Source organism: Apium graveolens, chromosome 2, assembly GCF_009905375.1.
Source record: "Apium graveolens cultivar Ventura chromosome 2, ASM990537v1, whole genome shotgun sequence".
NCBI lineage: Eukaryota > Viridiplantae > Streptophyta > Magnoliopsida > Apiales > Apiaceae > Apium > Apium graveolens.
Window position 1 is genome coordinate 115,826,154 of NC_133648.1, and position 72,089 is coordinate 115,898,242.

Sequence of the window (72,089 nt, forward strand, 5' to 3'; positions counted from 1 at the left end):
ATTTGATGGACTCCCACTGAGCCACTTACACTTTCATGGATGCCCACTGAGCCCATGTTGCTTATGCCGACTCAAATAGATGGACTTACTTCCCGAACGTTGGGTATAACACCCTCCAAATCCGGGGTATAGATTTGGGGCATTATTAACAACAATTACCGATTAAACCTGCACAAGCGGAATATAAATATAATAATTACCCCGAACTATCACTACTCAGGATCTTTTAAGGTCTGAGTTTGAAAACAAGAATCACGCACTACACTTTATTACAAACCCAACTAAATAAAACCTGTCTCAAGAGTTATCTTTGATACAAAACTTTATTCTATCTACAGTTTCACTACACAACTTTTATTCAAACTACACAAGACTTTTATTCAACCCAACATTACTACTTATCCTGCTACACCTGATCTGGCAATTCAAAGCTCTCTTCGGAAATAAGAAGGAACACTCTTGGTATAAGAGGGTCCCGCTGCTTGACTCGCTTCTTGACTATGCGGGTCCTGATGGGTTTCATTCTCTACCTTAACTGTAAAATAATAGGAGTAACAATAAAAAGGGATGAGCCAAAATTGCTCAACAAGCCTGCAAAAATATATATATATAGTATAGAAAAAGAGAAATGAGAGAAACAATAAGCTGCTGGTTGTAACAACCATCTGTATCTGTATCGAATAGTAATTTGCCAATGATGGCGAGTGCCAAATGAACAAGACTGGAAACAAGAACCAACATATGCACTATAACCCGCTGATCAGTCAGGATACAGTGCGAATCTATACCCAACTGTATAGATCCAACCAACATAAGGAGTACTCAGGCAACTATGGCCTATTAATTAAAGGTTTGAGTAAAACCCAACCTGTATTGTAACCATCCAGTCCGAAGTTTAGCATCCGGAACAATCGGAATGCTTTTGATGTATCCCAACATCAGGATATATCATAATATATGTAACAAGGGTAAAAATATTGGAATATGAATAGAGGATTCAATAAATTGGGAGAAATCAAGAATCGAAATGAAATAGAAACAAGAATCAATAGATATGTATCAGTGCATATGAACAAGAATTATCAAAGTATAATTGATATGTAAAATGGGGTATAATTCACTATTCTGAATTTAGAATAGGGGAAAAACTTGTCTTGCGCGTACTTAACCTGATTCAACTCACCGCCTTCTGTCCCTAGCTTACTCTGCCTTGCTAGCACTGAACCAATCATGGAAAGATAGTTGTTTACATAACTTACTATATACGTGTATCTTGAATTGATATTACGTAACCTTATCAGTCTACCCATGCGTTTCTATCTGACTCGCATGTATACACATATATTGATATAGCACATAGGTTCACATAATCACATAAAGCACATAGCACATAAAGCACATAATCAATTTTTAGACTTATAATTATTTTTATTGGATTCGTTTCATTTTTCTGAGTCTAGGGGTCTTCGTTTCGCTCAAATCGGATTAACGGTTGAATTATTATGAATTAAACAAGATTTAATTAATTAATAATTAATTATAAATAATTTATTATAATTACATAATCCTTAATTATAGTTTTAAATAATTATTTAATAATTATTGTATGTTAAAATAATTAATCCCTAATTACTAGGATTAATTACAATTTTATTATCACTATTCATAACTTATTATTAATTATTCGATTATATCGATTATTTACAAATAAATAATTGATACAACTAATTGTTACTATCGCTCGAATAATAATTCTAACTTATCAAAATATTACTCGTATAGATACGAGTTACTCGTATTATTCAACTAATTAACGAATTATTAATCATATTATTCAGATATTTTTAATCCTTATTTATTAATTGATTAACTAATTATTAATTAATAAATAAATAAATAAATTGTTAAATAAACAATTAAATAATTAAATAAATAATAATTTTCGAATTTCTAAATTAAGAAAATAATTTTGAAATTATTAACAATATTTTTTTTTCAGAATTTAAATCTAATTTTTATTAGATTTTTAGAATTATTAAAATTGATTTATGATTTATAAATATAAAATAATTAATTAACAATTACAGAAACAACTTTGCACACAGGAAACAGGGACTTTTCGGATCGAACGGCGGGGAAAGGTAGGAACAGATCGTCGGCGACGCGAAGAAGATGACCGGCGCGGAAGAACTCACCGGAGAAGCCCAGAATCCGGCGAACTTCCGACGTCCGGCGTCGGTCGATTCCCGGCCAATCATACACCAATCGACTCCGTTTTTGTTCCTAAATCCATCTAAATGTTACCAGGAACTCACCCGTCACCATAGCAGCTCACCATCACCCCACAATCAGCAAAAACGTCCAAAAATTCCGATGAACTCGAAATTTTCCGGCAAGAAACCCAAACCCCTCAAAACACAACCAAACAACTTGATTTTTATGCCAAATTAAAGTACTGAGTATCTATAATCAATTCCCATCAACAAAAACAATAGATAACATCTCGAAATCTGAAAAAAAACGAAATCAAAAGCACTAAAACCCAAGAACTCAGCCCATCATTCCAGGGGTTATAAAATCAAAATAAAAATACCTGATTACTCCTAGAACTACAACAAAACTAACTACATAATCCAAACAATCAAATGATTCTTCAAAATCAAAAACCGAAATTCATGCCAAGAACATAAAAATCAATTTTGAGATTAAACAAACCTCAGTTATTGATATTAGTATCAATAGATTCGTCTCTTCACAAGGATTGTATTGGTTACTCGAGCGTTTTCAGTGGATTAGTAAATCTCCCAAAATCACAGTTTGATCATCTCCCTTCTTCAAGAACACAAACTTCACCCACATTTTCTAATTTTTATTTTCTGATTTTTAACAATTAATTAATGAATAATTAATAATAAAACAGGTATTTATACTAATGAAAATAATACCCCTAAATAAAATTAAGGGTCTAATTATACATCTAATTAAAATATTTGGCCCTAATTTTTATAATTTTTGGGTATTAATTATGAATTTTTAAATATCCATTAAATATAAAATAAATGCTAAAAATTCCCAAAAATTGTGAATATTACAAAAATGCAAAGAAAAATAATGTATGATAATTTCATGATCATATAAAATAAAAATGTGATTTTTTTGGGGGTTTTGGTACCCGAAGGGATCCGGAAAAGTCGTTTTTCGTGAAAAGGGTAAATTTGTAAAACGTTTAGGGGTTCAGAATAGCGATATGGGATAGGGCATTTTTGGCAAAATAGGACCAATGATTTTGTTTGAAATACGGGCTTTTAAAACATAGTTTTGAGCTGTACAGGTTTTGATATAATATATATATAACTGATGATAAAATGCTCAATAAATATCCAAAACACGTTTGGATCAAAACAGCCAACACATAGCACATAGCAGTTAGGGTTTAACGACTTAACACATTTAACCGCATAATAATACACATAATTTATCATTATTATAATATAATACAAGCGTAATTCCTTGGTCGTTACATTGGGTAAGTAATCAATTCATTTATCAAAACAGCAACCTCGTTGCGGATATAAAATACACCACAGAACCGGATCCTTTAGATTTTTGAACGAGTATTCAAGTCCCCTTCAAAAGGAAGATCTTAAATTTGAAAACGAGTTTTGGGATCCGCTCTAAACTTAAAAGTCAATTTAAAGACTCGAAAACATTTTTAAGAATGTTTGGAGTACTACTGATTTATTAAAATAAATCAGTCCCAATATATTAGAAAATATCTGAATATTATTATTTAAATAATAATATTCCCAAAAAGGATAATCTCTATAAAATAATCGAAGTAGAAGTGTTAAACTCATACTTGAAATGGGTATTAAATAACCAAAGATATACTTATACGAAAGTACTATCTTTATTTGAATAATCAAAAATAAGTTTGATTATCGAAACATTATTCTTTAATAAAATAAAGAATATTACTTAGTAAATAATCGGAGTCATAAGTCCTCGAATGAATATTCAAAATAATATTCATTAATAAAATAAACGGAGTCATAAGCCCTCGAATGAATATTCAAAATAATATTCATTAATAAAATAAACGGAGTCATAAGCCCCCGAATGAATATTCAAAATAATATTCATTAATAAAATAAACGGAGTCATAATCCCCGAATGAATATTCGAAATAATATTCATTAAATAATATAAACTGAGTCATAAGTCCTCAAATGAATATTCAAAATAATATTCATTAATAAAATAAACGGAGTCATAAGCCCCCGAATGAATATTCAAAATAATATTCATTAATAAAATAAACGGAGTCATAATCCTCGAATGAATATTCGAAATAATATTCATTAAATAATATAAACTGAGTCATAAGTCCTCGAATGAATATTCAAGTAATATTCATTAAATAAAATAAAGTTATCGAATAAACCTTATTCGATTAATAGTTTTAAAAACTATATCAATATATATATAACTATATATATCATATACTCGGGAACATCTACTCCCGGTTTTAGAAAAGGGTTCACCTTTGGGTCCCCTATCCTCAGGGTATACGCAACTACTGCTTATCTCTAGCATATGTATTATGCAACTAATAAGCATTTGTACCAACAGATATATAAATCAAGAATACGAAACAGGCATGCATATATACCATATCACATGCTACAATATATCGCAAGAATTTGCTAATAACAAACATGCATTTATCACAAGACCATGCATATACACATATACATCACAACAATAGTTATACGGGTAGAAAACTTGCCTGAGTGACTGGGGGTTACAAATGGCTTGGGACGAGTCTGGTAACCTATAAACAACATATAAGTTGGAATTAAACCAAAGTCGCTTATGAATCTATACTTTAACCGATTAGACCCTAACGTTCGCTTTTGCGCTTAACGATTCACTTAAGTCGCTCGAGTACCCTCGGCTCCACCATTTTTAATAAATTAACCATTAAGGGTTTTAAGGCGATTCTTTCGCGAGTGCCTTACCAACTGCCTAATACACTTTATATAAATGTTTCATACTCCAATTAGTCCTTTAAGGTCTTTAACCTATGTTTCAAAGTAAGGAGAGGGGTAATGGTTCGTTCGCGAAACACCGTTACTTAAAACGGTCGTTTCTCCTAATCCGTACATCGGAATTAAACGAACCACATATCAAAACGAAGCTCGTAACATGAACTATCTAATCATGGCAATGGTCAAAACCTAGCAGTGAGTTCACGGGTCCTAATGTTAAGAGCAAAAATAGTCTAAAGTAAATCGGACATTACGACGGCTATGTTTACGCGATTACCAAATTTTAAACTACTCCAATCAACCACAATCAACCACAAATCAACCCATAACCACCAATACCACCAAACTTCATCCAAACCTTACTAACTCAGTCCATAACCTCATGATTTTTCCAACTTATTCAATCTCAAACAAGAGCCACTAATTATACTTAAGGTTCATCAATCAACAACCAAGATTTATAACCCAAAATCATTATAATTCCATCCAAACTCTAAACATACAAGAATCATGCTCTCATGAACTATAACAAACAAAACCAAACCTAATACTCAAACTAAATTTAGGGTTTGGAGGGGTTATACCTTCCTTGGAGAGTGGAGAATCACTTAGGAAGCCTTAAATAACCACTAACTATCTTTACTAAGCTTGGATCTTGAAGAAAACATAAGAAAACACAAAGTTAGTTTCTTGAAAACACTATTCACCAAGAACTTAGATGAATTGATTAGCTATGTTAAACATGGAATCTTGAGCTTAAACTTATGGCTCATCTTAGTTATGAATTATGGAAGCTAAAGAAACAAACCTCTTGAATTATGAAGGTGTGTAGCTTGATTTTTGAAATTTTCTCCTTTGCTTTTCATGGAAAAGTCGAGAGCAAAGAGTGGGGGAAGAAGAAAATGTTTTTGTTTTGGTTGCTTTTGATTTTTGTGTTTATTTTGCTTGTTAATTAGGTTGTTACCATGGTAAATATTGTGTGGCTCACAATCATTCAACAACAGACTTGCTTGGTCATGCTTATGTCACCATGTGATGTTACCCTCCCTCCTTTGTCCTCTTCTCATTGGTTTGATGACATCATCCCCACTAATCTCTTTGATTAGCTTTTAATTATTTGGCTAATGACCGCTGATCTGTTATACGGTTCGCTTAACTTTCGTTTTTGTTTATCGTTTGAGGGATCATACCCGGGATCTTATTACTTGGGTTCCCTTAACCTTTCTCAATACATTATATTCCTTTTATGATCCTCTCTCATAATCCTTGAATTTAAATCCTTTTAATCATGTTACCTTATACTCAATTCTTTCGGTATCTGGTGGATTTTCGGGAAAAATCAAAGTGTTCGGAATTGGATTCTGACGATCTTTACATACACTTATATACCATATAGAGTACTAATAAAATCTCAGAATATCAATAACAGAACCCCTATATAGTGTGGCATGAAAAGTTTTCTTATTCAGCATAATCTGCAAAATCACTATTCATAAGGGTTTCAAAAATTTCCAAAAATTGGGGTTATTACAGTCTCCCCTCCTTAAAAGGATTCCGTCCCGGAATCAGATAGAAAATGAATAGGGATACTCTCTTAGCATTGCATTTTCTAACTCTCGAGTAAATTTTCCCACATTGTGGTCCTACCACTAAACTCTGCCTAGTTTGATAACCCTTCTCCTAAACACTTGTTCCTTTTCACTCTATAACCCTTCCTGGTTGCTCCATATAGGTTACATTTGGTTGCATGTCTAGGCGCTCATATGCCCCTATTTATCTGGAATCCGAATTACACTTCCTTAACATTGATACGTGAAACACGTTATGACTTGCTACATGTTCGGGGGTAGGGATAGCTCATATGCTATCTTCCCAATACGTCTTAATATATCCAAGGGTCCAACAATTCGTGGACTTAAACTTTCCTTTCTTTCCAACCCTCATCAATTCCTTTTTAAGGGAATACTTTTAACAATACAAGGTTCCCTCCTTCATACTCTTTGTCCTTTCATTTGTCAAATCAGCATACTTCTTATGTCCATCTTGAGCTACTCCCAGCCGTCCTCTGATTAGATCTATTATATCCTTGGTCCTTTGGACTACTGCGGGTCCGAACATCTTGCGCTCTACAACTTCATCCTAACATAAGGGAGATCGACATTGTCTTCCCTCGAGGATCTCATAAGGCGACATCTCGATAATGACATATGATCTATTGTCGTAAGAAAACTCAATCCGTGTTAAGTGATCATTCCAATTTCTTTCAAGTCTATTGCACAGACTCTCATTATAGCTTTTAGCATTAGAGCTTTTGCTTCTCAATACCCATTCTTTTCCAGTTCGTAATCGCTACTACCTTCCTTTCCTAATATTATACTGGTTATACTTTTGCTCGTTAGCGTTCTATAACCTTTTAATAACCACGTCAACCTTAGTATCACGAATGTGTTTCCATTCCGAATACCACCATAACTTTACTACTCCTTTTTCAGCTGTTTCTATTTCCCAAAGTTTGATCAATCATATAGAAGTAAAGGAATTTGTTGAGAGATCACTATGATCATGAACACTTGTTATATCGCATAGTTAGTACAGAAGGTGGTCATCCTTTAGTACTTGACAAACAATTAAACAATAGATTGTATCCTACTAGGCTTCTATCACACAGATAGATAGTCATTCGGTAATACCTCCCCTTCTGGAAGGGTTGTTCTTCTCAGCTTACATGAAATGAAAAGAAGAGAAAAGAACGAACTGAAGAGAATTGTATATTCGTAAAAAAAAAAATTATTGCCATAAAATATCTGGCTTGGAATCTACCTCTGAACTATAGAGGTTTGTCATAGGAGAACAAAACATATATGTATTTATATCAACATCAAGTATTATATCATCGTATTTCACATGCCTAAATATTTTTGCTATTCCGTCCATCATTCTATGGACCCATGCTCTTCCTCGAGCTTATACACAATCACCTTTGAAACTCCCTCGATATCGAAAATCAAATCTGGGATCTCATTCTAGACATCATCGTTACTAGAATTCTATGCTTACACCGCAACCTTCCTCATATAGTAATACGACTCTCTTTTCATAAGAGGGAATAAATATTCAATAGGTAGATACTCTACTTAATTAGTCTATCAATGATAACTTATACACTACCACGACCCGATTAGTGGTACTCAATCTCAACATCCATTCCAATACAACTCTCACGGTTGTAATCAGCTCATTACTCGCAGAATCATTGCTGTATTACTATGATCCACCACTGACCTACTGTCGTCATTCACTTTCCATGAAATCTTAATATCTAACCATATGAAGTCCATACATGTCGTATTAAATACTTCTAAGGAGTTAACATAATCACCAATCATAATTCATGAAGAACACTCCAAACTCTGACGTACTTTCATGACATGAAGTAGATAAAATTGCAGAAGAGTTTCAGTCAAAGCAACGATAGCAGGTTAATACCATTCTTAATCGTATGCCTTAAATAGAAGACTTAACTCAAGGGTTCGTCTAGTCCTTTTTGAAACATGGTCATGGCTTATCTCAAGATAGTATCTTCTGAGATAGATAGCCCGCTCATGGCGATTATACGAATTAAACCTTTACCAAACTACTATTACAGTTGGGTATTGCACAGTCATCAGAAGGAATGTCAAACTTTCAAATCATAATACAATCTTCACGGCTTTAACCATTATCATTGTATTCTTCTGGCACGAGCGCCGATAATTATCCTCTTACCTTTAAAGTGTCGGCCACCTCTTTGGCCTTTCCTGATAGTAAAATTTCCTTACAGTCAATGTCATTTTAACCACCTCCAAATAAATTTTCTACCTCATTTCAATCACAGCTTATGTGAAGATGTTTTCCTTAAAATCTGATGAGTAAAAAAAAATATCACCATTTTTCCATAAGTTATTACCTTAGTCTTTAGAGGTTAATCACTGTCACGACTGACTCTCAATCATACTTAGAACATCTTTTATCTTAAGTCCTAATTGCCCTGAACAATTTCGACCATTACTGGTTCGATCCATACTTTCTCGTGGTTTAACACGTGCCCCACTTGGCATCATTATAATTACGTCATATTTCCTTTATCAACATTTCTATTCTTGAGAATTTTGAATATTACCTTTCTCCTTGTAAAACCTCTAAGGTTATCCTTGAATCGTTCCTCATGTATTCCCTAGATACAGGGCATAACAAGATACCATTTATTAATACCAGAATCATTGTCTGTATACTTCTGAAAAAATTTCTCCACTGATTCTTAAAGGTTGTTATTACCTTAATCCTTTCCAATTCATACTGTCAAAACTCATACTATCCCTATTAAGGGTGAAATTCCAACCTTTATGCATTCCCCTATGATTCATTATAAGTTACCGATGTTCTATCCTTAATTCCACCTTTAAAAAGGTACATGCATCCTTCCATGGATAAGCAAGTCATATATCCCTGATAAGGGTGTCTTATTCAATCATTCCCACCTCGATAGTATATGCTGAATTTCACAATAACATCTGTATTCAAAATGAGGTCAATCAATATGGCCTCCAAAAGATAACAACGGTTATCCGCTTTTATTGCCTAAATTGGGTAACGATAACAAGGATGTTCTGGAAGATATTGGTCGTGTTCAACGTGAACTTCTTCTTAATAATTCCTTATTTACTTTTGTTGTTTATCTCAACAGTCATCTCAATATTGGGATATCTTTCATACCTGGCGCCTCCCTTTTTGGGTATCAAGCCACCGGTCTTACACTTCATATTCTTGAAGGTCACTTCCTTCATCCAATTTTCCTAATTTCTTACTTTCTTGACTCTTCAGTCCATCCGCGTTTCCTTATTAATCAATCGATCTATCTCAAAGTTTCATCGAATACTGTCAACTTCAAGGGAATTAACTATACGTATCGCTTACGCCTTCAAACCTTGAATTTATCTCATGATCAGTCACCATCGCGCTGATAATGACACACTTCTCTATATTTATTGCAAGGGTTTCTTAGGGTTTCCCATACCTAACTCCCTTATCACTTCTCAACTCTATTTCCTTTATATCCCTTTATATTTCTACCCTTTTCAGTCTTTTATTTTCGTTTCCATTACAACCATTACATGAACCAACACAACATAAGCATTGATTTCAAACATCCCGTCATTCTAGATTCGTGTCCTCAGAACGAATCTTGACAACTTTTACAACTTAAATTCATAATTCATCATACTTGTCCGCTTTTGTTCAGCCTCTAAAGTTTTTTTTTACTACCTTCATAACCTCGGGAGTTACTTTCCCGAAAATAATTGAATGAACGTTAATCAGTTTATTCTAACCTCTGGCTCCGTGCCTTTCTTGGTCTTTCACCAGCGGGTGGCCTCTCTCTTAGGAGGGTAAGTGACAAAACAGTCTTTTGTGATTCGTTAATCATTTAGAATCTCAAATGATTCCTATATTTCCTTTAGCCAGGCTCTTGCCTCGACTGGGTTCGCTTGTTCCTTGGAACTCCGAGAGCTTAGTGACTTAAAGGTCCTGAAAGATTTCCTACCGTATTGTTTCCTTAAGGTGGTGGTTGGGGATAATAGTCTAAGTTCTCTTTAGACAGGTCCATGAATTGCCATATAGGAGTACCGTCTCAGGTCTCCTTTCCTTACTCGACTTTCAGTTTCCTTAGTATGAAATGTTTCATCCTTCTCCCATACTTGGGGTTATCTTATACGTTAAAATCCTTATTTTCCACTTCATTATGTTATGGGCTCCTCCTTTCTTAATGGCAACCTCCCTGACTATCACATTCGGGGTTTGCCCTAAATCTTATTCCTCGAGCTATGGATTTCGTCTAAGATCCAGTCCTTACGCTCTTAAACGTTTGGAACCCAAATTCGGTAGGAATACCTCATTATTCCCTTATCATCTTTCTCGGTATTAATCTTTTTCTCCAGTCATTGGCTCTCTGCCTTCATTCATCACTTTTTCTTGGCACAATATGATTTTCTCCAATAATTCGGGCTGTATTGCAATCTCAAACAACTTTTCGGTACCGGCTCCGGTTACCTTCACTTCTATTTCCATTTTCTCAAAATCTCTTGTCAACTCTCCCAAAGACATTTTCATCGTGAGTCTCTCCTTTTTACTAAGGGCATCAGCCACCACATTGGCTTTCCCCGAATGATAAAGAATCTCCCAATCATAATTCTTGATTAGCTCTAACCGCCTCCTCTGGCGTATGCTGAGCTCTTTCTACGTGAAAATGCACTATAGCACTTATGGCTTGTGTAAATCTCGTACTTCTCTCCATACAAGTAGTGCCTCCAACCTTTAGGGCAAAATTATTGCCACGAGCCCAAGCTCATGGGTGGGGATATCGAACTTTATATTCCCTTAATTATCTTGACGCGTACGCGATTACCTTGTTGTGTTGTATAAGAAGCACCCTAATTCCTTATGCGAAGCGTCACTACAATTCACAAAATCTCCTTTTTCATCGGGAAACGCCAACATAGGGGCCGCCACCAACCTTTGCTTTAGTTGTTAAAAGCTTTTCTCGTATTTCTCTGTCCATTCGAACTTCTCAGTCTTACGAGTAAGTCGCGTTAAAGGGGCTACTATCTTTACAAACTTAAACGAACCTCCGGTAGTGACCGACCAATCCTACCTCTGGTAGTCGCCCTAACCATGGTCATCAATTCCTTAGTGGTCCTTTATTCATTCTTGTCAGGATCCTTCACGACATCCTTCTCAACAATAATCCCTTCTAGGACAACATCCTCAACCGCTACATCCTCAATATGAACATCATCCGGTCCCGTGTTAGGACGCTCTATCGGATCCACAATCTGATCTCCAATACCTAATAAAATATCATCGCGTTGTTGCTCCTCAACCTCAGGGTTCGGAGTCCCGCTACCATATATGATAACGAACTACGCCTCTATCACGATATTTATAAGGGTTCCCATAAGGGTTTTAACTGTCAGTACCACATTAGGTAGTCCGACTATGAACTTGGCAAGAGTTCTTATTTATCTTAGTGAACTTATTATTTTAACGTCACTTCATCTCTGAGGTTTATAACGCTTAGCTCTGATACCATTTCTGTAACACCCCCAAATCCGGGGTCGGAGATCCGGGTTGTCACGAGTTCCATTTCCCTTAATAACACCCAATCTTAATAAACAAGCAACTACTCTGTACTGTGACCCCACAATAAACACACACACCACAAGTTATAGTCTCAGAGATGAATATCCAAAAATAACACAAGTCATTTTTATTCCACAATTATAAGTCATTACACCTCAAAAGGGTTTCTGAATAAATTTACATATTCCTTGCCATTATTACAATTGATAAAGATACATAAGTCTGGTACATCAAAAGTTGAAAGTCTAGCCTATTGGTAGTTCCTACCTCAGCTACAGTGACATCAACGCCTATAGGAAACTGCAGAACGTTTCCTATCCGCTCGCGAATTGGGAGCTTGGTCCTGTTCATCTTGTCTATCTGATGTTGTGTGATGAAAGAAGAAAGCAAGGGTGAGCAACAAGCCCACCAAAATAATATGTATAATGATTAACTATATATGAGCATTCTCATAGTACTCATGAAAGTCTTGGTCAAGAAGAAATGAACTAAGCTGATATCTTAACGCGACGAAGTCGCAAAATATTCAGTATATATACATATATACTTTTCAAAATCTTTGAAATCCTCTGCCATGTATAATATACACAGAGTTCCAGTTTATAACTGTATAAAACTATCGTTGTAAGGTGATCTCATATATCTAACCTTGTCTCAACGTTTTTGTGAAAATCTTTGTCATGCATAAGATAATCATTAACCAGATATAAGTTGAAAAGATGAAGTTACAAGATACTTCAATATGCTTATATCTTTTTCGAATACTACTTGAACTACCACCGTTCAAGTTATAATTAGTTTCAAAAGTTCATCACATAGATGAGACTACAAGACAAGATTTGAATAGATTCAATCTTTGAATATCGTTATAAATAATAAAGTTACGAGATACTTCATTAAGTCCCGATATATATATATACACCTATATATATATACATTTCATACACTCCTTGAAAACCTCTGTTATGAAAATTATAAACAGAGTTGCAATATCCAATGAATTTGGAAAGGAGAAAACCTTGGCATAAACCTGATATTTTGCTGATCAGGCAAAGATACCAATAAGTAACCTTTTCTACTAGTAGATGGAAGAATTCCCCACTGGTCATCACCCTGGCCGCAATAGGACCTTATGCTGGACTGCCACTCAGCCACTTACGCATTTGATAGACTCTCACTGAGCCACTTACACTTTCATGGACGCCCACTGAGCCCACGTTGCTTATGCCGACTCAAATAGATGGACTTACTTCCCGAACGTTGGGTAAGTAATCAATTCATTTATCAAAACAGCAACCTCGTTGCGAATATAAAATACATCACAGAGCCGGATCCATTAGATTTTTGAACAAGTATTCAAGTCCCCTTCAAAAGGAAGATCTTAAATTTGAAAACGAGTTTTGGGATCCGCTCTAAACTTTAAAAGTCAATTTGAAGACTCGAAAACATTTTTAAGAATGTTTGGAGTACTGCTGATTTATTAAAATAAATCAGTCCCAATATATTAGAAAATATCTAAATATTATTATCTAAATAATAATATTCCCAAAAAGGATAATCTCTATAAAATAATCGAAGTAGAAGTGTTAAACTCATACTTGAAATGGGTATTAAATAACCAAAGATTTACTTATACGAAAGTACTATCTTTATTTGATTAATCAAAAATAAGTTTGATTATCGAAACATTATTCTTTAATAAAATAAAGAATATTACTTAGTAAATAATCGGAGTCATGAGTCCTCGAATGAATATTCAAAATAATATTCATTAATAAAATAAACGGGGTCATAAGCCCTCGAATGAATATTCAAAATAATATTCATTAATAAAATAAACGGAGTCATAAGCCCTCGAATAAATATTCAAAATAATATTCATTAATAAAATAAACGGAGTCATAAGCCCCCAAATGAATATTCAAAATAATATTCATTAATAAAATAAACGGAGTCATAATCCCCGAATGAATATTCGAAATAATATTCATTAAATAATATAAACTGAGTCATAAGTCCTCAAATGAATATTCAAAATAATATTCATTAATAAAATAAACGGAGTCATAAGCCCCCGAATGAATATTCAAAATAATATTCATTAATAAAATAAACGGAGTCATAATCCCCGAATGAATATTCGAAATAATATTCATTAAATAATATTAACTGAGTCATAAGTCCTCGAATGAATATTCAAGTAATATTCATTAAATAAAATAAAGTTATCGAATAAACCTTATTCGATTAATAGTTTTGAAAACTATATCAATATATATATAACTATATATATATCATATACTCGGGAACATCTACTCCCGGTTTTAGAAAAGGGTTCACCTTTGGGTCCCCTATCCTCAGGGTATACGCAACTACTGCTTATCTCTAGCATATGTATTATGCAACTAATAAACATTTTTACCAACAGATATATAAATCAAGAATACGAAACAAGAATACGAAACAGGCATGCATATATACCATATCACATGCTACAATTTATCGCAAGAATTTGCTAATGACAAACATGCATTTATCACAAGACCATGCATATACACATATATATCACAACAACAGTTATACGGGTAGAAAACTTGCCTGAGCGACTGGGTGTTACAAATGGCTTGGGACGAGTCTGGTAACCTATAAACAACATATAAGTTGGAATTAAACCAAAGTCGCTTATGAATCTATACTTTAACCAATTAGACCCTAACGTTCGCTTTTGCGCTTAACGGTTCACTTAAGTCGCTCGAGTACCCTCGGCTCCACCATTTTTAATAAATTAACCATTAAGGGTTTTAAGGCGATTCTTTCGCGAGTACCTTACCAACTGCCTAATACACTTTACATAAATGTTTCATACTCCAATTAGTACTTTAAGGTCTTTAACCTATGTTTCAAAGTAAGGCGAGGGGTAATGGTTCGTTCGCAAAATGTCGTTACTTAAAACGGTCGTTTCTCCTAATCCGTACATCGGAATCAAACGAACCACATATCAAAACGAAGCTCGTAACATGAACTATCTAATCATGGCAATGGTCAAAACCTAGCAGTGAGTTCACGGGTCCTAATGTTAAGAGCAAAAACAGTCTAAAGTAAATCGGACATTACGACGGCTATGTTTACGCGATTACCAAATTTTAAACTACTCCAATCAACCACAATCAACCACAAATCAACCCATAACCACCAATACCACCAAACTTCATCCAAACCTTACTAACTCAGTCCATAACCTTATGATTTTTCCAACTTATTCAATCTCAAACAAGAGCTACTAATTATACTTAAGGTTCATCAACCAACAACCAAGATTTATAACCCAAAATCATTATAATTCCATCCAAACTCTAAACATACAAGAATCATGCTCTCATGAACTATAACAAACAAAACCAAACCAAATACTCAAATTAAAGTTAGGGGTTGGAGGGGTTATACCTTCCTTGGAGAGTGGAGAATCACTTAGGAAGCCTTAAATAACCACTAACTATCTTTACTAAGCTTGGATCTTGAAGAAAACATAAGAAAACTCAAAGTTAGTTTCTTGAAAACACTATTCAACAATAACTTAGATGAATTGATTAGCTATGTTAAACATGGAATCTTGAGCTTAAACTTATGGCTCATCTTAGTTATGAATTATGGAAGCTAAAGAAACAAACCTCTTGAATTATGAAGGTGTGTAGCTTGATTTTTGAAATTTTCTCCTTTGCTTTTCATGGAAAAGCCGAGAGCAAAGAGTGGGGGAAGAAGAAAATGTTTTTGTTTTGGTTGCTTTTGATTTTTTTGTTTGTTTTGCTTGTTAATTAGGTTGTTACCATGGTAAATATTGTGTGGCTCACAATCATCTAACAACACACTTGCTTGGTCATGCTTATGTCACCATGTGATGTCACCCTCCCTCCTTTGTCCTCTTCTTATTGGTTTGATGACATCATCCCCACTAATCTCTTTGATTAGCTTTTAATTATTTTGCTAATGACCGCTGATCTGTTATACGGTTCGCTTAACTTTCGTTTTTGTTTATCGTTTGAGGGATCATACCCGGGATCTTATTACTTGGGTTCCCTTAACCTTTTTCAATACATTATATTCCTTTTATGATCCTCTCTCATAATCCTTGAATTTAAATCCTTTTAATCATGTTACCTTATACTCAATTCTTTCGGTATCTGGTGGATTTTCGGGAAAAATCAAAGTGTTCGGAATTGGATTCTGACGTTCTTTACATATACTTATATACCATATAGAGTACTAATAAAATCTCAGAATATCAATAACAGAACCCCTACATAGTGTGGCATGAAAAGTTTTCTTATTCAGCATAATCTGCAAAATCACTATTCATAAGGGTTTCAAAAATTTTCAAAAATTGGGGTTATTACAATATATACTGTTGTGATATTGATGCCATGATTTACAGTTTGAAAATATATGCTTGTCTGTGATATCAATACATTCAAATTATGCGATTGTTTACGAAAACAAACTTCGTTTTATACGAGTATGAGAAATTGAAACGTAATTTTAATATAATACAAGATAGTGGGAGTCAGAGATATTTTTAAATCGATTTAATTATGGAACAAGCCAGATGCGAAAGATTTCTATTTCAATAAACAAAGTACTTTCGTGTAACATACATATTAAGCGAACGATTGAGATTCGATTTATAACTATAAGAGACAATCAAATATTCACTCAAGGGATATCCTATTATTTATTTATTTATAAGTAATACCTAAAGAGTTACTAAAATATCCGGAAAATACTTAAAGAGATATTGAAAAGTTTTTAAATCAATTCACTCTATCTAAAACGTATGTAACCATTCGAAGGATAATTATAAGATGTCAAATCCTGTCTTAAGTATTTAATTAATATTTTTATCAATTCATTGAACCCTTCTTAAAAATATTATGAGACCGTAAATATTTAATATTCCGTACTTCTAAAAATTATTTAAAAATAGATATAGTTCCCAAGGATACTTTCTAAATTATTCAAAATTCTCGGAAGAGATCAATCATCTGAAACCTATCAAAACCTTAGGGAACTTAGTCTAGAAGCATAAGGGTTTTGCTTCCTCGCTCAACGAAAAACAAGTGAACAATATATGTAAAACTCTACTACAGTTAAGGGTTTGAAAATGATTTTAAATTCAAAACTCCGACAACTCCCAAGGATCAATTGAATTAAAAGTGATGAATAAATCATCTTATTTAAAGGTCAACTCAGGACGATCTATTCCTTCGATAAAGGATTTTATGTAAATGATATAATTGTTTTGGGACTGGAATGTGGCCTGCCCGGTACGGAGAGGTATCGGGTAGTGACCAAGCGCGGAGTGGCGCAGTATACAGTCATATGGTCTCTGTGACCATTGACTTTCGGACTTGCACGGAAATGGGCAACCATCATGTAATGTCTTGATAAGCCCAAAGGCGGCTAGGTTTGTATTCCTTCTATTAGTAGAGAAAATTTTGTATTTGACTGATCACCGGTACATGGTTTATTCCAGTATAGTCCCTTTCCTCCACTTTGGATAAATTGTTGTGAAACCTGTAGCAGAAGGCCGATAAGGCTGAGTTTTAAATAAGGATGTTGATGTATATATATCACATCCATTTGAGAATCTTGGTTCAAGCATCATATTGAGATTTTGAGATGAAATGAGTACGAGAATAAACTGATTAAACTGATATATTTAAAGTTGAGTTTATCATAAAATTGACAAGCATATAAACTTTTAGAAACCTTGGATATCCATGTCCCTAAATGATCATATTTAAATAATGGATATCTATATCTTGCTGAGCGTTAGTTCTCACTCTTGCTTTTATAAATATCATATCACAACAGATTACCAGCATGGCCCAAACCAGGACGACTGCCCGCAAGTGGGTAGGGGACGCACGTGAGTACAGTAGACTATTTGTCCGCCAGCCACCTCAGGTAGACGAGTAGAGATAGTTTCCTTTTGAGTACTTGAACCAAGACTATTTGTGACCCGAGCTAGTCTCATGTAGAGTTGTTCTCGGCGTTCACCCTTTTGAGATAATTCCCTTTGGTCTGTAATAACTTAAATACTTTAACGTTAATTTAGTAATGTTTCTGAGCATATAACCTGTGTGTGTGTGAGTTTAGTTAAAAGGTCGAGTAATGATGAGAAAAGAGGATTAATTATTTATTAGACAATATTAAGTGATTGTAACAACCCGAATTCCCGACCTTGAATTTGGGGGTGTTACATTGCTCATTGGTTGGTTAACAGAATGACATTTATATCCACTTAGAACGCTTTGTAAAGGCTCGAATTGGTGTTTTGTACTCAAGCTATTTGTGTTATTGATGTATTTTCGTAGTGTTTTGTATTTCAGGGCATATTCGAAAGAAGGAATAGATATTACATGTTTTATGTTTAACAGAGTGTTAGGATGGAGCCTAGGTCGATTGCGCACAAGAAACTAGCATGAGAAGTCAAGGAATCAAGAAAAATCAGTTTTTCCAGAAGCTCGGGGCGGCCGCGCTGGTCTTGGGAGTGGCCACACCCGTTTGGCAGATACTCAGGGCGGCCGCGCTGAATTTGAGGGCGGCCGCGCCATGTCATTTTCTCAGAATCCTGTTTCTACTTGAATTTTGAGCATTTGAAAGCCCAGGTCGTCCAGAAGCCTATATATATAAATAAAAAGACGTTTTTCAGATAGAAGAGCAAGGAGAGAGCAGAAAGAAGACCTAATAGCACAATCCAACGAAGGAGAATAAGATCTTATTTTTACTTGTGATTCTTTGTTAAGTTGTAATCTTGAATGCTTGTTTTCTTTGTTGTTTGAACCTAATACTCTTGTTAACGTACTTTGTTATTATTATTCAGTTATTTCAGACCTAGTTTATCTTAGTTTATTTACCATGCTTTCACTGGAACTCATGGTGACAATGAGTTCGATTATGAACTAATCGTTATCGTGGGGTTCTAACGGATTTACTTATGGATTTCTATAGTTAATTTGTTTCAATACCTAAGTGTGTGGTGATTATATGATATCCTAGTATTGGTTGTGCTTATTCATCTTATGTGTGTTGCGAACATATACGATAGTTTGTTAATCTCTATTGAAGCGAAAGTGAATATAGTGTTTTAGAACTTGTCATGTTAGTATAGGTTCATGTATTTATTATGCATGATTCGTAGGTAATTTTAACCATCTTACTTGCCCTATATAATTATGATAGATAACTTGTTCTTTAAATCTTTATGTTGTCAAATTCTATAGACATATAGGGTCTCAACATAATTGGTGTATATTCAGCTTCTATCTCTTTTGTGGATGTCTAGTAGTACGGTATTCGTACAACGAAAGTTGGCGTTTACTAGTTTCGTGTTGTCTGATTAGTTGTCATCATTATTGCATGCTAAGGTTAAGAACAATGACTTTGAATGAAGTATTTAATGAAGTTAAAATTCCATGTTTGTCTCATATAGTTAATTCAATCACTTTTAATCTCTTAGTTAATTGCATGTTAGTTTAATCTTAATTATAAACATCTCAACTTGTTATTATCTTAGCATTGAGCGATAGTCATACCATTGTTGCATAGCTGCATAATCTTAACTTAACTAAAAAGAGTCTTTGTGGGAACGAATCTGATTTATATCTTATACTACTTGCGAACGCGTATACTTGCGTGTAATTTTAGCGCGTGTTTTCGTCCTAACACATACAAATCGGCAGATTCACAAGATTCAGAGTTGGTTACCTAAATGGTTACTCATTGGATGAATGGCTCAAACTGGTGGAAGCTCTAAGAGTGACATAAATAATTGAAGAACTTCAAGTACTAATAAATCTCAAAGGACCTCATTAGAAAAGAACCAGGCTATGAAAAATTCACTTGATGGTTGTAACTGTTAAACTTATGTAATCTTCAAATGTAAAAAAGTTGTATTTATTAATCTGTCAGTTTTTATGTAATTGATTTTAACTTAGGGTTAGTCTTGTTATCAACATGAATTTGTGATAGCAATCTTCTCACAAATTGGGGGAGATTGTTGTGCAAGACATGCTTGTGTAATAACAAGACTAAGTCACATTGACAACCCTGGGATTTAGTTGTTTGATAATCAATTTATATTTTGTATTATATTACTTGAGTCTGTAAAAAGGTTAGAAGATTAGACTGGAGTATTTTTCTGTAAATGGATTCAAGCTAAGGAATAAACTATGGAAGAAGATCAAGTCATGATCATGGCTCAAAGAAAATTTAAGAAGCTTGGAGTTGAATAAAACTGTTTTAATGAAAAATATTCTAATTCAGGATATCGACAAGTCACATATCAAGCAATATCGAGAAGTCATTCGAGAAGTCCAGAATGACTTATCGAGAAGTCCTAAATGGCTTATAGAGATGTCTCAGAGATATCGACAAGTCAATTTCTCATTAGATATCTCAGAGATATCGACAAGTCAAAATGTGTATGTAGAGATCTTAGATATATTGACAAGCCATTTCTACATGTAGAGATCTCAGACATCTCGACAAGTCATTTTATATGCAAAGACCAAGAGACCTTGACAAATCAAATATACCTATAGAGAACTCATAGATCTCGATAAGTCATTATACTTATCGAGATGTCACTTCTCTTTAGAACAAACTGGAGATCTTTATATTCATCTCAAATACAGAATACAAACAAGTTCAAGATTCAAGATTATCAGTCAACAGACAATCTATCAACTAGATGGAAAAGTCTACAAAGTAGCTGGAGAGAATACAAGATCAAGGGCCAAGATTAACTGGACAAAGGATGGTCACAGACCTGCAAGATTCTGCAAAGATTTGCTAAGCTAGAAATGAAAATAGAAAAAGGTTGCTTTAGAAAAGATTTTAGTACATTTTAGTGCAAGTTTTGTAAACTCGTGCTGCTATTGTACAAAGCATGCACTGGTCCTTAGTTTAGTGGTAACAAATAAATTCATATTTTCTTGTATTCTCTCAAAAAAGAAGCCGAGTTATTATATTTTTAAGAACACATAATTTATAGCAAGACGAACTTAATTAATATAAATTAAGTGAGTTTTGAAATATTGTGCTTGTTGTTTTATTTATGTTAAACACAATATCTCTGCAATTTATAAACTGTTTTGTTCACCTAATATCCAAACTATGTAAAAAGGCTAAACATCCAAAGAAATACATTAACCCATTATGTGTTGTACACAATATCTAACAAGACTTCGACAATCATTTCTACTTTATAGGTCATTTTATTGATTTACATCTCATCGACGAGTATGTAGATTTTTTGACATTTTCTGACACATTTTCAGGAGATCCTCCAATCAAGCTCATTCAAACATCTCCAACTACTAATATTCCCTCAACAGAAGTTCAATACGAGGATTTTGATGTTGAGCCTTCCAGTCTACCTTCTCCTTTAGATGAGCATGTTCATCGCTTCACTCGAGTAAGAAAACCTTTCATTTGACTTACTGATTATCATGTTTATTATGTTATACAATCATTACATGAGCCTAAAATATATCGAGAAACGGGTGTTAACCCTCTTGGGCAGAAAGCAATGGAAGAAGAACTTCAAGCAATAAGACTAATACTTGGGATTTGGTAACTTTGCCTCATAGTAAAATATTAGTAAGTTGTAGCTTGATCTACAAAAACTGATGGCTCTATTAAAAAATATAAAACTCATCTAGTTGCTAGAGTCTTTACTTAAGATTATGACATTAATTATGAGGAAACTTTTGCACCAGTTACTCGTCTCACATCTATTATAAGTTTACTAGTTGTCGGAGCATCAAGACAGTGAGATATAAGGTAAATGGACGTCAAGAATGCCTTTCTCAATAGAGACCTTCATGAGAAAGTTTATCTCAAACATACTCCAGGTTTTTCCCACTATCCAAATCAAGTTTTCAAACTTAACAGGCTCTTTATGGTCTTAAACAAGCACCTCAGGCTTAGCTTTAAAAATTCAGAAAAATTAGCTCAAAAATTAAGATTTTCTTCAAATTTGTATGATCATGTCCTTTTTATTCGACGATCTGAACGAGAAATTGTTTAACTCCTTCTATATGTGGATGATATGATCATTACTGCATATGACACCGAAGGAATTTGTTAACTCAACTAATTTCTCAGTCAGCAATTTAAAATGGACCTTGGTTTACTGAGCTCCTTCTTGGGTCTTGAGGTTACTCATGTTCCTATTGGATAGACTTTTCACAAGCGAAATATGCGTCTAACATGTTTTTATTGAAATCTGGAATCAGTGACACAAAAATTGGCTCTACGCCTTTCGTTCGCTAATTGGTGGAAGCTTAATCTATCTAACCATCATTCATCCATGCACATTGGTAAGTCAGTTCATGGAAGCTCCTCGCACTTGCCACTTCACAATTGTTTTCACATACTTCATTTTGTCAAAAATGCTATATATCATGTATTATATTATTCATTTGACTCTCCACTTGAGTACGATGTTAAATTTAATGCATGATATGATGAACTGCTTTCCAATCCTACATTATATTGTTAATTGGTTGGAAGTTTAATTTATCTCACTACCACTCGTCTAGATGTTGCTTATGCCATGCATATTGTAAGTTAGTTCATGAGAACTCCTCGCGCTCCTCACTTCATAATTGTTCTTCACATACTTCATTTTTGTCAAAGACACTATTTATCATGGATTAAATTATTCATTTAACTATCCACTTGAGTTACATGCCTACTCAGATATTGGATGTTGATTGATGCAGTGATCCTACTACCACTACCAGATCTTCCACTACTCTTGTTTCTTTCTCGCCATCTGTTTTATCTCCTGGTTCAGTCATAAATAATTTATTGCTTCTCGATCAAGTGCCGAGTCAGAATATCGAGCTCTTATCTCCTGACTATGTCAGAAATAATCTCTTGCTTTTTAATCAAGTGACAAGTCGGAATATCGAACTCTTATCGATACTACACAAGAATTGATTTGAATACGATGATTACTTGAAGATATAAGAATAACTCATTTTATAATCACTTATATCCATTGTGAAAACAAAAATGATATTGATATTGCTCATAATGACATTTTTCACGAAAGTATTAAGAGATTAAATGTTATTTCATCCTTTATCAAGTTTCCACGAACATGGTTCAGTTACATATTGTCCTGAGTGCTCACAAGCTCAACCTCCCGGCAATTTTAGCAATTTCGTTTCCAAACTCAAGCATTTCCTACATGTTTTAAAAGGTTCATCCGATAAATGCAAAAATATATCAATTATCTTGATTTACTAAATGATATTATTTGTTGACTTTAGGTATATTAAAAGTTTGGATTGAACAAAATGTTAAAATATGACTTTAATCAGTTTAAAAATTAAAATTTTAGTTATATTTCAAATTACAATGTCTTTATATTTGTGAAAATAAATTCAAAAATGTAATTAAATTTTGTAAAAACTTAAAACATTTTACAAAATCAGTTTCAAGCTATTTAAAAAAATAATCAAATAACTGAATTTTGTGTAAACATTTTTCTTTGATTGACTTTAAAAAAATAGAAAAAAATCACCGAGTAAATTTTAGATACCCTCCCAAGGTAATGTATGTGCACAGATAGGCTAGAACTAGAAGTCAGCAGATTGTGTGTCATCATTGAAATTTTATCCGTATGATATATTTACTGCCAAAAAAAGTCATAATGATGATGTCTCAGCTCTTTCAATCCGACGGCACACACTCGTCTAAATCCAATCCCCCCTTCAACTGCAACACAAGATTCTATACAAATCTTTCGTCTAAATACAATTTTGACCACAAGTCATTTCTGAATTTACACACCCTTTTATTTTTTGTCATCATTAATCATTGCTCCCCTCCTATCAACATTTCCTATTTTGATTTCCGATACTATTTATGATAAGCGAATTGACTATTAATATACGTCCAATTTATAATATCAAATATAGTCATGAGTGATTTTGTTCAATTCATATTTATTAGTACTTTAATATAATGAAGTTTTCATATTTAACACTAATACGAAATTAAAAATATTAACAATCAAAGTATGCATTGACAAACGTGTGCAACACAAATAAGAAACATTTTTAGGGACGGAGGGAATATCATTTGCTCGCCTTATTTTGATGCTTTCATGTTTGTGCAAATGTCATGTCAAAAATTTAGATTTACAATACTTTAAAATTTGCTTGCAAGTTTATTCTTTTTCTGGAAAGTTCTATAAAGATTATATTATGTAATTAAATAAAATCATTTTTTTATATTTACGTTTTTTCTTACTAGTAATAATTTATAAAAAAGGTGATATTAAAAAATTTATTGTACAATTTAGACCAACAATTATAAGCATTTTTCGTATCTCATTGAGTAACAAATTTCATTTTACAAAAATTATATACTTCCAAACTCACACTTCTAATATTCTTTTCACCATCTCCTGTAATATTTTAACAAATACAACGGCTAAGACGAATATATAAATAATTCGGGGTTACAAAAATTTTAACTTAATTAGGTTGGGTTATTAAGTCGCATTTTCAATAAAGTAATTCTGTTAGCTAAAATGTTTGGCTAAAATAGATAAAATAATGATTATGTAAAATTTGTTGAACATGTAAGCTTATTATTTATTATGGGAGTATATGTTGCAAGTTATTATAAATAGAATATTTTATTTTATTATGATAATAGATGATGTATAATTTTATTAAAAATTTATATAATTTTGACAAATATAATTAACATAAATAGGTTGACTAAAATTATAGTTAATGAAAAATTATTACTTAAGAAAATATTTTTTTTATATAATATTTATAAATAATAATTTTTGATATATATAATATAACACCTTTTTAAGTGAGGGTTCTTACACTTATGCTTACTTACGCTTTGACATGTTTTTGAAAAACCTAGATAAGATATGCATTCAACTATTGAAGTATATACTTCAAAGATTCCCCACATTTTTTTACTTCGTATTTACGGTAATTTAAGATATATTATCCATTTATCTTTGTTATATATATAGTTTAGATAGATATTTCTCGGTCATTATATTTTATATTTCAATAGATTATATAATTTAAAAAAAAATTAGAAAATGATGAAAATAATTTTTGTGTAAATATTTTTCTTATCTAATCTAACTCTTAATAACAGATATGACATTTATAAAATTTTTTTTACAAAAATTACAAATATTTAAGAAAACAAATACAAAAGGAAAAATAAGAATTTCATTTCTAATAGGAAACTGCACTATTTTACAAACATCTTTTTGTAAGTATATTTGTTTGACTATGGTAAGGTCACCTACATAAAATATAATATAATCCAAATCACACACTGTATTAAATATCGAATATTAAATATAAATAAAATATTATTATTATATAAGAAAGAGAGAGATAGAATAAAAGAGATTAGTGCTTAATCTTCTTCTCACAGGTCTCCACTGCCCTCCTTTTTTCTCTCTCTTCATCTTCACCAATTTTTCATCCATATTTTCTCCTCCTTTTTATTATTTTATTTATTTTCTCTCTTTTTTATGTTTTGTAACCGTACAAAATTACTCAAGAAACTGCTCAGATTTCAAAGAAACACCTTTTAATTGTCACCCACAGAAGATCTGCAGATTTTTCAGGTACTGTGATTTTTTCAAGAATACCCATGTTTTAATTTGTTGATTAATTTGATTTTTAGTGATGTTTATGCTTGTTTTCTTGGATTTTCTTGATTTTATTTGTGAAAAGATTGGATTTTTATTGGGTTTGCATGTTGATTTGCCTTGAGTGTGAAATTGGGATCTGTGAATTTGAGAATCAGGTTTGTATTTGTGTTTTTGGGTCTTTTTTTAGTGTAATTTTGTTAATTTTTAATATGAATTTGTGTTCTTGGGTTTGTGTATGTAGATATGTATGTATGTATTGCAGTGTTGATGTTTAAAGATTGAATCTTTATGTGTTTGGTACATGTTTTAGAGGTCAAAGGAGGTGCTTTGGTGATTGATATTTATAAAGTTACAATCTTTTTGAGCTTTTGCTATTTTTTCTTTAATGTCTTGACATTTTTCTTAATTACTATTAGCTTGTTCTTTTTACTCAATTTAATTCCACTGTGTGTAATGAAATGTAGGCGTTTTTCCAGACTTCTATTGTGAGTAGTAATTGATTGTTTCGAATGCTATTTATTCCTCCATTGAATATCAGTGCTGAAAACTCATTCGGCTATGGTTTCTTTCAGTTCTTATTATATCAATGCTTACACTTTGGTTGTGACTCTATTCTTGTTTTGTTTATTTTCTGCAGAGGTGCGTTTTGACTCCAGATATATTGAAGGACTATAGTTTTGTGGAGTAAGCTGCTAAATTGAAGATTAATTATTGATCTTGAATGAATTATCTGTCACTCAAGGCAAGGCTATAATAAATATTGCTTTCCTTGTATCTGTTTTTTTTTTATTTGCAGAATTTTAGTAAGTAAAACTTTGTTGATGTAGCCCTATAAAAAGATTAAATTGGAGACGGGGTAATTGAAATGTTGTAAAAACTAGGGTCGTTTCTCCTGCCCCATATAGTGAACAAATTGGCTGACGCACTAGTATATGTTATCTTATCCCATGTTTTATTTTAGTGATAGTTGAATCCCTGGATGGCATGGGTGCTGCTGTAAGTTATTGTAGGATGAGTAATATGACTGAATGTTAAATTGACCTTATATTTAGAAAGTTTTTTTGTTTGTTTGGCAGAGGCAGTTGCTACTGTCCTTGAATTTTTAATTTTGCCTGAATTTGTCTATCCTCGCGGTGCGTATTCCTGCACCTGAACCCTTGCATCATAGTCGAATCTTAGAAATCTATAAACATTGTAACATAATCTTAACCATTATTAATGTGCAAGTAACATAATCTTTGCCATCATTAATGCATAGAACAATAGGTCAAGGACTTTAATCCCCGAGATTCTCCTTCGAATTTTGCAATATGTTGTGCATGTAGCTCACTGATACAACTGGTAAAGTAGACTGTCCGTAACCTTTTACCCTCTATAATTTAGAATGTCAACATTAGGAGTTTAACTTGCGGAGTGCACGATTTATTAGTTACATGTATCTGCAATTTAATTTGCTGGTGCATTGATATCCCACACCGTATATCTTCAGTATTTCTGTTTGGATCCCTTTTAGATGGTACTTATTCAATTTACTGAATTTAATTTTGCTTAATGATTTGGTTTCTAAATACAAATTACTTTACTCAAGGTAATAAAAATTTGTTGCATCACATAAATTATTTCCTGGTGCTATTGAAGTACAGTAAAAATGGGTCATTCGTTGTGATGTATCAAATGTTATTCTACAGGTTAATCATATAAGCAGGATTGTAATATTGTCGTATCAATTTTGATGCAGATATCAAATTGGTCCTGATGCAAGGTCAAAGGAGGGCAATAAATTCCTTCACTGAGACAATGGATCTAAATCAGGATCTTTACAATGACACCAATATGGATCAGTCTGCTGCTTGGAATAATGTCTCAAATCCAGCAGAGAGACGTTTGCCACATAATGCTAGGAGTTTTAGTGGCTGGGACTTGGGTGAATCAAGCTCTAGTGCAAATCCGCGAGATCAGGTCTCTTGTGATGGTTTAAAAGGAGAACCCTGTTGGCCTTCTTCACACAGTGGTTTTACTGCAACTGAGGCAAGATTAGAAGAACGTCGATGTGAACCACCTAACATCCTTCGCCAGGACAGGGTTAATAATGGTCTTGCAGGAAACCAAATCTCTTGGGAAAATTTGAATGTCCAGAGTTCGGATTCCAGCCATTATCACGCGACCATAAATTTGAATGATAGTTATCCTGAAAGCGATGATGAAGATGAGGAAGGAATATTTCCAAGTTTCTACAAGTCAGGCAGATTTGTCACTGAGCCTTACCCATCAGCAAGTATGTCAACTGGTAATGGCGGGACTTGCGATAATTCTCGATATAATAATGATGGATCGGGGTCTTCTATGGGAAATTGGGGTTCATCTTGCAAGCGGAAGGCCCTTGAAGGTGGTACTTCTACACAGCCTTATCCAGGTGGGAATACAAGCTTCTTTCCGCAGCCTGAGAACATTGTTCCCCACAATAGTCCTGCCCGTCATATTGCCTCTAACAGCTTGGGTATATCCTCATCCTCAGGAAACTATCCAGGCGTTATTCGTTCGGAACAGATGAATCCTAGGTTCAGTGTTGGTATGAGAGGATTTGTATCTGATGTCTTTCCTCCTGTTGGTGTTCCTGGTATTAGGGAAAGCTCCACAAGAAACTCTGGAGCAAGAATAACTTTGGGACATCAGGAACCTGATCCGTTTAGTTTTCCTCCAGCAGGTAACACCTCAAGACAATCTAATGTTCACTCTTTAAACCATTCTTCTAGACCTACACCACTTGGCGACTCATTAGAATTTGGACCATCAGTTCAGTTACCAGGCAATCCCTCAAATCAGTCTCATGTGATGCCTGGTCCCTTTTCAAATAGAAATATATCCTCTCTATGGAATGATGCTCCTATTCCAAGGACTGGCAGTTCATCAAGTTCTTTTACTATTCCTCGAGGAAGGGGTACTGGATTACATGATGATGCAGGCTTTAGAAGCAACATAAGAAACAATGAAGAGCACCCCATGTTTGTTCCGGCAACTCATACACGAAACATGATTCAAGATCCAACTAGTTGGAGTTTAGGTACTGGGAGTTCGAGTACTCCAGGAGGTATTGCCTCTAGTTCTCGAGCTGGTCCAAGTTCTAGTTCACATCCTTATCCTGCTGGATGGCTACCCCATCACAATTTTTCATCACAAAATCAGTTCAGATTATCAGATTATGCTCCCTGGAGTCTCTTTCCACCTGGAGAATCCGAGTCTGGTATTCAGAGAGGACAGTTTTTGCCATTTTCTTCAAGGCAGCCTTCTTCTCCAGAAGAAACAGCAATTTCATCTAGATCTAGAAGTCAGGGTCATAATCAACCATTCGCAAGGCCTGCTTATATAATGGACATTCCAGGCGAAGAGGCTAATGGTTGGCGATCTTTAGCTGCTGATATTGATGGACGGCAGAGGCTGGTATCTGAGGTTTGTGTTCTAAAATGTATTTTTTAAGTCGCTCTAAAAATATTGAACTCCAATTAATTATAAAAGAATAGTTGAGAAGAATTTCACATCCTCTTAACAATTACAACATTGCTTATGAATATTTTCCCGCGAATTTTTAGATGAAAATTTCTTTGTCAAATCGTTACCACCTTCATAGCCTATCGACCAGTTTATGTGCATCGCCTTGGGATTATATTAAACTGTTCAAACATCCAGGAGATCTAGACATCATACTTTGGAAAACGTTTTAGTGAACTGAAAAATTTGTGTATAATAGAGTCAGGTGTTCAAAATGTTTGTACTTCTAGATAACAGACCCGGACAAGTATGAGAAAGATTCAGATTAATTTGTACACCTGAAGCCTTTAAACATGTAATTCATTGTATTTGTATTCCTACACAATTTAGATTCGAGATATTATTGATCGGACTGGTTGAATGTTAAGCATGATCTTGCTGAGTCGAGGTAACCAGTTACTGCGGGGATTGTTCTGATAGGCATCTGTTGAACATTAAGTTGAGCATACTATATCATAGTGATTATCTTAACAATGATTGAACCTGAAACTTTTCAATGTGTAAACTTTTAAAAAGATATTATCATGATTGTTTTTGGATACATATATATATATAATATTTATATTTGTATTTATATTTATATGTATGTATATATTTTATATCTCTCATGAGGTCCTTTTGTCCAATATCATGTACTGTTTTCTTATTTTGTTTGCTCGGTCTTTGGTCCAATGCATGTTTTTTTATAGTTATCTATATTAGTGTAGTTTTACAATTGTTGAATAGGTTACTTGCTGTACTTTTGAAATCAGAGTCAGAATTGCTGATAGTTTCTGACTCTTTATCATCCTATATCCATATAGCAGATTCGTCAAGTCCTGAATGTGATGCGGAGGGGTGAAAATATCCGTGCGGAGGTTTGTTTTTGACTGATAAATTGTTAATAATATGTGCTTTTTTTTGCTGTACTGTCTGAAATTTGACAGCGTTTAATGGGGTAATAGGCTGGTTAGATTTGCCAAAAATTACAATATCCAATATGATATTACAGAGTTAGTGTGACCCGCATCTTCGAATAATCAAAAGACTTCTGGTCATCTCCCAAGTTGTCTGACAGAATTTCCTGTATCTGGCCACACTTTGTTCTTGCTACTCTTTATATTAATATAACAGGATCTAATAATTTGAATCAAACATGCGAGAATTATGAACTATCTGTGTGACTGCCTATAAGTTGAAGTAATACTTGAATACAGACTTCTTTTATCCTGCTGAAATTGTTTTCTTTCGTTTGCCTATTTAGAAGCATAATGAACTAGTGGTGTACATTTTTGAATTTTGAAACAGGCAGTCTATAAGCGCTTTGCATGATCCACTTGTAATATGTTATGCATATATTTAAAGAAAAATTTGTGGAATGTAAAGGGATTTCTTAAATACTGAATCCGTTGGATATAGTATAAATAATGCCTGGTCTCACAGGACTGATCTAGGTGTAATGTGTTTAACCCATATTTACATATAGCCCTTGCAGTGTAAAACGTATGTAGACACTCTGAAGATGCTCATATTCATTACGTCCCTTGTTCAAATTTTTGATAATCACTTGGAATTCTTTTGCTGTGTGACCAGGATATGATGATCTTTGATCCATTTATAAACGGAGTTGCTGAGTTGCACGACAGGCACAGAGATATGAGGCTTGATGTTGATAATATGTCTTACGAGGTAATATAGTGGCTTATCTATCTTAGTCTTTTTACACACTGTAATGTCAATGGAAAACAGTCTCCTTAACAGCAATAATCTATATCAGGAGTTGTTGGCTCTGGAAGAACGAATTGGTGATGTGAATACGGGGCTGAGTGACGAAGTCATTTTGCGGTCTCTGAAAGAGCGAAAGTTTTCAGCATTCATGAGAGGTCTTCCATCGCTTGAGCCGTGCTGCATATGTCAGGTGAGCATATCTTTTCAAACGTGTTTAATTCATTTTTTTAAAACTTCTAACACCCAAGTTCGGTTACAAAATTATATGTACTCTCACATGCCTCCACCGAATCTTGAATCCTCAACCTCTTGTTACCAAGAGAAAAGGGGTATGTGGTTGATACTCTGATCTCTCGTCGCAATTATTCTCTATTTTGATTTTTGGGCATGATGAGAGATCTCGATGTTAGGGCAGGACTGTTCATATACATATCTTTTTTGAGCTCCTGATTTTTCTACAGGAAGAATATGTGGTAGGGGAGAGCATCGGGACATTGGATTGTGGGCACGACTTTCACTCTCATTGTATAAAGCAGTGGTTGCGACAAAAAAATACTTGCCCTATCTGTAAAATGACGGGGATAGGTTCATGAGAGGCCTTTCATCTCCTCGCAGACTAAATTTTTTCTCGGGGCCAAAGATCATTGCAGTTTGTTGCTTTGATTCATAACTTTTACATACTATTGTAACTTAATTCCTCCTTCAAGAATACATTCTCCGGTACTCATGAACTACATGTTTTGGTGAGGAATTGCAAGTTCTAAAGCATTTCGTGAAGACTTTAGATAATTGCAAAAGTTATATTTATATTTGATACTTTTATAGACTAAAATTTGGTGTTATACTTTGCATTATTGATCATGCTTATGTTTAGCTATGTTGTGTTTCTTTATACGGTGTTTAGGTATTTGGTTTTGGTTATGACGTCCTTAAAAGTTTTGCAACAATCAGGGGTTTCATATTTCAAATATCCCGCGTCTTCGCTGAACTAGGTTTTTGATTAAGAAAATGTGATAGATGCAGGCCTTCATCAAACTACTATTCACATATGAGATTCAAATAGTCGTTGATCCGGTACCTCCAACTTCCAAGAGATAAAATTAAAAATATCTGGTGTGCTTTTTCCGTATACTGTAATATTGAACTCGTACAGTTCCAAGGCTTTGTGCAATGGCCGCTAGACAAAATCCCTGCTTCTCCTTTGCTTTACTACTATTGTTCTCGACGTTTGTTGCTGGTCACATAACAACTGGTATTGTCCACACTTGTCTTGAACACGATTGTGTTTCTCTAATGCATTTCTCTACCTGCAAGTCTATAGCCATGTCTTGAATGGCTTTATCAACACATAAAATGTAAATGCAAGTGATAAGTTGGTTGGAATGGATTAAAGATGGTGTAGATAGTAGATCTAATGTCCCCAAGTCGTATATTTTTCATAGTCAGTCTTAGAATAGATGGACCATCATGTACACATAATATGTATTTTTTTTATATTTAATTACTTGATGCAAGAAAATCCAATTTTGAATCTATTGACTGAATATATTAAATTACACATTTTAATCTATAGACGAACAGCATGGTGCTCACTGCTCGATGTATGATTCTAATACCAAGTGCATGCTGAAAATTATACATGCTTATGAAATGAATTATATATAAACAGTAAAAAGTTGTATCCAAAAAATACGTGATGTTGCTCATTTTAATTGAATATAAGAAATTCCCGTTTAAAAAACTTGAAGATTTCATACTTCACATAACCCATTTAGTACAAGGCCAACAGGCTATTATTTGTCTAATAAGATTTATAAGTTGAACCGAGTTATATATAGGCTATACAAGGGCATTACCTCACAGATTCTACCAACCTTAACCATATGTAAAACTCTTATTCAATATAAATCTATGCTGTATTTTATATAATGTAAACCCACAAAAAGGCTGGATTACATTCATAGATGAGTTACATTACATAACTTGAAAATGCAAGCAAATATACATTGGGTGCTCCATTTATCAGAGATATACCATAGCCTACGGGCTACAAAGCTATGTGATGCACAATAAAAAACAGAGTGCTTCCAGCCTTGTCTATATATTTCACCAAAATCCTTCCCCAACATATACGGAGTTCTGGAACTAAAACAAAAGAGTAATGTCGCAACAAGCAAACCTTCAGCCTACAATGCCGATGGAGATCATATGAAAATATTCAGACTAATTGGGGCAGTCCAATTCTTTAGCCACTGAGTGCAACCAGAAACTTTTTCTTGCTTGCTGGTTCCTCATGCAACACCACAATATCCTTCAGTTTATCAAACAACTCCTCCAGTTCATTTACACCAAATCTTTGATAGTCCAGCGGTTTCTTGTACCTTTGCTTATATATTGCCTCGAAACAACCGAGGAAAATCCTACAAGAGTAGCTCACTAAAATCTCTTGAAGCTCATACTTGAGCTGCTCAAGGTTTTGATCAGCAATTCTAGATTGGTTTATCATACCCAGACCAACTGTATCTTTGTCCCTCCGTTCATCGTGCTCTTTGACCATCCTATCATCATCAGAAAACTCATCAGAAGATCCCATGCCAACAATAACATCATTGTTCTCTTCCCGAATCCCCTTTCCCTTTTTATCATTCTTTGCCATATCCGACTGCGGACCACTTGATCCAGCTCTTATGCCATGCAGACAAACGAATCTCCTCTGACCTTTACCTTCTACACTTATCTTGTCAGCCATCTTGTTGAAAAGATTTACAAGTTTATATGACCCATATTCTGAAACGTAAAGAGGTCTCCCAAAAATTTTCTGGTACTCAGCAGGAACACGATTAAGGGGCATATAGCCACCAGACATCTCAAGCATCTTCACTAACTGACCCTTCAAACCATTCAGGTCTCCAGGCTGTACCCACATCAGATCATTATGCTCATAAGAAGCACCAGGTCCTGCTGAAACTTCATTCAGACCAGATGGAAGACTGTGTGATCTCAAACTTGTAGAAAAACAAGGCGCGGATACTGCCGCTGTGTTGTATTCGGATAGAGAATGTGCCATCACTGAGAAATCCCTTGAGTTATAATAGCTCTGTGAAATCCCTCTATATACGATCGCTTCTTCTTCATTTTGAGCATCAGGGTTTTCATTGATCTGGTATCCCATTATATACCCTGAAGCATCTACTGCACCTCCGCGCAAAGGAACTAATGTTTTAGACGGAGGAACAAAGCCTTCACCACGAACCACACTCGGCCAGTCCCAAACAAACCTGCCTGCATTACTCAGTGCAGATGATACGCCCACACCAGAAGGAATGACAAGAATCACAGTATATCCACGTTGACCAAGAATGTGAAGTGCTGGAGCAAAGTCAACATCTCCTGATATAAGCATTATAGAAGATGGCGGACGATTGTCTAGGGCAAAGAGAAACATATCAATCAAGATAGCCTTATCAGCAGCATCCTTTCTCCCATTAGGTACATCTACTAGTTTAACACCAGTCCTTTGGCAGCCCTCTCTTAATCGTCTAGGAAAAGCATTAAAATCCCCGTACGCAGAAAATGTGGTAACAGCTCCCTTGATAACTGGATGGACCCGCAATGCCATTCTGATGTTCCCTGCAACATCTTCTGGGCGTACATCACTAGGAACAGGGCAGTTTTCAATGTCCCAAAGAATAGCAACAGGACCATCCAACGAATGAAGTTGGGAAGAAGTTTGAGACGAATTCGTGTTTGCAACTGCCATATGTGCTTGTGCTGATGCTTCTGTTGACAATATTAAAGCTGATGTGATGGTATTAGCCATGACCTTTTGCTCATATATATTCAAAGCACCCTGCCAGAAAGTTGAAAGAATGAACTATGAAAAGCAATGCAACAACTTGCCTCAAGTTAAAAGCTGTTGAAGACAAGCCCGCTAGCAAAATTAAACATAACAACAAAACAGAAAAGATTAAAACATAAACCTATATATACATCCCCTCCAGCAAGGGAGGTTCACACTCGAGGAGATTTGAGCATGGGTGAGATACAAGTCAAATGCTTCATCTGTCAGTATAGTACCTCGGGTAACCTCTAATTAACCCTGTACCAGTTTTGTAAAAAATTTACGATCCCCGTCAAAGTTACACACTAAAGATAAAAAGGCGCAGGTTGATGCTCGCATTACTGAATATTCTACCATGGATAAGAAAAGAGAACGACGAAATACAGTATCAATTACAATTCCAGAGACTGAGGATCTTGGTATTCCACTACCAGGTCGTTTCAATATTACTATATTAATTATTTTATTTGTAGTTCTCTCATTATTTTTATATTAGTATTGTTAAATTTAAAAATTCTCTGCAAACTAGTTTCCCCAAAATGAAGGTTTTATCACTATATTTTTTAATTTTAATCTTCGCCAAAATAAGCCATATAATACATTATCTTTTATGGTGAGATTGAGCTGATAAGAAAGGCAAACTTAGAGGGGCAGGTTACTATTAGTGAAAATGAATAAAGTCCGAATGGTTCATGATCTATCAATGAAATAACACGTGAAGTCAATCAAATATCCAGTATATCTCCTCGGACACTTAAAATTTACTATTATTGATATTTAGTCACACACTGGATCTATTTAAGCCACGTTCCCAAATGCGTTCATTATATAATCAAGAAAGTACGACATTCAGAAACTACTCACCTAACTTATATGCCCCTATATAACAAATGAGAGGTTAGCAGAAAATTGTTAAAAAGTAAATGGTCTATATTTATTTCTACTACTACTAGTTACTTGGCATACAGTTCTTTAGAATTACAAGACGTCCCCTCTGAGATATCTATTTCTAGGTTACATAATGGATGACCATTAGCCTCCAAGAACGAACTTTTCTAAGAGAGTGGACTACAACAAAAAACTTAAAGGTAGCAATCTGGCACGCCTCAGGTATAGATAAGGCCTATGTTACCCGGTCTCCGCTAGAAGTGTCCAGCATAGATACGTGTCCACTGTCCAAGTATCGGTCTCAGAAACATTTTGAAATATATGCATGTTTTTAGCCTCTAATAAGTGTCCAAATCCGAGTGTCCATGTCCGAGTGTCGAATTTCCGACATGGGGTCCACCGCATTTTTTAAGCACGCTTCAGTTTTCACCTCTGTTCAACTTTCTTTGAATTATAATTTTCCATTTTAAAAATTCTAGTAAATGAGATGTAATGGAAAAGGTAGCATATAAATGAATAATTTTACGTGCCAATGAAAATGTGATGTTTCACAAAACTTACTAGATAATACAATTTACGATTTTTATTTACCAAGCAATTAAAAAATAACTATGAATTATAAAGTTTCAGAAAAAAATCTATGAATTACACAGTATTGATGTAAGTGTTATCTACTGTAAATCAACATTAAAAAAACATTGAATACACAATATAATGAGTGCCTAGTTTCTGTTCATATCTTAAATGTAAATGTGTTTAAAGAATGTTTTAATCCCAAACTATATAAAACCAAACTAGATCAGTCTTAAATTTTATCAAAATATTGTTAGAATATGGATTCGGTTTTTTTAACCAAACCAAATCCATATTATTAAACCGAACCAAATCAATATTCTGCCATATCTAATCGCAACAACTTACCAAAATGCACTTTAACTAAATTTCAATTCAGTGTCTTTTTTACTATTCGCCAAATCCAAGACTCTTCTGAATCTATGGGTCAAGCACTAAGATTTACTCCGTAAATTTCAATATTTGCTAAAAAGTGATCTCCGAAACTCCACTATTTTCAGTATGAGGATAAGAGCATTCGGATTACGTCACATGTTATTTCGACACTAACAAGTACTTACCCAACTCTAAACATGCTGGTATTTCAATAATGAGTTGAATTCCGGCGTATGCACAGTGGCTCGCAACAAAAAACTAAAGAAGAATTAGAATTCCGAACCAGCTGCAGTTGTAGTTACCTTATTGGTCGCTGAGGAATTGTCATTCTCTTTTTAGTTCCTATGCGAGCCATTGCATCTACAAGGGCAATACAATTTGATATTGCAGCATTATTCTATTGGTATTAGTTCACTATTGAAACATGAGTATGGCTGAACTTAGGTAGGAGTTACCATCGGTGTTAGTTAACACCACAAGCCGTAATCTTAATAGTTATATCCTAATGAAAATGCTAGGGTTATTGGACTCTGGTGCAAACAAATGTAATCTATGTGGTATATATGAGCGGTTTAATCCATAGTTATACAAGAGCCTTGGATTTGACGGATGGTAATCACGAAGTCGAGACGCCCCACGAGATGATCACATAGATAAATAGTTCAATTAGATAGAAATTAAGTAGTTCTAGTGTATTTTCGTAAGTTTTAATTATCATCTAGCAGATGTTACATTTGTGAAATTAGACTTCGTATCTATAATATTCACATCTCGAAATTTTGTCTTTGTAGTAATATTTACCTGTTGACTGGAACCTAAGCTTTTGTTTTTAATGGAGTTACAAAGTTGTTTAAAGTGTGTTAATGAATAAAGAAAAAGGAAATTTATGGGTTGATACTAATGAGCGGGCTGTTTTAGATTCTCATTCACATAATATGAAATGATCACTTATTAAGATTTCCGCATCGACTAGGCCTTTTAAGTTAAATAATATACTACCTCACTCCTTAAATAATGATCCATATTTAGAAAATAAGACCGTTAACATGAAGTTAACTCAAAAATTACAAAGACCATCATGGAAACTTACTTAAATAGGATAGAGCTTCGTATCAGATCCGGAAAGTAGACAGTCACTTTTGATTACCCTGGTAGGAGAGAGAAAACAACTGATTAGCAATATTATAGTCAAAGGATAAGCTTCACAATGTTACATAATTATAGTGTAAACGGTAAAGTAATGTAAAGCTCCTTCATATCAAATCACAACTAGAAGAAAAAACAACGACAATAGTCACCAAATATCAATAACAATTTTATTAGAATCAGGCTAAATACCAAATCGAAACAACTAATTCCATTTACTTCAATCATAACTAATATTGGCCAACACAAAACAGAAAGCATACACTCTGTATTTTATCTCGAAATAAAAACATAACTTAAACTCTTCAAAACCAATAGGTAATACTCTCGAACTTGATATCGAAAAAATAAAACATTCATCCATCACTAGACTGCAAAAATCACAAATCGAACCTAATCTATCATCACACGAGTTGAATAAGTTAAAATTCAATCCAATTCAATTAACAAATTACACACAGTTATAGAGAAATTCGAAATAAAAACATAAATTTTAAGCTATGAGAAACCCTAGCTTTTTATATAAGATCTGTAATTAGGGTTTATAACTTTATATATAAGATCGTAGTATCGAAAAGCTTGATCATATGCATACATATATACACGCCTATACATACATGAAATGATTTTATACAGAGAGAAAGAGCGAACCTGGAAATTTAATTTGGAAGCAACGCTAATTGTCGAGATAAAACTGTGTTTTTGAATTTTTATTACACCACCAAAGAGATAATGATCACAGTGTTTTTGTATTTTTTTATTCAAATATAAAATCCCAAGTCGGCTTTTTTCGTTACTTTTCGCAGTCTATTCAGAGGCAGGCGCGAAATCGTGTAGGTGGGTTCGACTCGATTTGTTTAGTTAAATGTGTCGAGTTCGGGTAAAATTTCGGCTCGTTCAATTACTCGAGCCAGCTTGACTTGACTCGTAAAATTAAACAAGTCGAGTTCGGGTAAAGACTTAGTCTCGATTAAGTTTAAAATCAAACGAGCCGGCTCGCCCGACTCGTTAAAATCGGCTCGTTTTGACTCGTGAAATTAAACGAGTCGAGTTTGGGGATAGGTTTAGGCTTGTTTAACTAAACGAGCCAGCTCGGTTCGACTCGATTAATCTCGGCTCGAATTACGCCCGACTCGAAACTCGGCTCTCTCACCTCGAATTACAGCCCTAGTCTTACAAATCGGTAAATATTGCTTTGATCACTCAATTATCAAATAATTCAGTTAAATAATTTTACTCAATTTTTTTTTGTAAATCACTAAACACAAAAATATATTTATTATCATTATTAAATAATTAAAAATAAATAAATTTTATTAAGTCTTGTCAATTTTAGATCAATATCTGTTTATTTTGTGAAATCTCGTCAATTATTATAAAAAAAATTAATTTATAATAATTCGATATTCTAATATAATGTCAACGGTAAAATTGAAAGATTATTTTTCTTAGAAAGTGTTTGATCCAACCAACACAATTATTTGATAACTAGCTCTATAGCCCGTGCAATACACGGGCATGTTTTATAATGCGTGAATTGATATTATTTTGATTGTAATTATTGACGATATATTCATGTTGTTTTAGGATGGATTGATTAACTAAATATCTCTCTTTATGAAATTGAGATCGATGTCTTACTTAACGTGTTTTTTCTCAAAATGAATTGAATATGCGGAAATGAAATCGAAATATACGATCAAAATATAATACAAATGAAAGCACACATATCTCATGAAAATAATTATAACTCATAAGAATGAAATATTGCGGAGTTAATTAAAGAGTTATTATAATTGTTTAAATGGTACAATTAGTGATACGAAATATAATGAATATGAGGTAATCTTACTTCCTATATTAGAAAATGTAATGATTGGATATGAAAACCAACACATTAAATATAATATTGTACAACTAACAATATAAATACATTTTTCAATATACATCATTTTTTATGATAAATATATTAATATATAGGTCAGTAATCAATGGTAATGAAAATTGAAAAATGGACTAAATTGGTTGAACTACTGATTTACAGTTATCAAAATTTGAGAATTTATCGAAATGCTAAATCGAAATAATATCGAACATATTTTTATATTCTTTTTAAAATATATAAGTAAAATAATTATATTTGAGATGTGTAAAATTATATTTGTACATCCATACTGAGTTATAACATTATTTTGTGTGCATTATTTATTAAAATAATAAGAGTCTTAATCATCTTTACGCATCTCTCTTCTTCTTCCCTTATCTTTTCAGTTTCTATTCGGCAGCCGTTTGATTTCTTCGTTTAAAATCGTCATTCTTCACCAACTCGATGTTGAGTATATTTCTTCTTCCTTTTCTTCTCTTCATAACCTCAAATCGTGTGTTTGATTCGTCAAATTTTGACCGGAAAATTGTCGATTTTGATCAAAAATGGCAAAAATGTTGTATGCTCCGATTTTGCTCAATAGATTGTTTGTCTGTCTTGTAAATTTATCGGGGAAATTTTTAATTTCCATACCACTGCAGTAATCTTATAACTCTTTTACTTATACCTCTGAAAAAACTTTAAATTGGTTAATGTAAGAAAAATGATTCACCTTACTATTGTAAAATATTAATGTAACTGTAATGAACTTAATATTTTAATATTTTATTATATATATTCAAAATCTTCAAACCAGTCTTTGTTTATATTCGATTTGGTCATATAATAAGAATCTCAACTTTATTATAAACCCTCCATCATAACCCACCCTTTTATTCATATACAAAGAGAATATCTATTATATTTCTTGAATTTAATACTTGATACACTAACATTGTCATTTTCAGATTAGCTAACATATTAAACTAGTATGGATGCCCGCTTCGCGTGGCGTTGATTTTTTAATAAATTCAGAGGACAATCAAGTGATTACACGGAACTACTTTTCCAAAATTAGGAGTTTGGATGTGTATTGTTAATTTTTTTATGAGGGTGCCCAATAACGGAAGAAGGTTAAATGAATGGGATTACATATTTGTGAAAACCGTTTAAAAAAGGATTGAGTGCGATGATTTTTTTTTGCCGAATTACTTCCTCTTCTTTGTTATTTTCGGTCCGTAGTGGAAGCTGATATCGAAATCAGTTGAAGATTTTAACATTACGTTGACGATTTTCTCAGCTATAGAAATTGTACGTTTAAGAGTTATAGAGTAGTAGTGGTAAACATAATATGGTAATGTCATAATGTGTTTCGTAGTACATGAATAATGTAAAATGTAATTTAAGAGTCAAAGATCCGTACCTGAGAGGGTGCGTTCTTTACCCGGAACTATCAACTCATTCATGTACAACAGGTAGCTTCAGCAAATAATAAGTACATTTTCAAATTCAACTAAATCTAATATAAGTCTATATATTGAAAATGTTGAATAATTTGATTTCAATTTTAGTAATACGTAAAATAAATTGTTCCATAAGTCTATATATTGAAAGTGTTGAATAATTTTATTTCAATTTTCGTAATACGTAAAATGAATTGTTCCATAACTTCAACTTTTGCTTTAATAATATTGGACATATCATTTGCGGGAGACATATTCTATAATTAAACTTTTTTTGGAAAAAAAGAAATAGTTCAAAATTAATTTACTTTGTATAGTTTAAGTTTATTTATTCAAAACAATTGACTCAGGTAATTGTAAACTATGTACGTAGCTTGAAAAAATTTATTAGGTCATCGATATGTTTTTCACCTCCAAATTCCTAAAATTACATAACAATATCGTGTACTCATCATGTTAATCAAATTGTAATTTACAAATTTACTATGTTTAACTTCTCTAACTTTCTTAAGAGCAAAATACCAATTATAATATTCGGATGTCATTACCAATTGTAGTATTTGTTGTTACAATAATTTTTAGGTTAGTGCTTAATATAAATTAATTTGAATAATAAAGTTTGTAAAACCTTTTGTAAGGAGTTAATATGTAGATGTGAGTAAATAGTGCATTTTTAATCTGTTTTATTTAAGTGAATAAATACATATCTTCATTTTTAAATATAATGGATGTTTGTATGTACTTTTTCGTTGTATAGTTTAAGTTCTTTTATTTTAAACCAATGATTAAGGTAGTTTAAAAACTATGTATGTTGCTTGATTATTTTTATTAGGTAATTTACTATTTAACTATTTTTAACTTCTATAGGTTGTTAAAGAACACATTTCCAAACTTAATATTCGGATTTCATTACTCTTTAGCAATTTTTTTAAAAAAATAACAACGTAGGTGCAAATAATAATTGTTTATTACCATACGTAGTTCTTGAACAATGTATTGGTTTGGAAAAAAATTGAAAATTTTAAGTTGAAGATAATTGTTTAATAGCACTTTTTTTATTGTTATAGGAATTATGTGATTCTTTTGTAAAAAGTCTTCATAATTTACATGATGTACTTATGTTACACTAACCAAACTACATGATTATAGTGTCGAAATAATTCCCCTTTTGTGTATCCAATATATACGTAATGAAGTACAATTAATGTTTCATTTTAAAAAATCTATATAAAATTTTAATTGTATATTGATTGACATACTATTTTTTTTTGACATAACTGGAGCCATCATTTATGGTTTAAAAATAATGTAATCTATGTTTTTTGTAAAAATTACATTTTTAATTTTTTATTCAATTAAACTCACAATTATGTATTTAAATCAAAGTTATTATTATGTATTTAATTATTTATTATAATTAATACTGATTGGTTGAAACGTTTTCATCTGCTACCTAACCATTCGTCGAAGAGACACGCCTGTTAGATACCGTGTCTTGATGAACGAACAGACGGACCATTGCATGTGATACACCTGGACTATTCGTCTCCCCCAAGACCTCTATTAAAGCAGACTGCATCTGATTAGAAACGGTTCATTCATTCTCTCATCTCACTCATATTACTATTTATCTTCCGCTTCATTCAAGTTCAGATCAATCACAACAATGGCCTCCACTTCAAAGAACATGTGATTCTTTTAACTCATGCATCTAGATACTTATGTGAATACTCCCATTTCTCTGAATTTGTACTCCCTTTTTATGATTTTTTCGTTTGCTTACTGTTATATGATTTTCATATTATGCATGTCTTCTTCTTACTCACTTGCATATCTTCTACAACCTTTGTCCTCTTCTCACTTTCATGTGTTGTATAATAGGATATCCACACCCATATTTGATGTCCTCACTTTATGCCTTAACTTGTGTAGATTAATAGTTCATACCTTGTGTCAAATATAGATTAACTTAGGCCTCTTATTAAAATTTTGATTAATGTGTTGTAAGTGCTAAATCGGGGGGTAAAAGTTTGTAGTTTTCCAGGGTTGGGTTCATTCCTCATACTTGTCATATGATTTCTTTCCCTATTATTTCAACTGACTTATGACATTCTCAACATTTCATTTCCTGTTATCACATTATTGGTGAACTTAGATTTGATTTTTTTTATTTTACTCCTATGATATGGCCTTTTTAATGTGTCCTAACAGTGGTAGCAGTTCCGATGAGTGCAAAAGTGCCAGATATGAGAACCGAAGATTCATCAGGTCGGAGAATATGGAAAAGAGCATGACTAATCTCAATGTTAAACTTGCAGCTGTGTCGAGGATGGTAGAGGAGCTGGGGGAGAGCCACATGCAGTTCACTGGGCACATGACGATGCAGCAGGAAGAGTTCAACAATAGGTTCAAGGCGCAGCAGCACCTTCTGCTTGAGGAGATTAGACTTCTGAGGATTGAGCATGGTGAGATCCGCATGAAGATGAATGAGTGGTTCTGAAGGCGTAAGATTGTGGCTGGTTTTATGTTTGTTTCTATTTAATTACGTTTTTAATTTTTTGATGAACAATGTCGTTTTATTTCGGATGATCGGATTCAGATGTAAACATATTTATTGGTTTACGCTAATGTTTTATGAATGGGGTTTGTTTCTAAATGTTGTAATTCATTTTCATTTTATTTCAAAACTAATTTTATCGTGTATTACCATGGAAAGGTAATGCTTCATTACCTATCTTTAAAGTAGACATTACTTAGAGTAGGGCTACTTGGAAAAATAGTGTTTAGAGGCATCTGTAAGTAACTATTAGTAGGAGGAAGGCCAACAAACTGACGTAATTAGTAAGGCTAGTTGGTAGGTAAATATACTCAAGGTTCTGTATACTCAAGGTTCTGTAATGTGGCAGAACTATTACATGACTTAAACTTACTACTACTCCTAAATATAGATCATGTCAGTAGCCAATTAGTATTGTGCATCATCGAGCCGCTCAAAAGGAGTATGGCTCATGTCCTGGCAGATACAGTTCACGATACAACTCCTCTTCTGCAACTTGTACTTCAGTTTCCTTCTACTTCTGTCAAAACTGTTGTCTTACATTGCAACGTTGAAGCTCCTGTATATATATATATATATTCTTTATTACATGTACTTCTATACATAATTTAGTTAATCAAATATATTGGGAAATTGAAATGAAATAGTAAGGTCTGATTACAACTAACAAATGAGTACTCTTACTTATTCAGTTCTATATCGGTTTGTGCCAATATTGCTTCTCGTATTAATTTGTAACATTAAATTGTAATTTTTAAGAAGAAGAATATAATTTTTGGCATTAATTTTCTTTATTTTTTTTAAATTTATATTTTGATTCCGAAATTTAGTTTTATAATTTTGGTTCGGATTTGAATGTACCTTTAAACGTAGGATGTAATATAATTGTATTTGAAAATTATTTATTTCAGTCAAAGTTATTAAAGCGAGCAAAGTTAATCAATTTATTGAGAAAAAGAATGTAAAAATTGAAGGAAGGAACATGTATTTTATATAACACTATATTTAAAAACTGACAAAATTTTGACATGATTATGAAAGAAGAGACAATTTTGTTGATCCTTATATTATAATATATTACAGCCATATCAATTTGTATGGTTACATTTAATTTTAATTAAGATCTTCATAAGTGTGAAATAAAATGGGTGGGTTTGTCAAGTTAGTTGTGGTACCAAATGCGTAAAATCCGAATCCTAGAAATTAGGTAATAAAATTTTTCAGCATAATCATAAGTTATTTTGGTAAAGTAGAAAGGTGTAACCTAATTGCCGGAGATATAATAAATTTTACAATTATTTATGCAATTACACATATTGTTATATTATTATTATACGTATACATGGTCACACTTGTCAAATATAACAGTTTAGGGTGATTACGCTTGAAAACCATAAAATTCATTACATAATAGTTTAACCTCCTCACTTTGAAGGTTGGAGGGAAAAGTAGAAGCATGGGGACATAGAGTTTCACATTGTACAGGATGCAAAATGCAAGCAAAATAGATTGTGGAAATCATTAGAATATGATTCTTTGTCCTCTACTGGTTTCATGGATTGGGTTTCTGTTTTGTTGCCGGAGACCGAAAGGTAAGATTTGACATCATGTCCAGGTGGTAGCTGCTTGATTCCTGTAAAATCCAGTCAAGCGAAGAATGGTATTGAGAATATACGTTGTTTAATACTGACAAGGGAAGGTTTGGGTGTAATGCCTTACCGTTGCTGTCTCTTGCTGCATAGAGGTTGTGGCCTCTGTTAGATGTTGGTTTGGATCGATGAAGGTTGTGCAAATGTTTGTTGCGAAGTATGTTTTAGCCTTGTCCAATATATTGAATTCCTTTATGATAAGTTTGCTGGTGTATTTCTTGTTAACCAATGCTTTCAACTCTGAAGGGAACGACTTATCTTCTCCCATCTGAAAGTATAGTAAGAAGTTAGCGGTCTTTGGAATGAGGCATGAAATCATAGGTAAAAGTATTAGATGTTACCTGTTTGAGGAGGTGCACAGCTCTTTTTCCAATGACAGCTCTTACCTGCTGGTCGTTCAATATGATGTCAATGCAACCCGTCTTATATGATGCCTTTACAGTTACCTTGAATCTATGTATATTGAAGAAAACGAAGAAGGTATTAATTTGCTGTCAAATGTAGACATAAAATTTTGTGGCGGAGAAGTTTGTAATCTGTCACTTACATCTTGTCGGGGCAAGGCAGGATACGATTGCAATGCATACAGTACCATTGATCTTCCTCAAATTCTATTTCTCCAAAGCATTGTGTGCAAATTGTCTTGTACCATGGATCGGTCTCTTCGACCGCAGTGATAATGAGGTGTGCATCAATTTGTCTCTGCAAGTACATAAACTGTAATATTGAACGAAGAAAGAACTGGTACTTGTTTAGGTTTGCATTACCATGATGTATTCCTTCCCCAGGCTTATAATCCTCGCAACATTAAGCATTTCCACCGCTGCATGTTTGTCCATTGCATACAATTTTTGTTGGAAAGCAGATTGTGTCAATCTAATAATATTTGGCGAATGTTGAAATTGTTAGATGCATGACATTAGTGTAAGGATAATGTCAATCTAATTTCTTTACTTACTTCTGTCTTAGCTGCATCACACTGTAATGATTGTAGTTGATATAACATTGAGTCCCCCCTATACTTGAAAGATCGACTTGATCTTGTAAGGGAAACATTTGTTTACACATGCACAATGTATATAGAGAAGCGTCAAAAAACGTAAAGAGGTTATGGATTCATCAATACACGGAATAACTTACTACTTTCATACCATTCCACAATCCTACTCGGCTACTTGCAATAATTATTATAGTAGGTTTTTCATGAACTTCTTTTATCTGTTCATCAAACATTTCAGCAAATATATCCTAGAAAGTGACATTGATTGAGGACCTACGCATTATTTCGGGGATATTTGACGATGAAGGATGAAAATAACCTAAAAATATGGAAATAAAACGTAGAAGGAAAATGTAACCTTCCATCGGTGAGTATTAGCTTAACTTGCTTCTGAGCATCATTGAATTTGTTAACCAAATGTGTGAGTGGCTGATAAAATTTCACAATTCCAATTACATCTGTGGATACAATTATTTGAAATTGTTAGTTTCAGTTCAAGGTTTACATGTTAAAAACATTTATTTATTAATTTCACCTGCCAAGTGAGTTGTTTTTTTTGTAAGCTCCATCAGCTCGCTATGATCATAGAAATCAAAAGCATTGTTTTCAATAGTACATGTACTTTCCTGAATCTCTTTAATTTGAGTTTCTTTTGAAAAAACCAACTGCACATCATTTGCGAGGCATAAGAACTTGTCATCGGGTTTGTATGCCTGAACAACAAACTTCCTAATGATATAGCACTTGCCCACAGTGAACTTCTCTCTTAGCGCGTCATCTGCGTTTCCAGGGATGAAAGCATGCATCCTGCTATTCTGGGGGGTTTGCAGGAAATGGACATTATATTCTGCAGCTGTATGTATAATAGTAAAAGTTCATAACATACTTTACCTTGTCATCTAAGAGAATGATGTTGAAACTTTTGAAAATCTCGCCCTTTCTTGTAGCTCCTCTCCAGAACCTTGTAACTCTTACTCTGATTTCCCAATCAAACTTCCCAACTTTGAGGCTAGTTAGGTCGTCAAACTTTGCTTTGGACATGTTGCTCTTCACAGGGTAGGTACAATGCTCAATTGTTTGGTGGTTGAAAGTTCTCTGCTGTAAATAACTTTCATTATAGTCAGAGAAGCATAATGTGTTATGTTTAACACCTACCACCATTTGCACTTATGTTTGTTTTGATTACAGCATTTACTTACCCACAAATATAAATGATGAAGGATAATTTTATTTATTTTCCTTTATATTTGATTGTGGCGTGCTTTTAAATTACCTATTTGTTTTTTTCAAATGGCAAAAATGAAGAATTGTTCTGTCACACTTTATCTTTTATAGCTTGTAGCCGTAGGTGGACAATTTTACAAATCTTGTATTCTTATAAGGTGTTTGTAATGTATGCTAATTTCTTTGTAATTACTTGTTGTTTGGCGTCAGCTATATGGGCAACTACTTCTTTCATATCTTATCATAATTAAATGCATTCAATTACAACTGATGTTCTTAACAAAATAGATAATGACATTGTCTGAATAGTTACAACTGCAAACATTGGCTTTACGTAGACAAAATTCCCAATGTAAATGAATCTCCCGAGTCTCTTCACTTAGCCTTCTTTTTCTGGAGAAAGTTTATTGATGGTCAGACAACAAAATTAGGGATATTATAACATGCTGTCAAATGTCAAATTCAGGTTACATACTTTATCTAATTTAGGCTCCTTCTTAATCTGACCTTCTTCATCAAATGGCACTGGTGCGTGAAGTTTCCTTGCTCGAACCTTCTTGCTTGTAGATTTGGCTGTGTTCAGGGCTTGCATTAATGTATCTTCGTTCAGTGATACCTACATGCAAGAAGGTAGTCATACATTAGACATTTTTTAAACGTATATTTGTACTTTTCATGCTAGTCTCTTACATTCATAGCTGACATTTCATTTGTCTCAACAGTTTGGTTAGAAGACGGAGTGAAGCTCCCACCAAATTCATTTTCGTTACCAATTCCAGTAGCTTCGTACACTTCTGAAGCTTTCATGACATTTTCCTCTTTAATGATGACCGTCATTTTGTATTTCTGCTTCTCAAACATTCTTAAAAATGGCGGGAATTGTTGTTCTCCCAGTTCCTACACGTGTAAATGACTGGTTTCAGTAAAATGTATGTATTAGTTTACAAAATTATTGCAGCACAATGTTGGAGGTTAACCTCTTTGTCTGGAGAATACAGATCTTCAACAGTTTTCTGTGAAATTTGAGCAATGGCTGCGTGAGGTAAAACTATTGTCAACGATCCAGTGTCATCCGAGCATTTTGTTTCCAACCGAAAACTGTATTACAAAGAAACGGATTATGCATGTAAAACTGGTCAATGTTCATAGTATTGTAAGTTAATTACTTCTCATATTACCTTCTTCTGGGATGTGGTATGATCCTCTTACAATTTTGACATTTGAATTTGTCAACTATGAATGGAACTTCAAGGAGACATCTTGTGCATTTTGTTAGGTACCAATTAGCATCCTTATTAACCTTGTCAATCACAACTTCGCACACAACTTCCCTCTGAAGAGGAATATCATAAGTTAGTTCCTCTCCAATGACAATGACAATACCACCTAAATAATTACAGTACCTGAATATGTGTTTCGGTTAACAGAGTAATATCTCTCACAGTTAGTGTCTGTTTGGTGTCTTCTTCATCAACATCAGACATTTCAGTCATTTCATCACATCTGAAGGCATTGCATAGCATAAATAGGAAGGTATATTATATTTTCTAAATTTTCTTAAGTAAAAAATTAACCTGTTTATGAGGTCATGAACACTGTAATAATCGGGATTGATAAAAATCCTTGTTGCAGGGTAGTTTGTAAGGTGTGCTCTGCCTATATCCGTAACGCATATTATTACTCAATATTTTAACTTAATTATGTAATAAAAATCATTATGAGGGTGCCATTACCCATACCTTCATACGAACTCACTCTAGCACAACTGATAATAATAATAATAGGTTCTTCCTCCTCAAGTTGTTGCAGAGCTTTATCAATTATAATGCCAAATTCGTCAAACAAAGTGACAGACACGCAACAGCTACGTAACGAAAAGCTGCTTAAGTAAGTAGCCCAGTATGTAATTATAAAGAACACTAACACATTGTCGAATTAGAAGACAAACCTCCCATCTACCAAATCAAATTTCAGCCTTTGTTTTTCCTAACTATTTTTAGTTGAAGTAATGAGGGGTCTTAGGTTCTTCAAGTAACCAACCGTGTCTAAAATTGAAAATATTTTAGTAGTAATAGGTGTTGTTATCAATTACAAAAATAGTATAGCATCCATACCTACTAAGAACCTATTATCTGTTGCAAGTTTCTCAATTTCAGTCATGTGGAAAAGATCAAAAGCATATTTTTCAATTACTAATCCCCGCTCAGTTGCTCTGCTTAATTTTGTGTCCTTGATGAAGAATATGTGTTTTTTGTTTCTCACAGGGCGATATGTTTCGTCACCTAAAAAGTCCTCACTTTAAAGTTGTCAACTATGTAAATGCCTCCTTCAACCAAAGGGCAAGTCAACTCCGCACAATATTTTGCATTTGGAAAAGCGTGAATTCGATGGTTCTGCATATTGTGAATCAACATCATATTAAAAGGTGTTGTGGAAGTGAGACATGTAGTCCCCAGTTGTAATTATGATGTGCTACTTACCATATCATCGATGAGCAGCATATTAAAACCCCAAAATTCTTGTGTTTCTTTATTCATTCCTTTCCACAGCGCCTGCACTCTTACTCTACATTTCCAGTCATAACTTGAGCTATCCACATCACTTAAATTATCGTAGTTGTGTAGATCCATTTGTAGGAAACTTATTGTTTCAGTATTAGGTACCTGCAGATGCGTTCAATAAATGTGTTCAGAGGTCACTCAAGTAAGACTATTGAATGCAGAGTGTAAGTGCCAGATTTAAAGATTCATACCTGATATGCTGCGAACTGGAGGCGGAGCTTCACTAAGTCTTCACCTAACTTCTTAATGGTATGTATATTTCAGGCTTCTTAATGGTAACTAAAGAGGTATGTAACCGAAAGCTAATCATGCTCTAGTTAGTGCCTAAGTTCGTACAGTAACAGGACATGTTACTTGGTTGATGACTGGTTGAAGATATGGCACGTAATGGCAGGGTACATTCTCCAACTTCAACTTAATTGATACAGGGAGAGGTTTATACTTAATTTCAATAATATGGTATGACCTCATGGAAGTAAAAAATGCTAAACACCTAGCTTCCAAATTATTCTAATATATTTTCAAAATAATCTATATCTCCTATAAGTATAATATATTCAAAGTGTTGATAATTTTCTAATTCAAATATAGTAATACGTAAATTTATTTGTTTCATAACTTTGGTTGTTGTTTTTATAGTAGTGGACATATTATTTGATCGAAGTTATATTCTATAAATAATTCTTTCTCACATTATCAAAAAAATTTCAAATTTAATTTACGCCGTACACACTTGGTTTATTTATTTGAAACCAACGGTCAAATTAATTTTTAATATTTGTAAGTTACTTCATTCAGTTCATTATATGATTGATATTTTTTGAAATCCAAACGCCATAAATTACATAAGTAAATCGTGTGTTAATGATGTTTAGGAAATTGTAATTTACATTTTTTTTATTTTTAACTTTTTGAAGAACACAATACCAATTTTAAAATTTGAAAGCTAAGAAATGATTGAACTATTTGTAATTACAAAATTTTTTTAATTCCGTAATAAAATTATTGAGAAATAATATTTATATTTATAGCTATTTTATTAAACTTATTAATTCCAAACCTGGGATATCTTAATTTATTGAAGGAATCTGAAAGTACAATTTCACATTAATCTTTAGTTTCGTATGCATGTAGCCACGTATTATTATATGTAGCATATAAAATATTTGCCAAATAAGGCATGTTGTAGTTGTACTACTTACGAAATGTAGTCAAATTATGGTTCATACAAGCTAAATAAATACATTGAGCAAAGGTTTTTTCAATAGGATGTTTTGAAAATTAAATCGTGTGAGATAATACTGTTAGCAACTACATAAAATCTGTGACTTTGAATTGGACCAAGTAAATATTTCATACTGTAAGTTACGGGCCTGTAGAATCTTGGTTCCAACGGATTGCTCGTGCCATTAGTTGAAAATGTAATAACAGCTTATGTAAAGGGAGGTGCAAAGAGTTTATTGCTTTTGAATATACATAGTTGATAAAAAACGTATCGGTTGGACAACATAATTAAATTTCCTAAGTTAAACCATATTCTGAAAAGAATATGATTTATGCTTTTCTTTTAAATTACATCTTCGACATGTACACAATTATTTTCCACCAAGTGCGTAGCCAAAGTATTGCGGCTTTGGGTTAACTACGAAAAAAACTAAAAAGCCCAATGTACATACGTTACATTAACCAAAATATATGATTACAATGAGTTAATAATATTTATTCTGTAAATAAATTATGTTTTTTTTAAATTATGACATTACATAAATATGTTTTCATTTAGAATTATGTACATACTTAAATTAATAAAATAATATATTAGGTCGTATTTTTATCGTACTCGCATATAAAGTTTTCAATATTTGTACATTTGTATTTGAATAAGGGTACAACATTACGTGAAATAAAAATTACTATTATTTTAAACACTATTTTATTGACATTAATGTCGCATTTATTATACTTTTAAAATAAGGTATTTTATGTTTTTAAAAAAATTCAAAATCATTAAGTAATATTTGTAATTAGTCAAATACATTGATAAATTAATAAAGTTTATTATTTTTAATTAAAAATGTCCAAATTAAAATAACAACCACTATTAAGTATTTCATTATTTATTATATGAATTTGTAAGTTTTGTTTATTTCTGCATTTTTCAAAAACGTGGGTGTCAAATTTGGCAAACCAAAAAAAACGTGTGTGTCCTCTCACCATTCATTGAATAGTCACAGGTGTTAAATACGGTGTATTGGTGAACGAACAGACGGTACATTGCATGTGTTAGAACTGGACTATTCATCTCCCCCAATACCTCTATTAAAGCCCACTGCATCAGACTCATAACGGTTCATTCATCATCTCCTCTCACTCAAATTTCTTGTTCTCTTACGCCACATCAATCAACAGAGCAATCAGAGCAATGGCATCCGCTTCCAACAACAGGTGAATATCTTGACTTGTGCGTGTATACACATATATAAATAAACCTGTTTCTCTGAACTGTTAGTCCATTTTTATGATTATTTAGCGTTTGCAACATGTTTTATGATTTGGTTTCCATGTCTTCTTCTACCTTCTTTGCCCGTGTTGTACACCCTTTGCCATCCTCTTCACTTATTCATGTATATACATATATAAATTGTCCAATTCCTCTGAACTTTTAGTCCATTTGTATGGTTATTTAGCATCTCCTTCATGTTTTATGATTTGGTTGCCATGTCTTCTTCTTACTTACATGCCTCTCTTCTACACCGTTTCTCCTCATTTCACTTCCTTTTGGTATATTAAAATGTCCACACCAATATTACTTGTCATAACTTTAGGCATTTTTGTACTTTAATGTTTCATAGTTTGTGTAAAAAATTTGATTCATGTCTTGTAAGTGCTAAATCGAATGGTAAAAGTCCGTAGTTTTACATTGTTCGGTTCATTTCCAATACATGTGTCATATGCTTCCTTGCCCTATTCTTTGAAATGACTTTTCACCTTCTAATCGTTTCATTTCCCGGTGTGACATTATTGCTGCACTTATTTTTTTTTTTTTACTTTTACTCCTATGATATTGCCTAACCTAATTTCTCCTCCAGTGGTAGCAGTTCGGATGAGTGCGAAAGTGCAAGATGTGAGAACCGCAGATTCCTGAGATCGAAGAATATGAAAAAGAGCATGACCAATCTCAATGTCAACCTGGCTGCTGTGTCGAGGATGGTTGAGGCGCTGGGGGAGAGCCACATGTAGTTCAGTGGGCACATGACAATGAAGCAGGAAGAGTAAAAAAAAAGCTTCAAGGCGCAGCAGCAGCTTCTACTTGAGGAGATTAGGCTACTGAGGATTGAGCATGGTGAGATTCGCAGGAAGATGAATGAGGGATTCTGAATGGCTGGCAGTTGGGCTGATTTAAAGTTTATTTATGTTTAATTATGTTTTAATTATGTTTTAATATATTCATGAACAATGGGGTTTTCTTTGGATGTTAACAACATTTGGCCTAATGTAAGGAAGTTTCATGGTTATTATACTGCTTACATTTCTGTGTTTTGCATGTCAAAGTTGTTTTTTATTTTCAATTTGTCTGCTAAGAAATCCAATCGTCTATTACCTCCATAAAAGTCATGCTTACTTAACTTTCATTACATTTAACGGAACTTTTAAAAACTGTAAATAGAAACATAGTTTGTTCAACCGTGTGTATGTAACTATCAGTACAGGGAAGTCCAACAGACTGACATAAGAAATAATTGTACTTGGAAGGTAAAGATACTGAAGGATCTGTTCTCTGCATGATCTATTTATTCATTAAAACTTACTACTTGTGCTAAACATAATTGTGTCATAAGGCAATTAATATTCTGCAGCATCGACCCACTCAAAGGAATAATGACTGATGTACTGCCAAAGGTGTTTGACGTCTGCAGTACTCTTCTGCAACTCCTACATCTGAAACAACAGTTGTCTTCCACTCCGAACTGTAACCTTTAGTATGATGTATATATTTATTGTGTTATACATGTACTTGTATACAGATATTTGTTAAATACTTAGTTTGGGAGTTTAAAAACCAAATTATTTTGAAATGAAATAGTAAGGTCATATTACAACTAACATTTCAGTACTCTTATTCCTCTCTATTTAGTTTCCTTGAAATATTATTTATCAAGTACAATTGTAACATTAAATTGTAACTTTTTAAAATAAAATTGAAAGTTGTGGCATAATTGGGCTATATTTTTCTTTTCCTTTTAAATTTCATTCTAAATTGAATTTGATTTTCTTTTTTTGGTTGAACTTTTAATATTTAGCAAACTTACACAATTTATTTAGTAAATACAAATTTAAAAATTTGAGGAAGGAACATGTATTTTATAGTGCACTATATTTAAAAAGTGACCTACTTTTGACATCGTTATTAAAAAATAGACATTTTAGTTTATCCATGATGAATATTACATGAACAAATTAGTGGTTCTGTCACTTTAGATGACAATATATTACACCCACAACAATTTATATGGTTCAATTTTTTTAAATTTTATATCTGAATGTATTTAAAATGAAAGGGCTGGGTTACCGAACTAAGTTGTAGGACCAAATGCACAATATCCTATTTCGATAACTTATTACATATATGTCATCATCATAAAACAATAACTTTTTAGTAAATATATATTCTTTACTTTCATGGCTAAATGTTATTATGTATATGATATTTTTTGTAAAAATTCAAATTTAGTTTTCCCGTATATATGAAACAATTCTTTAAGAAAATTATTTTATAAATTGAAATGAATAATATGTTTGGCTAAAGATTAACATATGATCTGACTGCTCAAGCTGAAGAGTTGGTCAATTGCTCAAATTCCAAATTTGATAAATTAATAGATATATTTAATCATAATAAAAAATTAACTTCTCAGTACATTTATATTCTTTACATATTCCGTAATCAATCAAATTTAGTTTTCACCTCAATATTAAACAGTTTTTTAAAACAACTATTTTCTGAGTTCAAATGAATAACATGTTCGGTTCTTTTTAACATATGTGAGTGCTTAAATTGAAGAGCTGGTCAAAATTCGAAATGCAATTTTTTTTAAAAGAACTTAACTTTTATTTCTTAATGTATTTAAAATAAAAGGGGTGGGTTACTGAACTAAGTTGTATGACCAATTGACCAAAATCAAATTTGATAACTTATTAAATATTTGTAATCATCATCAAATAATATCTTCTCTTTTAATAAATATTCTTTACATTTTTTGCTGAATGTTATTATATATATGACATATTTTGTAAGAAATGGAATTTAATTTTTACCTAAATATGAAACAGTTCTTTAAGAAAATTATTTTCTAAATCCAAATGAATAATATGTCTGCCTAAAGGTTAACATATGATCTGAGTGCTCAAGTGGAAGAGCTAGTAAAAAGACGGAAGGCAACAGTTGAGACACCTGAAATTACACGCATAACAATTTCTATGGTTACATTTCCTTTTATTTATGATCTCGATGTATTTAAAATAAAAGAGTGGGTTACTGAAGTAAGTTTTATGACCAATTGCCCAAAATCCAAATTTGATAAGTTTATACAAAATTTTAAATAATTGAAATTTTTTATCGACTTACAGTTCCAGATTCTTATAATATTATATATTGTCAGGTTTTAATTTAATATGAATAGGTAAGTGAATTGGTATCAACGAATTAAAATAACTTTATATTAATTATCGAAATAATAAAATATTGATATATGATATATGATATATGATTTGGGAAGTAGATTTAGACCAAATGGTTGTAATAGGTAATCTTAGACAATGTACAGTGCCTCCCTTAATTATGGTCGTCAGTCTTCACCGGTCTAAATCTTGTTTATAAACAAACTTCATATTTATATATATATATATATTTTGATATAAAAATTACTTTCACAAAATTAATATTTAACGTTTAAGAGAAAAATCTATTACAAATCGTGATTTGTTTTAATTATAATTAATAATATGGTTGGTTGAAGATGCATTTGATTTAAATGCTAAAATTCAAGAGACTATGGAAATTCATATATATTATATTAATAAAAATTGTTTTTTTCCTTTTTTTCCTATAATGGTGTGCAAATATTATAATAATAGAATTTTCGAATCTAGTATTTTGGTTAAAAAATTGTATACTCCTTCAAATCGATATTATATAGAATTGATATAATGTTTGACCGAATATATGGGTTAGTTAAATTCAATAAATGCATAACATAATTTATATTTATAAAAGACCTCTGCATTTTAATTAAAAAAAAGTTGAACTGAACCACATACAACCCAATTGCAGTTGCAAGTTGCAGTTATTGAACATTCAGGGGGAGAGCCGAGGAAAGGGGTTATCCAGTAACTTCCACAAACTGAGAAAGGGGTTTCTTAAGTTCTGAGCGTCTCATTGCGCATTGTTAAAGGTAAGAAGTTCTTTTCTTCAATCTTTACTATTTGTTCATGTGCGTAATATATATGATCAATTAAATTATTAGACATATATGTACTGACGCAGGAAGAGTGTGTTATTCAGAATGAAAGGAATGCAATTGCTATGTACTGTTTTTGTAGAAGCATATAACAAAGGAGAGCTGGTATGTTGTTTCCTACTTTGTGATCACAAATCCTTATATTAAGGCTTGTACTTGTACTTCAGTTCTAATTGAATTTGCTTAGTCAGTACAATTAATCTATTTATATTTTCCCGATTCAGGCTTTGCCTGAGGAGTTTGTAAAAATTGTGGGAAATGAATTGACCGGAACAGTGTATCTCCAGGTTAGAAATGGTGATGCATGGCAATGTTCGTTGGATAGTGCCAATGCATGCATAGGAAATGTTGGAAAAATTATGGATTTCTATGCAATCAAACCATACAGTGTCTTCCTTCTTGATTACAAAGACCATGGACATTTTCATGTTCAAATATTTGATGGTAATACGGTGGAGATTGATTACCCACTAAGGCCTATTCAATATAATAAAGTGTGCGGTAGAGGACGTGATCGGAAAATTTTTAGTCCGGCCGAAATTGAGAAACTGGCAACAAGGTTCTTCTACAATGCAATGGGTGACAGCCGCCTAAGTGACAGAGTTTACATTGAGGGAGAACACCTTCAACAAAACGCTTACACTCAGGTTACATTTTTCTCAATCGAATGTCAGTTCCGCTTGCTATTTCTACTATTAATTTTAATTTTAATTCTATATTGGTTAGGTGCTGCCCAATGATATCGCCCGATTAAATGTACATGAACAAATGACCTGGGTTCAGTTATGCCTGAACAAAAGTACTTGGATTATAAACTTGAAATGGGAGAATGAGAATTTGCTCTTTAACAAAGAGTTGACAAAATTCTGTGAATATGTGAACTTGAAAGAAGGGGATGTTTGTGTGTTTTCGCGTACAGAGTATTCGCAGAGGTTGAATATAAGTATCATTGACAATGATAATGACAATGAATCAAAAACTGAAGGTATATTTGCAGATCTTTATCAGACCTCAAAAAACTTTAACTGTATATGACAAAATTGTTAACCATGTTGTATTCTTCCTGGGCAGTTCATGGAAGTGGAATTTCAGCCAAAAAATGTTTCAAAATGGTTAGTCATGATATGCTGTATGACGGGAATCTGGTAACGGAATTGCATAACTTACATTTGTTGTAACAATTTTAGGGAGTGGCTAATACATTTATGTTCTTCACATCTATATTTGTACTATATAGGAATTACCATCAAAGTTTATAGACACTTATGGTTCAATGCTGGGTGACAAAGTTAGGCTTTCGTTTGGTGACGGGTGGCAGTACATTGCTAAGTTCTCTGAGCACAATAAAAGTTTGTTCGATTTGGATGAAGTTTTTAACAATTATTCTGTGAGGGAGAGTTTTTGGATTTTCTTCGATTGTGTTGGTCCATCAAGTCTATACTTAACAATATTTAGCACAAATTGTATGGATGTTCTTCATTCTGCACCTGCTAAAGTGTCTTTGAAAGAGCTGGGAAAAATACTGTGTTTTGAGGTTACTGATATGTCTACGTCAGATTCAGATTCTTCAGGTAATTTTCATTTCAGTATGTAGTATATTACCAAAGAACCATACAAAATAACCAATTTTGTTTGCTTTATAACAGATGCTCATTTGGAGAAATCGCCAGGCCAAACAACAGGTACAACAATACTCTGTCCATTTAGGTAGGATGTCTGTTGGCCTGTATGCATAATTAATAGTAATTATTTTTATTCCAGGATTGGTTAATCACATTTCATCAGGAGGAAGTCAATTACCTGTGATTTTGCATGATACGACTGAGGCAAATGTCGAGGAAGGTACCTTTGAATTGATGCCTTAATGACTTGTTATAGTTTCATACGTATGTGTATATTTTGTGCGGGTGATCGTTGGGATGTATGCAATATTATAACTAATTATTTGTATTCTAGGATTGGTTAGTGAGATATCATCGGGAGGAAGTCAAATACCTGGGATTTTGCATGATGCGGCTCAGGCAAATGTGGACGAAGGTACATTTCAATTGATGGGTTAATGACTTGTTATAGTTATATAAGTAATTATAAAATTTCATGCCGCTTCAGGAGTAAAATTATATAAGCGGCATGAAATATCACCCAAAAGGAAAGGGTATTTTCTTCTTCACCAAAATATACTTGTTATAGTTATATAAGTAATTGTAAAATTTCAAACAAACTAAGCTTCTGGAAGGCCGTAAAAAACTTCTTTGTAAACAACATTTTGGGTGATATTTGTAGCTGCACCAGACTCATCATCAACAAATATAGTGAGGCCAGTGGGTGAGGTTACTCGACTAATAGCAATATAGTACTGTCCATGACTAAACACTGACTTAGGTAAGTATAGCCCAACTGTCTTCAGGGAGTGACCTTGAGATTTATTGATTGTCATGGCATAGCAAATCTGTAAAGGCATTTGTTTCCGTACCAATTTGAATGGCATCTTTGTATCTGAGGGAGAAAGCTCCATACGTGGAATGAAATGCTTCGAACCAACAAACGTACCACAGATTACTTCAAACTCCACACAAAATCTCAGGCATTTGGTCACAATCATCCTTGTACCATTACACAAACCTAGGGTTTGGTTCAACTTACGCATTAGCATAACAACAGCCCCAACCTTCAGTTTCAGATCATGAGGTGGCATCCCAGCTACATTTAAGGAGTTCAAATACTCTATTGGGAAGGCTTCATTCAGATCCTCATCTGTCCCACCAAATTCCTCTACAGCATCAACACTAAAATAAGACACATATTCTCCGGGGAGCTTATCTACAATAAGCGAATTGAGGTGGCCCACAGTCTGATTGGTAGGGGTCAAAATAGCTCTCTCGCTCAAGTACTATGTACTGTGCCCTTTGTGAGCAAAATTAGGATACGTGCTACGAATCATGTTATCAACTGTGTTTTCAGTTTGTACGTCACAGAACTGAGACGGAATCAAAATTTGATTTTCAGTGACTGGGAAATTGCAGACTCGAGGTGGACTGACCTGGCCATTACCAATGTCAAGTACCCATTTTCAAACTTTTTATGCTCTTCACTATCACTCTCACCTTATTTCAAGCGCATGTTTTCTGTCAGCAAGAATACTTGGCAAATGGACCACAACCGTGACCTAGTGATACAGGCAGCTACAATATCATCACGATCTCCATACGTAATTACTGGGAGGATTTGACGGAAATCACCACCCAGAACTACGGTAATACCGCCAAACGGCATGGCATAACGTTCTGGATCAACAGCTTTCATGATATCCTTCAATGAACGGTCTAGGCATTCAAATGCGTACCTGTGCTGCATAGGCGCCTCGTCCCATATTATTAGTTGTGTCTGCTTTATGAGTTGCGCAACATCTGAATCATGGGCAATATTACATATTGAACATTCATCAAGAACTATTGGAATTTTAAATCTGGAGTGCGCAGTCCGACCACCGGGCATTAATATGGCAGCAATCCCTGAAGAAGCAACTGGAAGCACAATTTTACCTTGTGAACGTAACTTAAATATAAGAGTTCTCCATAAGAATGTCTTTCCACAACCCCCACTACCATAAACGAAGAAAATCCCTCCAACGTTAGTGTCAATAGATTGTATTACTGCATCATATATTTTCCTCTGCTCCTCTGTACAGTCCTGTAGTAGCTTGGCAGTTTCATACTCCATCTTCCTGGTGTCATAGCTTGTCTTTTCAATTATCAAATTGTTTGTTCCATTGTTCAAATAGCTGCGAGGAGGTTGAGGCAACTGATCAAATTTCTTCAAGGATTTACCAACTGACCGGAGCAACTCATCTATTTCTACAATAATTGATATCTAAAACTATTTAACAACATTCACCCAATCATAGAAAAAATGACGAACAATTAATGGACTGCATTTCCAGCCCACAAAAATTTTAAAATTTGTCCTACACTATAATGTAAAAAGGTGTCATACCTCATAAAGCATAGAACTGCAGTTGCATGTCATTAAGAGTGAATAAGGTATTTGGACAACTTTGACGTCGTCTGAGTAAAATGTCATCAACCATGCTCTTCCAATGTGTACTCCATAAAGTCTTCAAATCAGTGACTTTACAATTGACAATAATATGGACAAAAAGCTGTCAAACATGGGGAGGTAATCCACCTGCAGAAGCTTGAGTCAACACTTCATGCCATTCTTTATCATCGTCAAGTAAACCATACTCTTTACAGGCATCGCGAAATGTACTATAACATACTTCATTAACGGTACGTAAAGACTCAAAGGAGGTGGCACCACGTACCTTTGTAAGCAATAAACGAAGAAACCAAGGCTCACCCGTACTGTGATGCACATAACATAATCTACCTATTTGAAACCCACGCTTCCTCATGGTCCATTTCCTCTCACCATCATTCCACACATAAAATCGTGGGGTTTCATCATAAGTGTACTTCTGTGCATTAACATCAACAGAGTTTAAATAAAAAAGGCTTCCAGTTTACTGAACTTGTTCTTCTCCCTGGCAGCAACTTTCCCTAGCGCTTCATTGGCACGAAAGGTGCAGTTTTTGTCACCTGGTAAGTGAAATTGAAGTTTCTCAACAGATATACTTCTATGATGGATAGGGAAGCCAAAAATCCTATAGGCTGATTCAGCACCGAATAAATATCTCCCATCAAAATATGCATTTATCTCATCTATTCCCCCCTCATCAGTGTCATTCGCTTGCCTTTTTCTCTTTCTCTGGACATGAACCGTAGCACGATCATGGCCTTTCAAACAGTATTTAAATAAATACTTAAGACTGCGTGCATGACAACATATTTCCACATTCATATGGCATTGATACTTGACTAAAAGATCCCGGTTGTATGGTACTACCCACTGGTTGTCCAGCTCAACCTTCCTTATTTCAACAGTAATGTTTGTCCTGCGTCGCATATACATCGGGAAGCCACTGTCATCAAAAGTAGTTCGAGTACAGTACCTGAAACCATTCAATTATTACAAAGTTTAGGTATTAGGGTAACTTATTGGATTCTGAAATGACACAAAAAAGGGTATGCCTAAATCTTACTTTTTCGGAAAATGACGTATGCAACGTAAATCTTTCATGCACAGAGACTTTATATTTTACAAACCACATGGACCGTGGATCATAAATTCCTTCACGGCTGCATAACCAACCGGATCTAATAAAGGATCTGGGATTTCTGCGGATACAAAATTATCCACATTCTGCTTGAGGTTTTCTTTGAATCAGCATCTAGCCATATTAACATATGTACATGTGGAAGGCCTCTTTTCTGAAACTCGACGACATACATAACTGCAAAACGGGAAAATTTAGATTATATTGGCAATATGCAAAGAAAAATCTAATTAGAAATTAAACTAAGAAAGTCCTGGTAAACAATCTTACCTCCAATACAAACACCAAAGTATTTTTTGTCCTTAATATCTACCATTAACTGATCAAGTTTTAGCCTAAACACCCTTGATATGATGTCAGGACGGTTTGGAGCAATGCAACCAGGCACATACTCCATCATCTTCTGAATTTCATCCCAAAGAGAATTACAAGTCATAGTCAGGAATATGTCAGGATGTCCGATGTAACATCATACGTCCAGCACATCTTGAAAATTTTGTTGCATGTATCGCTTCGAACCAACGTAGCCAGCTGGCAGAACTATACCTTTATCGGTATTTAAACTGTCCATGTCACCTCTGCTAACAGATCTACAAATATTGCTGTATAATTCATTCCATAAAGTAGTTTGGTGAGTACGGATCCACCATAGTCATGTCTGTTCAATGGTAGAAAAAGCATCTACCATATACTGTTGAAATAGTCTTCCACCTAGCCGAGGAGTCAAACCTACAATACAACTTTCATTATTTATTTCTGGGGAACATAAACAAACATATATTAATTTCTAAATATACCTTACCATCAGACTCTCTAATTTGGAAAGTATATGAGTAGTAATTCTTCAGAGACAAAAAGCCACGTGGTTTGCAAGAACTATCAGTAGTCTTTTGAAATTTAATCTTTGGGTGAAATCCATCTTCTCCACGTGGAAAGAGTAAAGGGTACTGTAAAACCATCAACTTCGGATGAACATAAGAAACACGGACTAAACCTTTACCTTTTTCGTTAACAACTATATCATGGTCGCTACAGGTTTCTTCAGTGTCACCAACCATAATGCCAGCAACTTCATCGGTGCTAGAAATATGACATTCTCTTCCACTCTCAGATCTGATAAATTTGAGTGTAATCTGCAGCTCAACTATTTCATCGCTTTCATACAAATCACGCTGCTGCCTAAACTCACCAACCAATTGATTAGTTTTATCTAACATTGTTATAAGACCTCGTACAACCTCTTTATCAACACTTTCTCGGTCATGAACACTAACCCACCGAAGACGATTATCAACTTCGTTAATGGTGTCATAAATGTAAAGTTGACAAAATTTGGGGGTTTCATTGTCTTTCGGTATTAAAGATCCAAAAACATGGTGGTTCTGACCATTCAATCTGTATACATAAGGCGCCCTTCCATTGTTAATTGAATGATCTATATTACCACCGATAGAAGTAAAGGCAAAAATTGCATTGTAGAGCCGTATCAATCTATGAAAAGTAGGACCTCTTTTCTTGTCGTTGTATAAATCCAGCAAATACTTAGGGGTAGGAGGGATTGGAGGCAATCTCACAGTACCTTTCATGCAACAAAGAGAAAATATAGGACAACCTTTAGTCACATTTTTATTTACCCTTTCTTCCTTCCACATCCGAGCATGACATTTGGAACATATGGCAGTAGGACCACCCAAAGAAGCATACTCCTCAGGAACGACATGTCGCAGTGCATGTCTGCTCTGCATCAAATTACAATCCGAATTCATCCCATCAACAATGACTTCATCATCACCATCAAGCGACCAACTAAGACAATCTGCATCATCTGCATTTTTTTATTTTAGTTTGACAAAATTAAATGTGGATACTTTTTAGGAGTACATCTTTGTTTCTCTTACCACTTGATTCACAATCACTTGCTTCATAATCTGATCCTTCAGAATCATCAGACAAAAACGAAGGAGCAACTACATTCGGACCTGCAAGAAAATATTAAATGGTAAATCATAATTACGTAAGACATAACAATGACGCAATATCACATTCATTTCACCTTCATTAAAGTCATTACTTTCTTCCTCATCATCACTAACAATCTCATATGCGAATAATTCTCTACCAAATCCAAGATAATTTTCCTTCCCTTTCCGGTTCAAAGGTTCACGTCCATTTAACGAAACATCATTAATGTTTGATCGCGTTTCCTCTGTTTCATAATTAAAACAACTATTATTTAGTTATTCCTGTTACCATAAGGATAGACAGACAAAAGCTTAACAATGATAGAATCTAATATTTACCTCTCAACATATTTCTAGAAAATGAGGCGCTACTTGAATTTGTTACATCTGATAATGGAGTTCTGTCCTGACTACCTTCAAGAGGACTCATGTAGTTTACTCTGCTATTTGATCGGGGAGTAACAATAGGACTACTACATTCTACCAACCAAATATTAAACGCATTATTGCTTCATAAACATAAAATAGCAGTTGCTTTGCAAGAAAAACACAGAGTAAATTAAGAAAACAAACAGTACTTGCAGCTGTTTCATTCAAGTGGCCTGACCTAGGCAAGTCACCAAGTTTCCTCCTCTTTCCCACCAATCTAACAATATTTGGCGTGGATTCCGTCAACATACCTGCATTACAGACAAAACAATGGGTAGTCAGAACATAAGCCTAAGTATGTTTGCGGTTTAAATTTTGTAAGAATTAGAATCTGTACTTGTAGGTGTTTTGTTTTGGCTCCCAGTACTAACTATTGCTGGGGTGAACAGAGGTGATCGATTCGTCTTGGTTGATGGAGTATGAACGTTGGCCATTAATCCTGTTAACACGGGTGTTGAACAAACACAAACAGAAGTCTTACTTATATTCACACATACGAAGAAAAGGTATTCAATAACAACTAACATACCTGTGGTTGTACTCCTTACCTGTGGAAGAAGATAAAGCACAACGATCAGTAACAACAGAGTCGACAACCACATTCTCTTTGTTACGATTCAATTGTTTCGTTCTTCTGTACTTCCGACCATAATCTGCATTCAAATCTTCCAGGTTAAAGAACTTGTCACCTTCTTCACCACCCATGCCTTGCACAATGAATCAACCCGTAGTCAAATTAACAACAGGAATTTGTATACACAATATTCAAGTGGGTGAAGAAACTATTCAAAAGAGGGGGAGAAATCACTAATTAACCTAAAGAAACTAATTAGAATTTGAATTTCAAATTCAAAAGTGTATAGGACACATTCTTACCTTCCAAGAGAAGTTTAAGAAGCTTTCAACATAAGCTTTCTTCTCATCCAATATAATCTTTATTCTCATCCAATATGTAATTTTAAAAAACTAATCAGTGGCAACTTTAGTAATTTTTTACAACTTGGTGGGTACAATGCTAAAAAGGGGTTGAAGTTACTATTCAAAAGGGGCAGTAGGAACTATTATATACATAGACCTAGATTTATTTGCTGAAAATAAATTTATTTTATATAAAGTCTTCAAAAAAATAAGAATTTAGTATATATACAGACAAATATTATTAATTTTAGATATCTAATTATAGGTTGTTAATATTCAATGATAAATGGTAACATATATAAAATTATTAATACTATTAAGTTAGGTGTAATTAATATATGTTATTAAATACGACAATTATTTATATTTATTAATAAGGAGTAATAATGACTTAAGTGTAATTAATACATGGTATTAAATTTGACAATTATTTATATTTATTATTGAGGGGTAAATTAGTAATTTGGAATAAATTATCTCACCCAACCCCCTATTTGCTCTATTATATATATAATAGATGTTCGTATACATGATATTTACATCTGTACGATTGAATTTAAATTTAAAATTAAAATATTGTGAACTTGATGTGCACTGATAGATTTTTTTTTCTATTATGACCTTTAAATTATCTTTTCCCTCAAAAAATTTTAGCTTCCTTATATTTAAAATATTATATTTTTTATTTTTATCTACATATTCCCGTGATATTATTTAAGTTACAACTATTCATATTTACCGTTACAATTTAATTATTTTTTTGTGATTTTTTAATCAAAAAACCAATGTAAGTAGCTAATTAATATTTTTATATAATTTCAATATGATGATTTTATTTATTTATTTTAAATAATTGACATTAATTTAACGAGATTACAAGCAATAAACTAGATTGGGAAATTAAAATTATATAAATTTTTTATTTTCTTTCTCAAGAACTATATTTTAAAAATCATTCAAGTTTGTGACTAGATTAATGATGTGTAAAATAAAAAGAACCGCAAACGCATAGTTTTTACTTATAGCAATTACAGGTCGATCCACATAGACTACAAATTTTTAATCCCAACAATTTAAATTAGGCGAACTAGAAATATAGATTAGAGATGAGATTTGTTTAACCTAATTAGCAAATAAAAAATAATATGGAAAACTTAGGAATCCGAATCCGTTAATCAATCACAATTAATATCAACTCGCTCTAAAATCAATTCCCTTTTCTTCACAAAAATAACGTATATCAATTAACAAGACATGCATATATTATGAAACTTGTTATAAAATAATAACTCATCAAAACTTCATGGAACAAACATAAATTATGAAAAATAAATCTGATAACAATAACATATCAAAATTACTTTGTTAACTGAATAATTAAACACGAAGAAAAATCACGAGAATCAAATAATATAAATGAGAAGATATCAAAGCAATTAAATTAACTTCATCTTCATCGTAGAGAACAAAATATAGCTACACATGATAAAAAAATGAGCAAAACAAATAACTAACAAAATTTTAAATCTATATCCGTATTCTAATACAAGAGGTGGAGACCCATATATATAGAAAAAATATAAGAGTTCGGGTCTTGAAATATCAAATCCTGCTAAGATATTTATTTTTATCCTTATTCTTCTCCAATAAGTATTCGAATTTCTTTAGTTTGAAATATCTCCTCATCCTTGCATTTTTCACCTTTTCCTGCTCAAATTCCGATTTTATTTATTTTAATACACAACAAAGTAAAATATTTTATTTATTAATAAAATTACAAAAACATAAATCAAATAGATATTAATAATATGAATTAATATGGACCTATCAATTAACACGTGGCTTAACAAGTTATAATTTTTTTAAACAAAATTAAAATGTAAGCTAAAAAATATATGAATTAATTATTTCAAATACATTAATATAAAAGAAAACTGAGTTTTTTTAAAACTAGAATATGATAATGACCCCGTGATAAAATTATATATATATATATATATATTATTCATTTTGACGCAAATAAAATTCTACTATTGATATGTGCTAAAAAACAAAAGTCATTATAGTTGTCTCAAATTAAAGTAAAATTATATGATTAAAATTAGTTAAAACAAAATTAAAATCAAAAGATAACTAATCATCATTTAAATCTTTTAAATAAATATCTTAAATTTTTGGATTATTTTAAATTAAATTTTTGTCAAAAATATTTGAAACCTTTTATATAAATCTCTAAATATAAGTAAAAAATTATAAATCAATACATAAACCAGGATGATAATCAAGATTAGATATGTAACTGATAAACCGAAAGATTTTGACATATAAATGAAATGGGAATGTGGCTGGAGATTTACAGGGAGAAATGGTCATTATCTTAAATTCCCCAAATAGTCTGTTAAAATTAGAAACAGGCTTTCAGCCCGGTTAAGCTAAATTTTGAACTCCTTAGACATGCACTATATTGCATATGCAAAATGTCAGCATAATGTACCGTCATCTTGTCGATCCAAGTTATTTCACCTTTGAGCATGATAAATCTTAACATGTACTAGATTATAATAGATGAAATATTAAAAGTTTGATAGTGGATCGATGCGAAATTTTTAATTAATTATCCTTTATAATTAATATAATATGAAACTAATTAATAATGAATTTGAGCAATACTTTTCCTAATAATTTAACTAATCTATAATATGACTACTCCCATCTCTTGAACAAAAACATCCAAAAGACCGTCCACTCCAATAACAAAGATGACGAATAATCTCAAGACCACTGCAAATAGTCAAATCATCAGAAAATAATTATAATTCCAAACACACCCTAATTGATAATCTTATATAATACTCTCGGTATGTTTAACAAATTCAATAAATAAATAATATTTGAATCGGGCAAAAAATTATGTTTTTAAAATACATGACCAAAACCTATTCCATTATAGGGATGATAACAGATCGATAATGATTCGGGTTTGACAAAAAATAATATTGTACCAAATTCTTTTAATCAAAACAAAACCCGAACCGAATCAAATGGTTTCCAAAATTCGGGAATCAAACCCGAACCGCCGATTTTCGGTTCAATTCGGGTTTGAACTGAAACATGAAAACTATATAAAAATACTAAAACAAAAAATCTAAAAAAGAAGTGTTAGATATAAAATGTACACAATAGGGGTGAATATGTTTTCTTGATTTTACTTAAAAACTTTGTTCGAATATTTTCAAGATAATCAAGTTGAGTGTTTGGCTACTTGAACTCAACATGCTAAGTAAATGTAGTGATAATCAAATAATTGTAAAGACAGAAACACAATTATCAAAACTCACTTGATTTATATTAAAATCAAATTAATTGTGCTCCCAATTTGTGTTATTAAATAATAAGAACTCAGTTACTTTTGTAATATCCCGGATTTTAAAATTTTATTTGTTATTATTATTTGAATATGTTTATGTGGTTTTTCGATTTAGAATGAATAAAATTATGGACATTTTATTCCTTTTTAATAAGTTCATGTCATTAAATGACTCAACATGCTTATTGTTAATTTGTGTTGAACTCTGTTCGTCTTCTGAAAATATTTACTTAAATGTATTATTTTCAAAATTTTATTAAAAATCAATTGTTTTATCGATATCGGTAAATTGAGTTTGCCTTGATATTTTGGGATCGAGTGAATATTTTACTCGCCTCAATATTTTACCGTGTTCACCCTGGTATAGGGTGAGTTGTGAAAATATTCAAAAATAGTAATTAACAACTATTTTTCTACGTGTTAAATGAATTATTACATATTTATTATTATTTAAAATGATGTTGACCATGATTTAACATGTGATAGAATTATCTGTGGTCCTGTAATGACCAGAGTATTTTTCGGATATTTGTTACGTGTTTAAAATGGAATTGTATGAAATTATTCGCAATTTGGGCGCGTGTCAAAGTACGTTTATTACGTGATACCTATTATGTCTCGTTATGCGTACATTTGCATATATATATATATATATATATATATTCGGGGTTTACTATTTGTTTTTGGGGTTTACTATTTGTTGTGCAAGACATGCTTGTACTTTAACAAGACTAAATAAAATTGACAACCCTAAGTAAGTTGTATGATAATCTAAGTTTGCATTTTGTATTGTATCACTTAAGTCTGTAAAAGTGTAATTAGATTAGAATGGAGTATTTTTCTGTAAACAGTCTCAAGCCTAAAATAAACTCTGGAAGAAGATCATGAAGATCATGCCATAGAGAAAGTGTGAAGAAGCTTGGAGTTGAATAAATCTGTTTTGGGAAAAATATTCTAAGTCAAGAAATCTACAAGTCACGGATTAAGTGTTATAAAGAAGTCATTCAAGAACTCCAGAATGACTTATCGAGAAGTCAAGAAAAGCTTATAGAGAAGTCTCAGAGATATCGACTAGCCAAATTGAAGACATGAAGATTAAAGATATCGACAAGTCATTTCTCCACTAAAGAACTCAGAGATATCAACAAAGTCAAAATATCAGTAGAGAACTCAGAAATATCGACAAGTCAAAATATCACTAGAGATCTCAAAGATATCGAAAAGTCATTTCTTCACTAGAGAACTCAGATATATCGATAAGCCAAAATGAAGACATGAAGATTGGAGACCCCGACAAGCCAAATTCTCTTATAGAGAACTCAGAGACTTCGATAAGTCAAAATAGCTATAGAGTAATTAGAAATCTCGATAAGTCATTATACTTATCAAGATGTCGAGTTCTCTATATAATTAATTGGAGATCTCGATGTAAAGCTCAAATACAGAATGCAGATCAGTTTAATATCCAAGATTATCAATCAACAAACAAATCAGTCACTGATTTGAAAAGTCTACAAAAGAAGGTTGAAGAGTACAAGATCAAAGGCCAAGATTAACTGACAAAGTAAAGTCACAGACATGCACGATTTGCAAAGATACACTAAGCCAGAAATAGAAAGATTTAATTATCCAAAAATAGGGTTTAGTACATGCTATTGCATGCTGTGTAAAAACCAGTGTTTACTATTCTATAAAATAAACACCAGATGCTTTGTTTTAGGTGTAACAAATAGATCTGAAATATCTTGTAACTCTCAAGAGAGAAGCTGAGTTCTTAATATACGAAGAACCCATAAATTTGTAGCAAAACAATAGCTTGATTTTAACATAAAATTAAGTGAGTTTTGAAAGATAAGTGTGTTCATGTGCATGTTTTAATTATTCTGTTTAAGCATATTATCTCTACAATACAGATTACTTTGTTCACCATTCTTAAAAGTTCAAAAAGCCATTAAAATTGTTTAAAACACATTCACCCCCTGTGTTGTATTGATTACCCAATAAGTGGTATTGGAGCAAAATCTGAAAGCAAACAGATTAAAGATCTTGGAAGAATGAATACACAGAAACTGAGCAGTATCAAAATCCCTACCTTTGACAGATCTAACTATATATTATGGAAAAAGAAAATGATGTTGTTCATAAGGATGGCTAATCCATTATACATTCAGATCCTCAAGAATGGGCCTTTCAGCCCCATGATAAGAGTTGAGGAATCTACAGATGGAGACATGGTCATTCTAGCACATTCTTCCCAAAGATCCTTCAGAATACACTGAGCCTGAGAAAGAAAAAGTCTCTCTAGATAGTGGCCTGCAGCTGATAGAGTCATTTGACAATATAATGTATAATAACATTGTAACTGTGACACAACCAAACAGATCTGGTAGAAAATAGAGATATTATGTGATGGAACAGAGGAAGTTAGGTCAAATCAAAGGAGGATTCTGGTTTCTCTGTATGAAGGGTTTATGGCTAAACCAAAAAAAGGAATTATTGAAGTCTTTGAAAGGTTCAACAAACTGATAAATGACTTGCAGCTACATGACAAATATTATGAAGCTGAGGAGGTTAACCTGAAGTTTTTGCTAGCTCTTCCTGACCACTTTGAATAAAAGATATCAGCCGTAAGAGAAGGAAGAGATTTAAGCAGAATGACTTTGAAACTTGAAAACCTATGAACTTGAGATGCTGCAAAGAAAGTCATTGAAAGCACATCATGAACATGTTGTTGATGGTTCAAGTGCTTTGATTGTGAATGACAGAGAAGAAAGTGAAGATGAGAAAGATGATCAAGTTCTAGTTGTTCAAACTATGAAACAAAAGAACAAAGGACCTCAGAAGCAAGTTGTATTGGAGCTAGAGGAAGATGAATATTACACCTTGGATGAGCTTGATGAGATGGACCAATCTATGGCTTACTTGGCAATGAAATTCCCCAACATAAGAGTCAAGAATCCAAGGTTCTTTAAGAGCAAGGGACAATCTTCCAACGATAACAATTGGAAACCAAAGAATCAGTATAATTCAGTTAGCGAAGGTGGCTACAAAACAGGATATGTGGACATATCAAAGATAAGGTGCATCAACTGTGATGAGTTGGGTCACTTTGCTACTGAATGCAGAAAGCCTAAAAAGGTGAAGAAAGACAAGGCATATCTTAAAATGGAAGCAAAGTATGAAGCTCTCTTGAAGAAGCAATCTGGAAAAGCTTATATTGCAGAAGGAAAAAGTTGGGATGATACTGATGTTGATGATGAGGATGAAGAAGTTGGAAACTATGCACTAATGGCTTTTGAGCATGGAGAAGCATCCACTTCAAAATTAAAGGTACCAACTCTAACCACTATTGATTTAATTACTAGTCAATATAAGGAGACTG

At 33.1% G+C, this 72,089-nt stretch overlaps 3 protein-coding genes across 6 annotated transcripts; 1 reads left to right on the top strand and 2 right to left on the bottom strand.

Annotated features, from left to right (window-relative positions):
- The first annotated feature begins 25,699 nt into the window (after positions 1-25,699).
- On the top strand, positions 25,700-32,039 carry LOC141707775 (E3 ubiquitin-protein ligase MBR2-like). 2 transcript variants are annotated; one of them, XM_074511128.1, is made up of 7 exons: positions 25,700-25,917; positions 26,582-26,686; positions 27,683-29,391; positions 30,294-30,347; positions 31,063-31,158; positions 31,247-31,387; positions 31,659-32,039. In XM_074511128.1, the coding sequence occupies exons 3-7, from the start codon at positions 27,700-27,702 to the stop codon at positions 31,788-31,790; spliced, it is 2,115 nt and encodes a 704-aa protein (XP_074367229.1). In that variant the 5' UTR covers positions 25,700-25,917; positions 26,582-26,686; positions 27,683-27,699; the 3' UTR covers positions 31,791-32,039. The 2 variants fall into 2 exon arrangements, with proteins under 2 accessions (XP_074367229.1, XP_074367230.1); XM_074511129.1 differs by having other exon boundaries at positions 30,297-30,347.
- A 1,137-nt stretch (positions 32,040-33,176) lies between these two features.
- LOC141707776 (uncharacterized) lies at positions 33,177-38,797 on the bottom strand. 3 transcript variants are annotated; one of them, XM_074511132.1, is made up of 4 exons: positions 38,672-38,797; positions 37,965-38,022; positions 35,178-35,296; positions 33,177-35,047 (listed from the first exon to the last, which is right to left on the bottom strand). In XM_074511132.1, exon 4 carries the CDS (start codon positions 35,015-35,017, stop codon positions 33,443-33,445), a length of 1,575 nt encoding a protein of 524 aa, XP_074367233.1. In that variant the 5' UTR covers positions 35,018-35,047; positions 35,178-35,296; positions 37,965-38,022; positions 38,672-38,797; the 3' UTR covers positions 33,177-33,442. The 3 variants fall into 3 exon arrangements, with proteins under 3 accessions (XP_074367233.1, XP_074367232.1, XP_074367231.1); XM_074511131.1 differs by lacking the exon at positions 35,178-35,296 and adding an exon at positions 37,177-37,234; XM_074511130.1 differs by lacking the exon at positions 35,178-35,296 and having other exon boundaries at positions 38,672-38,796.
- Positions 38,798-59,077: 20,280 nt separating this feature from the next.
- Positions 59,078-65,127, bottom strand: LOC141692425 (uncharacterized). The gene is made up of 13 exons (XM_074497257.1): positions 64,952-65,127; positions 64,794-64,861; positions 64,572-64,673; positions 64,333-64,473; positions 64,086-64,238; positions 63,931-64,011; positions 62,830-63,857; positions 62,303-62,435; positions 62,104-62,209; positions 61,383-61,867; positions 59,998-60,710; positions 59,755-59,896; positions 59,078-59,676 (listed from the first exon to the last, which is right to left on the bottom strand). The coding sequence occupies exons 1-13, from the start codon at positions 65,125-65,127 to the stop codon at positions 59,078-59,080; spliced, it is 3,927 nt and encodes a 1,308-aa protein (XP_074353358.1).
- Between the last annotated feature and the right edge of the window lie 6,962 nt (positions 65,128-72,089).

Coding starts and splice junctions, on each gene's coding strand:
- LOC141707776 (XM_074511132.1), bottom strand. CDS start 35,017: ATGGCTAATACCATCACATCAGCTTTAATATTGTCAACAGAAGCATCA.
- LOC141692425 (XM_074497257.1), bottom strand. CDS start 65,127: ATGGGTGGTGAAGAAGGTGACAAGTTCTTTAACCTGGAAGATTTGAAT. Junction 64,862..64,951: donor GGTAAGGAGTACAACCACAG/GTATGTTAGTTG, acceptor CCGTGTTAACAG/GATTAATGGCCAACGTTCAT. Junction 62,210..62,302: donor CTTTGGTGTTTGTATTGGAG/GTAAGATTGTTT, acceptor CCCGTTTTGCAG/TTATGTATGTCGTCGAGTTT.
- LOC141707775 (XM_074511128.1), top strand. CDS start 27,700: ATGCAAGGTCAAAGGAGGGCAATAAATTCCTTCACTGAGACAATGGAT. Junction 30,348..31,062: donor GTGAAAATATCCGTGCGGAG/GTTTGTTTTTGA, acceptor CTGTGTGACCAG/GATATGATGATCTTTGATCC. Junction 31,388..31,658: donor AGCCGTGCTGCATATGTCAG/GTGAGCATATCT, acceptor ATTTTTCTACAG/GAAGAATATGTGGTAGGGGA.